The sequence below is a fragment of the Macaca thibetana genome, chromosome 5 (genome assembly GCF_024542745.1).
Source record: "Macaca thibetana thibetana isolate TM-01 chromosome 5, ASM2454274v1, whole genome shotgun sequence".
Taxonomy (NCBI): Eukaryota; Metazoa; Chordata; class Mammalia; order Primates; family Cercopithecidae; genus Macaca; species Macaca thibetana.
In genome coordinates, this window is record NC_065582.1 from 122,436,036 (window position 1) to 122,508,124 (window position 72,089).

General features: G+C 37.0%; 2 protein-coding genes and 1 long non-coding RNA gene across 4 annotated transcripts; 2 read left to right on the top strand and 1 right to left on the bottom strand.

Annotated features, from left to right (window-relative positions):
- Positions 1–1,375: 1,375 nt before the first annotated feature.
- Positions 1,376–3,551, top strand: CABS1 (calcium binding protein, spermatid associated 1). The gene is made up of 2 exons (XM_050791419.1): positions 1,376–2,777; positions 3,401–3,551. Exon 1 carries the CDS (start codon positions 1,468–1,470, stop codon positions 2,656–2,658), a length of 1,191 nt encoding a protein of 396 aa, XP_050647376.1. The 5' UTR covers positions 1,376–1,467; the 3' UTR covers positions 2,659–2,777; positions 3,401–3,551.
- A 5,606-nt stretch (positions 3,552–9,157) lies between these two features.
- LOC126955166 (uncharacterized) lies at positions 9,158–17,681 on the bottom strand. Of its 2 annotated transcripts, XR_007725819.1 has the most exons (4): positions 17,555–17,681; positions 17,247–17,326; positions 16,936–17,056; positions 9,158–9,677 (listed from the first exon to the last, which is right to left on the bottom strand). It is a non-coding gene; the product is annotated as an uncharacterized LOC126955166 (long non-coding RNA). The 2 variants fall into 2 exon arrangements; XR_007725818.1 differs by lacking the exon at positions 9,158–9,677 and having other exon boundaries at positions 16,795–17,056.
- Positions 17,682–28,158: 10,477 nt separating this feature from the next.
- LOC126955153 (submaxillary gland androgen-regulated protein 3A-like) lies at positions 28,159–34,699 on the top strand. Its single transcript, XM_050791440.1, has 3 exons — positions 28,159–28,225; positions 29,485–29,552; positions 34,027–34,699. Exons 2-3 carry the CDS (start codon positions 29,499–29,501, stop codon positions 34,456–34,458), a joined length of 486 nt encoding a protein of 161 aa, XP_050647397.1. The 5' UTR covers positions 28,159–28,225; positions 29,485–29,498; the 3' UTR covers positions 34,459–34,699.
- The last annotated feature ends 37,390 nt before the right edge of the window (positions 34,700–72,089 follow it).

A 72,089-nucleotide genomic window follows, 5' to 3' on the forward strand; every position in this document is an offset into this window, starting at 1 on the left:
CCATCTTTTTTTTTCCTTTTTGTACACACAAAAAACTTCCCTAAAGGAGGTACCAAGTTTTCTGTTTACAGCATCCTTTATTCTGAATCAAGCTTTATAAAAACTAAAGGATGGGGGACAAAAATAGAGGTTAAGAAAATCCTCCCACTAAGTAAGCTTACTGAGAGAATGACTGTCCCTATGGCATTCTTTACTGGCCTAGGAGCTGATAGTACTTCTGTTCAGAAACATATTTTTACAGAGAATGATGATATGTCTGCAACCAGGCTAATCATCTAAGACAGAAAGCTGAAAACTTTGAGGTTGAGTTCATATTTAATAAAGAATAATTATTTGTCCTTGAGATGGAACCCACTATTCAGGCTGATGTTGCTGCCCTTTCTCGGATTTAGTTGTATCTGAGCATGAAAATTCAATTTCTTCTAACAACACTGGAAAAAGACTCATTCTAGCATTAACACTAGACTGCAATCTGCTTTCATCTAATTAGTTAAATATTAAGGTTGACAACACAATGATGATGTTCGACATAATTAACATTATTATAAAAAATACTCCCTCTGAAATTGAGAATATAATTCTTAAAAATAATGCAGTTATCCACATCTTGATTCTTGTTTCTGGGTGAATTTTGACACGTGACACCAGCTTCCTGCCAGTGATAACCCTCCCTGTCTTTTGGGTTAAAATAACAGCCTGCAGAAAAACATTCCTAAAATAATGTTAGCCTACAAAACCTGAGACTCTCACTGTTACTCAAGTAAATTCAAGAAGTCAGAAATACAATGAAAAAGAAAACACTAAAGACCCTAACAGGCCAGTAACTATTTGTTATTATCTCTACTGAAAAAGTGGGACTCCCTGTTATGAAGAAGGGAACTAACTGAATTCCCTGCTACCTAATTACCTTCATAGCTATACTTCCTGACAAAAACACGATTGATATTTTTAGATACCAATTTTTTAATACTATGAATCTTAAGGGAAAATGGCTTCACCTCAAAAATACTCTGTTACTTGCTTGGAAGATAGATGACCTGAAGCTGATGGTGCTAAACTTGTGGCTTCCAGAGTTTTCCTTACTAATACTAAACCCACAAGGTGCCTGGCAGTCTCTGCTATGTCTGTTTCAAGTGACCCTAACTCCACATCCGGCGACATCTTCCTTATAAACAGCAACATGGTAAATCTTAAGTTCCCTGCAATTGAAATGCTTGGCTGTGAATTTGATTTCATAATCAGAGCAGATTCTATTGTCTTTTCATCCAATATTCCTGCAACTAGATGACCAATCGCAGCCTAGAAACAACTTCCAAGGAGACCCAGTTACATTGCCCCCATAGCTGATGCAACAATCACCATGATGACTCAAGCTTTAATCACTCTGATGAACACTGCTCTCCTGCCTAGAGATACCACTGAGTCCAGAAGCAAGACCTGTGAGAGTGCACAGTGCCACTTCGCCCCATGGCTGAAGATGGTTTGCCCAAAATTTATTCTCATCCTCCAACAGAAAGCAGTAAAACACCAACTGCGGCAACCATTTTCTTTGGGGCTGACAATGCTATTCCCAAATCAGAAACAACTATTACTTCAGAAGGAGATCACGTCACTTCAGTAAACGAATATGTGCTAGAAAGCGATTTTTCAACAACTACAGACAACAAACTGACGCCTACAAAGGAAAAACTCAGATCAGAAGATGATATGGGGACCGACTTTATTAAGTCAACAACTCACCTACAGAAAGAAATTACCTCTCTGACCGGCACTGCAAACTCCATCACAAGAGACTCTATTACTGAAAATTTCATGACCGTGAAAATTGGGAATATTTCATCACCAGTTACTACTGTTTCTTTAATAGATTTTTCCACTGACATAGCAAAAGAAGATATCCTCTTGGATACCATTGACACAGGAGATGCAGAGATCTTAATAACATCTGAAGTCTCTGGCACACTAAAGGACAGCAGTGCCGGTGTTGCTGACACTCCTGCCTTTCCACGTATAAAGGATGAAGCTGATATGAACAATTATAATTCCTCCATCAAATCCAATGTCCCTGCTGATGAGGCTATCCAGGTCACTGATTCCATTATTCCTGAGGCTGAAATCCCTCCTGCTCCTGAAGTAAACTTCACTACTATTCCAGATATAACTGCCCTTGAAGAAGAGAAAATAACCAAAATTGACCTAAGTGTTTTAGAAGATGACACCGGTGCTGTGACTACACTAACTGACTCTGATGAGGAAAAGTTTATCACTGTGTTTGAACTCACTACCTCTGCTGAAAAAGATAAAGATAACCAGGAAGATACTCTGCTAACTGATGAAGAATCTCCCGAGGGAGCCAATATTTGGATGGAGAGAGAGACTGCAACTGAAGCAGAGACCCATTCTGTTTTGCTCACTGCTGTTGAATCCAGATATGACTTCGTTGTCCCTGCATCAATAGCTACAAACCTAGTGGAAGACTCATCTACAGAAGAAGAGTTGTCTGAAACTGATAGAACAGAGACTGTACCTAAGATCACTGAGCCATTTTCTGGAACTAGCTCTGTATTAGATACCCCAGACTATAAGGAAGACACCTCCACAACTGAGACGGATATCTTTGAACTACTGAAAGAAGAACCAGATGAGTTCATGATTTGAAAGCAGCAAAAGGGATACCATGTAAAATTGTGCAATAGCCTAGCCAGCTAGCCTTAACATCTAAGAAGTTTTTCCAACAAGCAAAAACCTTTAGAAATGAAAGAATGTGGGCATTTAAGGCAAGTATTCGACTTAATAAATGTAGATGCTTAGGACTACAGATCATGTAACAGATTTATGGAAACTTAGAAAACAAAACACAGTGTAAGAGTCCCCCTAGTATCACAAAGTTTCAATATTCTAACAATTACATAATGTAAAATTTTTCGCCCTAGCCTTCAGGGAGTATGAAGACAGAGCAATGTAAAAGCTCATTTCTATAACATTTAATGATGCATATCCTTTAGTTAACAGTCAGTATTATACTTTAGTGAGAATTAAGGATATGAAGATAATCAAATTAACCTCTCAAAAACATTACCATAGCACTAAAAAGTTCTCCCAAAACGCTGGTTCTAAACAATTTTTTCATTAGTATTTCACCAATGATTTTCTTCTACTTAAAAAATTTTTAATCTTCATTCATATAAGAATTTTAAAAATTCAGTAATTGTTTAGCACCCACATGTAAGATACATAAGATTTATGGTAAGGTTCTTAGCACATGTTAGATACAAACTAAAGCAAAATGATATTTTACAAATATGCATATTTGTCAGAAAAATGTTCTGTAAACATATATATCAATTTAATTTTCTTTCTGTTAAAACATGTTTTCTGAATTTTTGTCCATGTTTTCCAGGTCTTAAACACTGAATATCACACTCTTCTTATGATTCTTGCTAGCAATTCAAGGACATAAATCTTCATTCTTTTGTGGCACAGACTACTTAAATGGGTCTGTTTTCACTTTGCTCATTTCTCTTCAATAAATCTTTTTGGCAAGCAACTGATTTGCTGTGTGTAGGTGTGTTTGATATTCTAGTACAGAATTCTCAAATTAGGAGAAAGAGAAATGAAAATTCATTGTTTGTTTAAAGAATAATATAGCTCTAATCCCCAGAAGTGAAATTATTCTATAGAGATTTATAATTGTATTACATTAAAAAAAGAAATAAAAACAATGCCAAAACACCAAATGAATGAAATACATTATGTACGGGCAGTTTGTAAAGGGATTTACACCATTAGATAAACTATAGACTAGAACAATAATGATAGTATGTTAAAACCCAGAAAAAAATTATGACACAAAAATTTGTTATATAGTGAAGTAGACTTCAAAAACATGGGATATAATAGTTAATCTTATGTGAACAATCAGTATTTGGGAAAATAATAAGTTGGAATAATAAACAAATTTTTAAATTCTGTTTAAGACCATACTTTAAAATAAATTCTACATGGATTAAAGACTTTCATATAAAAACTAAAACCATACAAAAACCTAGGAGGAAACACACCTGTATATCTATCCAAATGGACCTGAGAAATCTAAGCATATATGAAAAGGTGATAAAAAGATTAATAGGTTTAAAATCATGAATAGTTAAAATTCTGAAACAAAGAAAATTAACATAAAATTAAAAAGTAAATAACTAATTTCATTTTACTGATTTTATATAGCAGTGAAAAGATTACTATCATTTTTCTATAGAAGTTTCTACAAAGAAAGTATTTTAAATGAATAATAGAAATAAACATAATTCATGAAATACAAATTGTCAATGAACATGTGAAAAATATTCAATAGACATTTAAAAAAATTAAAATAAAGCTATTACACATCAGTTTTAGTCATTTGAGGATTGACAGTAATTATTGTACATGTTCATTGTTGACTCATTTTCCAAACTTTCTCCAAATTTCTCCAACCTTTCTAGAAGGCTGGAAGCCAATTTGGCAATACATGTAGCAAGCATTTAAAAAGTTGGAAGTTTTGGGCCCAGTTATTGTACATATTTTAGCCCTGAGAATTTTCCTAAGAATCAGAAATTATGAAAGTTCTAACATTTATTGAGCTCTGACTACCTGTCAGGCACAGTTGAGTTTATATTTAGCATAACATTTGATCTCCATGGTACCCTAGGAGGAGAAACATTATTATTCTCATTTTAGTGATAAGGAAACAGTCAGAAAAGCTACTCAACATGCACCAAGCTTCATAGTTAATATGTAGCAAAGAACACTTCAAACCCAGAACCCATGCTCTCTTAATCACTATACTCTATGCGTCCTCAGATTTAAGTACAAGAATGTTGGCAAATTCTTACACTCAAGAAAGTGATTTTATATGTTCATAAAGGAGAAACGCTGAAAACAATCTACAATTGTAGTCACATGTAATTAATTACATGTCTATATATCCATAGGAAGCCATAGTTTGCATCTTTTGAAATGGTTCTAAGGAAGAATATTTAACCAAATGGAAGATATTTTCATACAACTCTAACCAAATTTACACAGTGGTATGTACGCAATATACACATGCATACACATACACATGCATGCAGAATGTCTGGATTATATATATTACAATATATAATCTCTAGGAAGGACTGAAGGTGATTTGGTTTCATTCTCTGGGCTTTTGTGCATTTCTAAATGCTCTGCAATCATCCAGAACATAAACTGTACACAGGAGAGGATGAATGTTTGTCAACCCTGTTAACTAGAAAACCTGGAAGCCAAGCTAAATCTTTCACTATTACCTGCTTCCTATTAGCTAGTATTTTGAGTGTTTCCTATGTGTCAGACACTATTTTATTTTTTATTCATAAGGCATGTATATGCACCAACTATGTTCCAAGCACTATGAAAGTATTTTGAGACACTGTAGTGAATCAAATGACACCGTCCCTGCCTTCATGGAAATTAATTTACCATAAAAGACAAATTTTAGAGAAACAATATCAAGTAATCACACAGAAAGAAATGACTACATGCAAAATGTGATGGGTGTTTCAAAGAAAAAACATAAGATTATAATTGCAGATTTCACACACATTTAAGGCCAAGAAATTTTCTCTGAGGGGGTGAGATTTAAGCTAAAATACTGAAAAATGTGGAGAGATGAGGAAACATCTCCAAATCCTTGAGGCTAGATTTTTCAAGGATATGAACAGACATAGTATTAGCTGGAAAATAAGATGAAACTGGAAAGGTAGGCAAGAGACAAATCATACAGCCCTTGTTAAACATCCTGAATCTTATCTGTTTGGAAGCTATTAAAGGTTTTAATCATTTTATCCTCAAAACAATCTTAGTACTGAGAGCACAGGCTAGAAGTGTAATTAATTACATGTGACTACAATTGTAGATTGTTTTCAGTGTTTCTCCTTTATGAACATATAAAATCACTTTCTTGAGTGTAAGAATTTGCCAACATTCTTGTATTTAAATCTGAGGGCCCATACAGTATAGTGATTAAGAGGTCATGGGTTCAGAGTTTATAAAAGTATCATTATTTTATAAACTCCAACTATACTTCTTTCAAGGTCTTTGTTTAGGAAAACAACTTGATAGTCCCCTTTGCTTGGAGGAGACGAGGCTCTGAGGTATAAACTGAACTGGAACAGTTAAACAATGAAAAAGATAATGTGCTCTACAACATAAGTTAATAGGAATTTGGGGCTAGGGCTTAGAAATAACAAGAAGAACAGCACATAGCAACTGGTTAGAGTCCAGGAAGATGAGTGGCCAGTGAGATTCCTATTGGTCATTGAACACTTTTCCAAGAAAGCGTGCCTAATTATCCATTTTACCTTGTGCCATTTCAAAACAAAGTTTCTCCTTGCCCTGAAATTTGATTAAATGTTGGTAAGACACAAGGTCTTGAATATGCAATTCTTGAAAAATTAAAGAAATATAGGAGGCGAAGAAGAAACAGTTAAGATGAGTAATTAGAGAATGAATATGAGACAGAGTCTCTATTCCCAAATATTCTAAATAGTGATGACCTGAGAAAGGAGTGATGGGCATACAGTGAGTAGACATTTGCAGTAGTCACATTTCGCAGATAACCAAAGTGAAACAGAAAAGTCACTGGTCCCAGATAACAATGCTAGTAAGTAACAAAGCTCAGCTCCACAGACCTGCGTGGCTCCAAAATTCAAGTTCAAATCACACTGCTTTGTGTGAACCGTTGAACAATGAATCATTCCATCTCTTTATCATAACCCTACTCCTTGATCCCTTCCCGTTGCCGCTGCCCTGGTTAAGCCTAATGGCTGTCTTGTAGCTGGTCATCTCACCTCTGGTTTTGTATTTAGCCAATTAATTAAGCCCCACAACAGTCATCTCTAAAGCTTTTTGCTCATTCCCTGCTCCCACATGCCTTGCCACAGTCATGAAGAATAAGCACATGAACCAGTCAGAGCAAAGAGGACAAACAGAAGTGCTTTGGGGAGGCTCTGGGGAATAAGTTTCTGAAGGAAACTTCCGTCTAAAGACATCTGGGGCCAGGAGTTGCTAGAGTCACCTTGGATGACAAGGAGGCAGGTTGCTTGACAGTAAAGCAAACACTGAGGATATTAGAGATAAGAAATATAAATATGAAAAAATAAAAGAACGTGAGAGTAGTCACACCATGTAGCAAGCCTAACTAGTCTGCTTATTTACCTGAGACAATGCATTTTCTAATTAAACAAGTTTGGGTTATGTTTTCTGTTGTTTGAAACCAACACACTTTAAAAACTGAGAACCCAAGTTATTTCAAGTCCCTGTGTCTTTTTATTTATTTATTTATTTGATAGAGAAAGGGTATTGCTATCTTGCCTGGAACGGTCTCAAAATACCGGCCTCAAGCAACGCTCCCGCCACAGCTTCCCAAAGTGCTGAGATTACAGTGCCCGCTGTTCTCCCAGTGCCACAGTCTCATGTTGTAAATATCATCTTTCATATTCACCTCATATGCTATCGTCTTTAACCACCCCTCGGTATGATTACCTGTTGGGTATCCCACTATGTACATTCTTTAATCACACTACCTATAATATTTCATTGTATTTATTTGATAAAAGATCCTCCTGTGTCACAAGATAATCCTACCCATAGTTCCCTCTGACACAGAAATCTCTGTCCAAAGTTCCCTCTGTCCCAGTGTAACCCCTATTTATAATCCCCACTGTACCCCTTCCCCACAGATAACCTTACCCTGGGGCATAGCACTCTCCTCCAAGTCACAGGGAGCTTCTGACCACAAAAAGAGAGGGACAGAAGCCAATCTTAAGAGGCAAAGACTCCTGACCATGAAGAAAGAACGTTATCCTGAGGAGATTCCCAAAGTTAAACTAGCTCTACATGAGGATGCAATAAAGAACATTCATAACTTCAAGGCACCAAGAACAGTGGGAAATTAAACCAGTGTGTTTGTAGTATATGTGCTTCCACCAATTCTACCTATTGCAAATTAGGAGTAAACAAAGGATATATGAATTACATTTTGAGTCTATAGCCTTTATTTTCGTTACAGCACTCCTGATATGTTATTTTGCTTTTCTTACATGTATTTCAAACATAACAGAAGGCTGAATTAAAATTGGCATTTCCCTTCCCTCAAATTTCTCCTCTTCTAATATTCTCCATCTCAGCAAAAGGCACTATTTTCACAGTTGTCTAAGCCAGAAACTGGGCACTCAGCCCTCACTTCCCTCTCTCTCATTCTCCATACCTAACAAATACGAAGTTTTTACCTTGGCATTCCAAATACAGCAGAGAACCATTTGCCCTCCTTCCCATTGCCATTTCTTTATCCAAATCTCTATCAAGCAAAAGTGGAAGTTTATTACATAAATTGATCATATCACTTCCACCTCCTAATTCAAAAAATTATTCCATGACTTTCCACCAACTTTAGGATGAAGTCCAAAATCTTCACGATGTTCATCAGTGTCGCCACAATGGAAACCCTGCTTATCTATGCAGCCTCATAATATGCTACTGTCATTTTCTGTTCTGAAATTTCAACTATATAGATCTCATTTTGATCATCCTTAGAGCATAAAGCTATGTCTTATATCAGGATCACTGAACGTGCTATGCTCGCCCTGAAAAATTCTTTAACTCACCTTTTAATAAAGTACACCTAAATGTCACTTCCTCAGTTATATCCTCCCTGGACCCTAAATTTCTATAGGCCCCTGTATTCTTCTGTCATATATTATTCACAGTACACTACACCTTGCTTTATGTAACATCCATAATTATGTCAATTGCATGTTATATTATGTTTTTAAGACTACTGTAACAAAGTGCCACAAACTGGGTGGTTAACAACAAGAGAAATCTATATCCCCCACAGTTCTGGGGTATATAAGTCGAAATCAAGGTGTTAGCAGGACCATGTTCTCTCTGCAGTTTCTAGGGGATTTTTTTCTTGTGTTTCTTCCTAGATTCTGGGAACTAACTGCTGGCAATCCTTGGTATTCTTCATTTTGTAAACACATCATTGCAGTCTCTGCCTGCTTGCCACATGAGGTTCTCCTTTGTGTCTCCATGGAAAGATGTCCCTTCAGTTATAAGCACACCAGTCATTGGATTAGGCCCATCCTAATCCATTATGACCTCATCTTAATTTCATTACATCTGAAAAGACACCATTTCCAAATTTGGGGTCTCACAATTACTGGGGGTTAGGATTTCAGCATTTTTTTGGGGGGGAGGACAATTTAACCCATAACCTGGTTAATGCTTATCTTCCCTCCTAGACTGTATAACTGGTAATTAGGATGATCACATCATTTGTCATGAAAACCAGAACGTTTTTGAGACTGAAAGAGACAATATAATAATGACTCCAAAACAACAGCTATAAACCAGAATGTCCAAACAGAGCTATCCACACTGCATTCAAAGTGAAGAAACCAGATACTATTGTTCACTGCTCAATTCTGAGAACTTGGAACACAATAGATGCTCAATAAACATCTGTTAAATAAATGAATAAAATTTACCAGTAAATGAGGAAATGATGTTTTCATTTATTAAACTGAATGCTCTCAGAAGAGAGCTGATCTGCAGTTGATGCTTAGAATTGAATACCAGTTGGCCAAGACAAGAAGGAGATCACTGGTTGCAAGCTGTGGAAAGGAGAAGGTCAAAAACACAGAAGCATGAAGGCACTTGGTGTTATTAATAATTTTGAAGTAAGCACAATGGGTCTGAGTATAAGTCATAACAAATAGATTGTAAGTGATATAACAGCTTTACAAACAAATCAGAATTATAACCAAATTGTATCAGACCATGCATATTAGGCAGGATTCTCCAGAGAAATAGAAGCAAATGGGATATATAGAAAGAGTGAAAAAGAAAGCCAGGCTGGGAATTCAGGCAAGAGTTGCTATGGGAGTATTGAGTCTGAAATCCCCAGGCGAGGCCAGCATGCAGGAAACTCAGAAAGAGTTCTGGGTTACAGTCTTGAGGCACAATTTTTTCTTTTCCAGGAAACCTCAGTCTTTGCTCTTAAGGCCTTCAACAAATTAGATAAGGCCTATCCCCACTATGAAGGGTAATCTGCTTTACTTAAAGTCAACTGATTGCAAATGTCACAGTAACATCTGGACTAGTGGTTGACCTGACAATAGGGCATCATAGCCTAGCCTAGTTGACACAGAAAATTAACCAATCACATCTTGTGTAGCAACTTAGTGTTAAAACTTCATATCAGCTCATGTTCCCTGAACTAGTGTCACTGAAATTAGAGTTTCAGGGTAAAATGCATTGACGAAATATTGGAATGAATTTCCTGGAGTCTTTAAATAAGAATATATGTAAGAAGGGTTCATTCAGCTCTATCATCATGGACCTCCAGTAAACTCCTCTAAGGATAATGCTCTGTAACATGGTTTGGGAAATGCAGATATAGACAATGGCAGGCAACCAAAGTTTCAAGCATTGTATTTGCATGTTAGATTGTATTTTAGAAAGGAAATTTCAGTAAAAACGTAAAAGTTGGATGGGGTGATCGGCGAAGCTAAAAATAGAGATATAACAAACTATGGCATTCATGTAAGGAAGAGATAATAAAGCCCAAAAGAAGAACAAGAATTAGTAAGAATAATTATCAACATTTTAATATTTATCAAGGTATTCCAATCACACTATTAAACAAAATGATGATATAATAAGAATGAGCTTAACTACACAGACTCCTTGACATGAACATTATATGTCAAAATTTGAAAGCTCTGACCAGCCCTGTTGGGTACAGTAGATGGTCCTAGCCAAGTTTTCTAAGCAAGAATCTTGTGAGTTGGAATCCTGACATTTTCTCTTAGTCTACAGAATTTCACATTAGAATCATTTGCAACAAAGAAAAGGAAAGAAAATTAATTTTGACATATAAATATATTTACTTGGTCAAAAGCATTATATTTCACCTAGATTAGTGCCAGGAAATCTACTAATTGATAGAGCCATAAAAATGCCTAAGACAGACTCTCTCTGTCTACAACTTATTCACTATAATGATTAGCCAGAATGTCTCACAACAAAAGTTAAACATACATAAGAATATCTCGGTGCAGAGGAAAGAAAATGTCGTGGAGAAAATAAAAACTGGATTCAACTGGCTTTTGAAAATATGAGCAAGTTATTTATTTTCTCAAATTTCGGTTTCTTCCCATACAAAATTACCATCTATGTGAAAGCACACAGATCTAGATCTGCCTCCTGATTTATACTTTAGCTTGTTCTCATTGTTTTTAGTGATCCTAAAATAATTTTTAGAAAGTATGGGTAAACTGAAAATCCAATAACCAAAGAGATGTTGCATCTAGTGCCCTCCAATTTACCTTTGGGATTAAAAAGTCTAGAGGTTCTTCCCCATTCTTTCATTCATCACAGTGTGAATTAATGCCAAGAGGATATACCATTGTTAACAGCTAACTTGAAAGAAAAGCGTTGAAAATCTGATTATCCACCAGTAGGTTTTCCAGATGATGTTTTTCTATCTTTCTGGTAACAAACAACATTTTCATGGAAATTAAAGGTGGCATCAAAGCAGACGTCAAACTACTACAATGCTCACATTTTGTATTAGCAAATAACTGTCACATTTCTTCTGAGCAAGCCTTCTTCTGTGATACAAAACTGTTGTGTAATAAAGAATTATTCTGGGCCGGGCGCGCTGGCTCAAGCCTGTAATCCCAGCACTTTGGGAGGCCGAGACGGGCGGATCACAAGGTCAGGAGATCGAGACCATCCTGGCTAACCCGGTGAAACCCCGTCTCCACTAAAAAATACAAAAAACTAGCCGGGCGCGGTGGCGGGCGCCTGTAGTCCCAGCTACTCGGGAGGCTGAGGCAGGAGAATGGCGTGAACCCGGGAGGCGGAGCTTGCAGTGAGCTGAGGTCCGGCCACTGCACTCTAGCCTGGGCGACTCCGTCTCAAAACAAAACAAACAAACAAACAAAAAGGAATTATTCTGAATCTAGTGGTAAAAGATGTATAGTAAAGAGTGTCAAAATGGTTCGTTAGTCACCTTTTTCTCTTTTTTTATTTTGGTGTTTGTTTGTTTGAGACAGGGTCTCACTCCGTGGTCCAGGCTGGAGTATAGTGGCATTATCACAGCTTACTGCAGCCTCAGTCTCCCAGGCTCAGGTGATCCTCCCACCTCAGCCTCTAAAGTAGCTGGTACTACAGATGCACATCACCATGTCCAGATAATTTTTTAAATGTTTTGTAGAGACAGAAAAGGCTACCATGCCCAGCTAATTTTTGTAGAGATGAGGTTTCATCATGTTGCCCAAGTTGGTCTCAAACTCCTGGGCTCAAGCAATCCTCCCACCTCAGCTAATTTTTGCACTTTCTCTAGAGATGGGGTTCCATCATCTTGCCCAGGCTGGTCTCACACTCCTGGGCTCAAGTGATCATCCCACTTTGGCCTCCCAAAATGCTGACATTACAGGTGTGAGGACCCTTTTTCTCGTTTTTATGTTAAGAAAATGTGAGAAAAGAACCATTAATGTTTCAGTTGAGCTAATTTTATAATCTCTAAAAATTTACTTCAGCAATATTTTACTTTAAAAAGCCAAAAATGAACATAAAAGAAGTTATCATTTTCAAATACTTTCTCCCAGCTCAGAATACATGTTAGCACTTAATAGTCGAGCATTATATTATAAATAAGAGGGTACAGTTAAAAAGAAAGAAAACATGTTAGTCCTTGGGTTTCTGGTCAAGTTTCAATAAATATTGCTTTACAGTAAAATGTTAAGAAAATATCTGAAATGAAGGAAGGAGTGTATTCAATGTATCACATTTAAGTTATAATGAATAAACCTTCACTTTTTCTAATACACAGATAATTAATCATGACGTTCCTGAAAAAAAATGAAAAGTACAAATGTTAACTTTTGAAAATTATACCTGTCCTTTTGTTGTTTCAGGAAGTGATTTGGATTAACCCAGATGCAAAGGCTAAAATAATAATAATAATATTTTGCTTCACAATATAGAAGGAATAAAGGAGATAAAAAATAATCCTTTATAAGGCATGAATCACCTGTGCTCTTTCACTGAGCTTCCAGATTTCACAAGCTGAGGAAAGGCTGACATTGCTGGACAAACAGAAAGAAGACCCCCTCATTACGGTATCTTTTTTCGTTTTTAATTTCAAAGGCTTAAAAATCCATTTTCTTTAGTTTTTGTTATATAGTTTCTAATTATATAATTAGAAGTGTTGTGAAATCTCAAACTCTGCTTTCCACAGAATTCCAACAGAAAAAATGCATTTGAAAGGAAATACTGTAAACAGAAAAAAAATTGATACTTCTTTAATAAGTTCTCAGCCTACAAGTTTTATCCATTTCTAACAGTAAAATGGTAACAATTTCAGGAAAAATGATAATGATAAAAATAGCCTGTCCTCCAGAATATTGGAATCTTTAAAATGGCCCTTTCTAGGTATAACGCCATATTTTAGTTTTGAACCTATACAAATGAAAATGTTCTCAGTGGCAGAAAAATCAGTGTATTAAATTATGCAGGAAATCATTGGGCCTGATTTTATATTAGTTGATTGCCTCTACTTTATTTATCTCTTTTGTTACAAAGGGACGTACATATTAATGTAGAAATGTGTCTCATATTTTGCTTGAGATTATGACTGTTTCATATGGAAGCGATAAACTTGTTAATTTGGTTTTCTATTCTTATTTTTGGGGTATTGAAATCTGACCACTTCATCAATCAAAAAATAAATCACTTCATTTTAAAATTAGGAAAATAGGCCTCTGATAGGTTAGGTAATATGACCAGGATTTGGCAACTAAAACTCTTAGCTACTTTTCTTTGGGAAAAAATGAATGTTAGCAAAAAAGAAAAAAAGAGAGAGAGAGAGATTCATTATTGAAGTATTATGTGATTGCAAAAGTATTAAGAAAGAATATTTTTATAATAGTCTTCAAATAATTACCATTTGAGATGGATTTGTTTTTTACATTTTGTTTGGATGAGAAAATTCAGAAGTGAAGATTATATCAAAAAATGAAAGTTTAACAGAAATATTAAATTTCGAGTTGTTTGTTGATAATAAAAATTAATACTGATGGTAAAATTAAATGAGTGTTTCATATTTCTAACAATATATGTATTTTAGGTTATGAGTTAACATTAAATTTTTCTGTCCAGTGTTTTACGTATGTAAGGTGAAAATTAGAGACAGATCATTTTAGTGGAAATTTCTTAGGTTTTTTATGTGTTTAAATTATGATATCAACAGAATACCATAAATTTTTTTGAGAACAGAAAATCCACACATAAATTACATAATCATCTCATATATAACTTCATTTATGCTTACATTTTTCTGTCATCTATGTGGATAATTTACATATAGCATGATATTTAAACATTTACCTTATCATTACAACATAAGCATTTTTCAAATTTCCACAAAGTCTTCATGATTATGAATATATTTTTAATTATCAGTAACACTGAAATGAACACTAGTGGGTTTTTTCTATTGTTTAATTTATTGACAATGATTTCCAAAAAATGGGTTTTTAAGTTAGAAGTATCAACATTTTCATGTTTCTTTTGTGTATTGTTATATGACTATTTAAAAAATTATCTAAATTAATAGAACTAATGGTTGTGTAAAAGGTTGTATATCTCACCACATTCTCAATCATATTATGGGTTTGCCTTCTTAAATAACTGTTTAGTAATCATAAAATAATAGGTAAAAAGGTAGGATCAATATTTGTTTTCTTGACAATTAAATGAGAAATTTTGTCATGATTCTTTATTTTTTTTATTTTTATTTATTTTTTTTTTTTGAGACGGAGTCTTGCTCTGTCGCCCAGGCTGGAGTGCAGTGGCCGGATCTCAGCTCACTGCAAGCTCCGCCTCCCGGGTTCACGCCATTCTCCTGCCTCAGTCTCCCGAGTAGCTGGGACTACAGGCGCCCGCCACCTCGCCCGGCTAGTTTTTTGTATTTTTTAGTAGAGATGGGGTTTCACCGTGTTAGCCAGGATGGTCTCGATCTCCTGACCTCGTGATCCGCCCGTCTCGGCCTCCCAAAGTGCTGGGATTACAGGCTTGAGCCACCGCGCCCGGCCATGATTCTTTATTTACTTTATGTAGTGTTATTAGAATTCACTATTCTTAACCTTTGCTCCTATCTGTTGAACTCTATGTATTTCTTTTAAATAATATGTTCTTCTTATGCCATAGATATGATATATGCCATAGATATGCCATAATAGACATAAGTGTTTTTTCATTGGTTAAAATTTACCAAAAACAAATTTTTATTTCTTTTATTGTCTGATCACCAATGAAGCTGCTTGGTTCCAGAGGACCCAAAGACAAGATGAAGCCTCTGATTTTGTTTGCAATCATTTTGATCTTCACTGCTTACCCCACGGTAAATATAAAATATTTTACATGTATTTATTTTCTTATTCAGTTCCTAATCATAAGGGGTACATTCAGTTCATTGTTTTATGCCAATGTAGCTTTATACTAAACATACCCTGTTTTTATTTTATTTCTAATACCCTAATTTAACTTTCTCTAAGATCTTTTGCTGACTTTGGAATGTAATCCTATTATTTTTCTTTTCCCACATACTGATAGGTTTCTAGAATTCCAAACACATGTAAATTGGTCATTGCAGTATTGTGATTTTTAAGTTGTTAAGGTACTCTGATTCTACCTTTGCAGGAGCACTCCTACATAAAATTTAGTCCTTGGTGGACTCTCCAAAAATAAAAAGCTGGGAAGAAGAAAACTCTATAGAGTTTCTTATAGAGTTTCATAAGAAACTCTATAAAATGAATTTGCAACCACATAAAGAATTCAAATAAATTAAGAAAATCTAGACATGGTATTAACTTCCAAGCAAGAGCATGTGCCTGCTATCCCTAATATTTTTAGATTTGTTAATCTAACACCTGCACCTAAATTACATTACCTAGAGGATGAGAAGGACATTGTCTAAGACTTATTTCTGAGAACATAATCCAGTATCATTTCATGAACAACCAGTGTCTTATGGGCACTGCTAATTATGGGAACTCCCTCTTCTTCTCCTTCCCCATGCTAAAATGTAGCCAGGAGGATTTCCCATCCCATGAAAAATCCTATTCCAGAGCTTCTTGGGACCATTCATTTTTCTCTTCCATAAAAGACAGGTTGGCTTTTTTCTCACACCAACTTCATAAAGATTATTGTAGTAGTAGCATAGTGGTCTCCAGCTGGACACCTGAGTGAATAGTAGTTATAATGATAAAGGAAGTCAAATCTAGCACTACCTGGTCACTGGAGACCAGGTACCAACACACTCATGTGAATGTGGAGGAAAAGGAATCCTTCTGCTAAAAGGATTCAAGAAAAATAGATCATCCTTATTCCACAGACTGTGCACTCTTTAAACTGTTAGAATGTTGCTCATGCAACGATGACACCAGAAATTCTTAAATTGTATTTCATTCTATTCATCCTAATGCAAACACATTTTACCCTCATACCTGACTTACAATCACTACTCTTCTCAAAATGCCATACATACTCTGGATCTAATTTTTTAATGTTTGTGTTTCCCATCTCTTTTTAGTCTGTTGATGCGCATAAGAAAACACAAAATAAGTTTTATTACATTTCTGGTTATCTTTTTACATTTTCAATCATAATCAAAAGCCATTTTGTCTGACAAGTTGATAAGGTACAAATATTTTATTTCCAACCAAAGAAAATGTTAAGAGACAGAGTCTGAATATCAAAGTTTAGGAAACAAATGGTAATAGTTGTGTAAGCACCAAAATCTTGCATCAATTACCTGCCTCTTGATATGTATTAGTCTGCAATGGGAGTAGGAAAACTTACTTCATGAAATGCAATGCTTTCCTAGCTGTCAGTTCCAAAATCAATATTTCTTCATTCAATGTAGATATATTTTCCTTATACATGTTGATGGTTTTTTAAATAAGGCACATTTTCTATGATCCTGCAAAAAAACAAAAACTCTTTATTTTCTTAAACTCAGTGGTGTCCAATGAAAAAGGGGAGGAAATCCAAAATCATCTGGAAAGACTTTTCAAAATTCCAAATCCCTGTATCTACCCTCTGCCATTTCTAATTGTCATAACCCCACCCCACATCAGACTGGAGGTGGAATGCACAGAAGGATGTGTTACCTGAAAATACTTGTCTTGACATCCTGTTAGATCCCCCTTCTCCTTTCTCCCCACAACCAGACATGTACTCTAAATGAAGCCTTAAAACCAAAAAAAAAAAAGTTATCCTACCTCTAATGCTGTGGAATAGACATTTCTAAGTTTAATGACCCAAATTGTTCTAACATTCAGAAGAAAAAAAATATTCCAAACCAGCCTTGAAAATTTCAGCAATGTACTTCTTCTCCATTCTCTTTTTTTCTCCACCCCTTCAATCCCATCACCTTATGATTCTCAATGTGAAATAATTCTGAGAAATGGCCAGATACCTGTAACAGGATTGGTCTGACAACCTCCATTCAGTGAAACCTAGACCAATCTATGAATATTCAATTTGTCCCAAACCCTGATCATTCCATAGTATCCCTGAAATCAGCTACTCACATCTACCTAACTGTTGGAGTTGTAAGTAGGGAAGAGAGAAACTGCAGAGTAGGATATTTTTCTCACTCACTGATCACTGGTTTATATTATTACATCACATTTCCTTTTCATTGCCTAGAGGTAAATGTAGCCACATATACCAAGGCATCAATTTGGGAAATATACATGAGATCTTACATCTACAGAGCAATAAAAATCTTGAAAAGGGTCAAGAGAAGAGAAAACAACATTGTTAGAATGTTAAAGCAGCCCTCTAGTTAAATTAATTTATCCTAAAAGTTGAGTGGCTCCTGGGTCTTCCAGTAAAGATCTACGGTAGTATGAGATCTATTCAGTGAACAGACAACACTGTCAGAGTCACATGGCACGGGAGCACCAGAGCCCGAGAAGTGAAAGTCTTCCCCCAGTAGTCCACACTATCAGATACTCCAAACCCAGTCTAAAATATATGGGCATTAGGAAGATGTACAACACAAAAATAGATAAGAACTAATCCTTCATAGAGAGGAAGGTGAAGCATCATATTTAGAACTTCAAGAATTAGCCTCTGCCAAGTGAAGACAAAATGAGAGACCTGAGCCTAATCAAAAATCCTGAGGGAATGTCATGTCAAAACCCTGTGTAACTGAAGTGAATTAAATCAAAGTGTCCTTTGCGTTACTGAATTAAGGCTTTCACAGGGTAGAAATACACTGACTCAAGGTAATTCCAGCTTTTAGTGTCTGTGATTCCGTGCAATGAGTCAGCCACATGGATTCATGGAATGCTTTATCAATCTCATTGTATTTTCAGGTCTATGAAAGGGGACAATGGAAAGTTTCTCTTTATTCAGAGCAGTAAAATGCATTATACTTTTTTACAGGATGGAAATTAGAACAGATTTCTCAACAAGTGCTCCACAAAACACTAAAACACTAGTATGAGGAAATGCTACACATACACACACACACACACACACACACACATGAAATTTCTATGATTAGGTAAAATTGAGAGATATCGATATCCTTTAGATATTCTAAATATCCACTATATATTATGTTAACGATTCCAATAAGTCCTGCAGTAAAGAAACATGTTTTACTTTACCCAAAACCTTTCCAAAGTTATTTGGTCACCAAAATTTTCACAGCATAATGCATATTATGGAATATATTTTGGAAAAACCTGCAATAAAACTATCAAACTTTGAGAACAGTAGGGACACAGTTTACTTCATTTATATCCCACCCAAAATCATAATTTAAAATGCTGTATAAGGCAGGCATATTTTTCTATCAACTTACTTATGAAATGAATTAGAATAATTATATAAATGTAAACGGTAATATAAATACATATTTAAAGCCTAACTTTATGCATACTAAATGTGTAAAAACAATTATTTGTTTGTTTTGTGTTCTCTCTCTGAAGTCTAGCCATAGCTCTGAAAAGAATTCTAAACCATTTAAACAAAGAAGTCCTGGAAAGTCAAACTACGAACAGTTTACAACATTGGAAACGGTTCCTGCAGTTACCCCTGGTCTCCTAGATCTCGTCCGCCATCAAAGCCCTCACCAACCAAACCTCCCACGTTGTCCATCATCTGGACCTACGCAACCACCTGAGAATGATGTAAACCCTAGTTCTCAAGCGCTGCTAGCCACCTCTGCTCCTGCAACTGTTGCGGCCACCACGGCCACTTCCATTGCCTCTATCAGGAAAACTACAGGTGCCACTTCCAACACCACAGCTCCCAGCAGGCTCCAATCTGAGACTGTCACAAACACTGCAGCAGCTGAGTCTAACCCAGCTGAGGTGGCTGACACCACCCTTGCCAACCAGCAAGAATAGTTTTAGCATATTCTGCAACTGTCTGAGACTACAATAATACCAAAATCACAAGAAGATAAAAGCAACCCAAGGTAAATATTTTCCAAAATATTTTCTGAGTAACTTTGAGATGTGAATGGTCACAATCAATGAGAAAGATAAACAAATAGTTTCTAACTCTGGTATATGAATTAGAAGCTCTTATTCCCCCTTTATTTCACAAACTAAATTTGGTCTCCTTGAGTATAAGTCATATCTATAAACCTGATAATGCTGACTGATTACCACAAAAGAAACACACAATTAAAGGATCACCAAATGTGTACAAGACTTTGCTTTTTTATCCCAGTATTAAAATATGTTTTATTTTCCTGGAAAAGCTTACTTTTAATTAGGGCTTTCATAAATTAAAGTTAGTTTGGACTTCAATATTTATTAGATTTCACAAAGTGCACATTCCACATAGGAAGTCTTCCTCACTCTTTCAGCACCTGCCAACAATAATAAGACGAAAAAGGAGTAAAGATTGTGGAAATATCACAATTATCCTTGGGAATAGTAATATAAACAAAACCCAACCAATAGAAGAGCTCTCTTGCTATAAAAAATGACTGAATCACACACATCATGATATAACATGATCATTCAGAAACAATATCAAAGAAGTAGGAGATCATAAATTCATCTTATTTCTGAATATAGCAGCTTCTAATTATAAATATAAATGGGAAGAATTATCCTAAGTATAGAATGTAAAAATCACAATGATAGATGCCAACTGTTGAACACTTAGTTCAGATTTGTGTAGCATTAAATATTCCTATTGAATTTAATTTTATTTTTTTGAGACGAAGTCTCGCTCTGTTGCCCAGGCTGGACTGCAGTGGCATGATCTCAGCCCACTGCAACCTCCGCCTCCCAGGTTCAAGTGATTCTCCTGCCTCAGCCTCCCGAGTAGCTGGGACTACAGGCGCGAGACACCACGCCCGGCTAATTTTTTGTGTTTTTCGTAGAGACGGGGTTTCACCATGTTAGCCAGGATGATCTCGATCTCCTGACCTCATGATCTGCCTGCCTCGGCCTCCCAAAGTGCTGTGATTATAGGTGTGAGCCCCCGCTCCCGGCCTTGAATCTAATTTAATACTCATATCAACCCTGTGAAATCAGTCTCATGGGCTTCTTTTTAAAGATGAGGGTACTGAGGCTATGAGAATTTACATGACTTTCCAAAGATCACAAAGTCATAAACTGTAGACTAGTCTTCAAATTCACATCCATTGAACTCTAAAGTTGCAGCTTCTAATGTCCTACTCAGCATTTGGCTATTTTAAAACAATTCGAGAGGGTAGAGCTTATGTACCTTTAGTTAATGGCTCATGATATTTTGTTTTGTTTTCACAGATCCTGAAAAACTGAATATTGATATATTTGTGATCACCTTCTCTCAGCACTTTAAGAAAAATATAGGAAGAGGTATAAAAACATAGATATATGATTTTTTCTGTTTCTTCTTTCATCTTTCTACACTGTAAAATCATTCAAAGATAAACCTGATTTATGCATTTGATTATATGTGTATTGATCTCTTCTTTATTCCTGTAGAATGACAGCGCTAATATCAGCACATTTATCCTATCAAATGTTTCTATAACACACAAAGTAGTGTCAAAAAAAAGTAAATTCTTCACAGACTAAAAAAAGGTGTTTAAAAACCACCCCATATAACATGTTAAAATATTACAAATCTTAGAAATCAATTTTGTTTTTTATATAAAACACAAGTACATGTAGTCATAATCAAACACATCTATAAACATACAATTATATTTTATATAAATGCACAACATAAAATTACAAATATGAGAGCTACAAAAAAGTGGTGAAAAAATGGCAGTCCTACTCTCAAAGGGATCATAGTCTGAGACATTTTCAAAAAGCCCAGAAAAAAGTAAGTTAAATTCCTACAGATCTACAGATATTCTTTCTCAATTGCTACTTCTTCTACTAAAGAAGTATTTTCACTAGAGATTGTTTAACCAAAGCTTTGTGCCATTTCATATATCATTTCATCCAATGACACATTAATATTAGGTCAATATCTAGTCGATAAAATCACTCCTGTGATTTAGTAAAACTTACCTAGATTTAGGACAGGGTATATAAGAGTACAAATACAAGAGCATTACTCCTCACAACACAAGTTCTCCTGGATATTGATGGGTATGAAAAAAGAGGAGAGGAATAAGAAGGAAGAAGAAGAGAAAGGTAGAATAACGAGAGAAACCTGAAGAAAAAGGAGCAAACAGCAGATTAAAAAGGGAGCAGTCAGAGGTGAGGGAACTAAGAAACTTACATGAAGGTCAAGTAGAGAAAAAGGCTTTAGAAAGAGGGTTAAACACTTTAGAAGAGAGAGTAAGAAGGAAAATAAGAAGAGAAGTATAAGGAACAAATGAATGGCAAATGTTTGGAAATAAGAGTTTCATCTGTTGCCATTTCTCTCTTCAGATTTTCCTGTGAGCCCTGTTTTTGCTATTCACCCATACTTCTTTGTCTTCTATCCTGGGTTCAGTGTTAATTAGTACATCTCAATTTCCATTTCATTGCCTTGACTCACACATCTCTAACATTCTGAAAGAGGCTTCCAATTATCTCCATTTACCCTAGTAAAGGTCAACCCTCTTGGCTCAATTACCAGCTTCTTACTGAAATATTATATGACTCACGGATATCAGCTTGATGTTGCTCTGTCCTTCACCGTTCATATCTAGACCATCAAAACGATCTGTTGATTACATCCCATGAAAACATCTTTATTCTGTCCACTTATCCATCCATAGTCCCTTTGTCACTATCCAAGTCTATCTGGACAACTGTAGTAATAGCCTTTTAACAGGTTTTTCTCTCTTAAGTTTCAATTGCTAAGATCCACTCTCCATACTGCTCTAGGGCTCAGAGTGGTCAAAATAAAAAAATACTCTTCAGAGAACTATACCTGAATAAGTGAATTAGGTACTGAAATAAGAAGTGATTTATTTGTCTAGACTAGTGGTTTTTGACTGCGGATGATTCTGTCCCCCAGGGGACATTTGGTAATGTTTGGAACATTTCTGGTCATCACAGCTGGGAAGATGCAACTGACACCTAGTGGGTAGAGGCCAGAAAGGCACAAAACAGATACCCACAACAAAGAATTACTTGACCCAAAGTATCGATAGTGCCAAGGCTGAGAAACCGTGCTCCAGACTATACTCAACTTTGTATTCTTCAAAAATAAGTGTTAAAGCATTGAGAATATCAAGTGTGATAGATTTATTGGATTATGGCCCAACTTTTCACACTTCCCTTTAAGAAAATCCATTGGTTGCCAAATGTCCATCAATGACAGACTGGATTAAGAAAATGTGGCACATATACACCATGAAATACTATGCAGCCATTAAAAAGGATGAGTTCATGTCCTTTGCAGGGACATGGATGAAGCTGGAAACCATTCTCAGCAAACTATCACGAGGACAGAAAACCAAATGCCACATGTTCTCATTCATAGGTGAGAATTGAACAATGAGAACATGGACACAATGGGGAACATCACACACTGGGGCCTGTCGAGCGGTGGGGTGTGGGTGGCTGGGGGAGGGATAGCATTAGGGGAAATACCTAATGTAAATGATGAGGTGATGGGTGCAGCAAACCAACATGGTACATGTATACCAATGTATCAAACTTGCATGTTGTGTACATGTACCCTAGAACCTAAAGTATAATTAAAAAAAAAAAAAAAAGTCCATTTGTTGTATCCTCTTGCACTATCTCTGGGCCTGACTATTGTCAATTTTTTTTTACCGGGGACAACACTACATTAATCAAACTTGAAAAGAAGAGAGGTTTGGAAAACATTTGCACATTTCTGTTTTTTTCTTTTAAACCCCTCACATCACCATGAAAACACGCCCAGACTAGCTTGAGGAATGTAAAGGACATGTAGAAGAGAGGTGAGCTGTGCCAGCCAAGGTCATCCTAGACCAATCAGCCCCCAGCCAATTCACCAGCTGAACACAGCACATAAGTAAGCCCAGATAAAAATCAGTCAGGCCTGGCTAATCCAGGAAACCTGCCCAGTGAGCACACTAGTATTTTGAGTAAGAAATATTCAACAATTGCTTTGTTAAGTCATCAAGTTTTGCAGTGGTTTGTCATGCAGAAATCGCTAACTGATACACCGAGAGACCCAAAAACCAATCTATATCCCAGGGCCCCATTATTTACCAATCAAGATCCTAAACTGGGCATTGCAGATCTGCCTAGATTGAGACTCAATCTTCTCCAGAAATTTGCTGTTCTTGTGACTGAACCCTAGTTCTGGTCTTCAGATGCTTCTGCCCACGCTCTGAGGAAGATTTCCTGGCCTTCACATCTAACCTTTAATGACATTTCTTTATCTTCTTCCCAAAGCAACAATTGCTCCCCGAAACAGCTTCCAGTTAAAATGAAAGAAGTATTTTTCTTTTCTATTTTCCTCCTTTCAATTGCATTCTATTGGAGTGTTTCTCAAAGAATACTTTATGAAACATCTGCACGAAAAGTATTTATGGTGCCTAATAACACAGCAATTTCCTGGGCCCTAACCTCAACCAAAATAATCAGAACCTCAGCCAATGGATCTTTGAATTTTTAGTTATCACCAACCTCCAGGTGGTTGTTAAGCACATTAAGACTTAGTACAAATATGTGAGACCTTGAAGAGGCCCAATAAGAGATTAATGACAATGAAACTGAGGCATCAGGACTTCTTTGCTGAGATTCTTCTCAGGTAAGGTCCCCTGAACAGATACAGCAATGTGTTCAAAAAGTCATGTGTTTTTGTAGCATTTGAAAAAGCAGGATATTTTAACTCCCATTGGCTAACATTGTTTTTTCTTAATTTTCCAAATTCTCCATGAGGACACCTCCCCTCATATCAGGTGGACTTTGGATAGCTCTGATCATTTTGTATTCATGATTTCTCTTATAAGGTGGCCTTGCAGCAGTTGTAAGAGTTTTCTAATCATGAAGTTGTATTGTTTTCCTTGTAGTCAGTGCCCAAATTATATAAGCTTCAGGTCTCTCCAAACCTAGATCTGCTTGTAATGGGGATGCTAGGGAGCTATTCAATTTAACTCTGTCATTTTACAAAGGAAGAAAATAAAGCTCCAAGTGATGAGTGAACATTTCCAATTCCATATTAGTAACAGATGGCAAAGTCAATTCTGGAACTGGAACCTTTTCATTTCCATTTCAGGTAACAGTACACTGTTTCCTCTTAAATATAAAGCTGTTATTTAAGGCATTTGTGCTAACTTTTAGGTAATCCCTCATTATTTTTAATAGACTTCATTTTTAGAGTCCTTCATCATTTTTAAGTAACAAATTCTTACCAGTAGACCGTATATAATTTTAGGAAAAAGTTTATTAAACAAGCCAGACATGATCTTACTACTAATTCTGCCCCTCTCTGATGTTCTTTCTTTATTTAAATAACTAAGACATTAACATGTTGCAGTTATTTTGTATATTAAATGAGAAAATAAATATACCACAGTTCACTATATAATAAATGTATTACACTAGTACTTGAGGTACTTTACGGAGAAAATATATATATGACTAGATTTTTTTTGTAAAAAATAATATTATGGCTACGAAAATATATTTTGAGAATTGAGATGAATCCAGGAATATTCCCCAAAAGAGATTTTGAAAGGGGAACTGAATTTATGTGGTTACATGGATGAGGTTATCAATCTAGCAAAATTCTGATTAAAGGGTGATTGAATAGTTGTTTACATTCACAAATTGGGGACATCCAGGTTATACTGTAAAGACCACTTTCACATTTACCATAGAAAAATACACCTCCTGCTTAAAAACAGTGGGAAATTTTCCCACGGCTCTCAGTGACGGAAAAAAAAAAAAAAAAAAAAAAGCTACTTTTCTCAAGAAATTATCATGATTATACTTTATGGACATTGTAAATGTTTCATCTGATTTCTTCTTTTTACAACTTTTGCTATTTGGAGGTTCAGGGCAAAGTTGTTGCCAACTTTCAGAAAGTTTACAGACCTATGTGATGTGGGTTTCTTGCAGCATCCATGCTGCACAAGTCAGAGAATAACTTTTCTTCAGTCTAAAAGCTCTATTGTCAATTATATTTCATCATGCTAGACTTCAGTCCAAAAGAATACATTTTCTCTCAGAGCTCAGTGGCATTATTGATATTCTACACAATATTTCCACAGAAATTTTTAAGGTAATCTGTAAACTCTAAAGCTTGATAAATATTCAAGGTGGCATTACCCCAGAAACCATATCACCTCCTTCTGAATAGTCTAGAAGAAGTACATACTTTCCATAGGCCCAAAGAAACTATCATTACTGTTCTACTTTAGTGGAAATGAGTGTAACACAATAGGAAAGCAGATTTTAAATATGTTGCTGCATGACTGAACTTAAATCTCTTAGTCTACCTACATTAGGAAAATATTTTCCATCTTTCATGTAAATCTCTGCACTAACAATAATTTTTCTCTACTGTCACTTTGAATTTTCCGTGACCAGCTCCTTTAGCTACTATTCTAGTAAGTATTCAATCAAGATCTTTTAAAGCCATAAGTTAACTAAAGATTAACTGGAGTGACTGTTCCTGTTTCTTAACAGACATGTGCTTCTGTTTGTTTGCATTCCTCAAATTCTTTGTTGGTCATAACCCACTCAGAAATTGTCCATTGATTTTGCCAGCATTCATCCTAAGTCCCTCAGAGCCAGTTGTCTATTACAATGTAGATCACACCTTGACTTCAAACATTTGGCTGATGGATATGTTGGCATCAAAATAAGAGAGAAGAGACAGTCATCTTTTGACACACTGAATTACTGTCAAAGAAGGAAGTGAAATTTTCTGTTAATTAAGAATAGAATCATCTTCACTGATGTTTAGGCACGTAATTGTTCAGCAACATATTAAGGGCTAAGATTAGCAAACCAGGAATATATTGTATTACACTTAATTATGTCATCAGAATTTTTAAAGGCAGTGAAACTCCAACAAAGCAAATGAAATTAAGTACAGTCATTTAAAACCAAGATCAATTCTGAAAGTTTGGCTTCTTAATTTCTACATCACCTATGACTCACAAAAATTTTAAAACACTAAGCATTTATATATGCTGTAACTTCAGCAACTTGTACTCTTTCTTACACACAGCAAATAGTTAATAAATGTTAGTAGGAAAGATAAAAGAAGGAAGGAAGGAAGGAAGGAAGGAAGGAAGGAAGGAAGGAAGGAAGGAAGGAAGGAAGGAAGGAAGGAAGGAAGGAAGGGAGGGAGGGAGGGAGGGAGGGAGGGAGGGAGGGAAAGTAAGGAAAGGAAGGAGGGAAAGAAGGAAGGTCCTAATCTCCATGACTTAAATGATGAGTTGATGGGTGCTGACGAGTTGATGGGTGCAGCACACCAACATGGCACAAGTATACATAGGTAACAAACCTGCACGTTGTGCACATGTACCCTAGAGCTTAAAGGATAATAATAAATAAATAAATAAATAAATAAATAAATAAATGAATGAAATAAAAAAGAAATTATAAATATAAACACTTTAAATATATATTTTTAAACAAAGAAATTGAGATACGATAAGGCAAAATATTTTGTCTCATATAACCCAACAAGGAAGTGTTGTTACTGTGCTTGGAAGTAGAATGAACTATTAAGTTCACTGATTCATCTCTCTAATGTACTGTAACACAATGTTAGTTAAGTGTATGGTGATTGTTAAGATTAGGGAGCTAATATGGAATACTGGCTAAAAAAATCACTTAGACTTTGAAGTGGACTGACTTAAGGTCAAGTTCCACTCAGCTAATTAGCATCTCTGTATAAAACTGAGATGATAATAGAACTCATTTTAACCTGCCACATGGAATAAACTAGAGGCTTAATAAGTAATAGCTGTTATTATGATTATATAATAAAGTATTAAAGCGAGATTATAAGATCATCCAGCATGGGAAAAATTATTCTCAATGCCTAGACTTATCAAAAAGCCAAGGCTATAACTTTCCATTAGACATCCGCTTCAAACTAAAAATTTCTGTATAATTTTCCCATAATCAAGTCTTTGCATGTCATCATATTTTCATTTAATTAAGATTCTCAAGTTAATAACAGCAAGGACCACATGATTTTTAAAACACAGTTGTTCTCAGTTAGTTCTTCACTGACAGAAGGGAACTTCCTATAGAAAATACAAAAGATTGCCTATTAAATAAAATAGAAAATACAAAATATGGCCCATTAAAATTGCTTGGCATAGAAAAAGCTGGTGCTTTTTCTTTAAAATAAAGAGGAAATGGTGATCCACAGGCCCCAGATTGTTTCCCTGAAGAGAGAGGACATTATTTGTTGTATCTGTTTCCCCAGGAAACAACAAATATTGAATGGGTCAATGCTTTTCAGAAATGAGACCCAAAAATGCAGAATAAGACTGCCAAATTGGCAAGAACAACTTTCCTATCTTTGTTTGAAGAGCATCAACCCAGAAGTTATTTTATTTCCAAGTATCCTTTCTCTTACTGCCAACAGAAATCTTTTGCACTATATAAGAACTGAAGTTTCTTGTCTCTTTTCATCTTTATTTTCTGTCTTTCAACTGGCAAGAGTCATTTTGACCAGCAGGTTAATCAACTCTAAGACAGATCCTCGCACAAAGGTATGTACCTGGAAATATTAACTGCAGAATTTTCCTCAGACTTTTCATGATCTTTTTATAGGACATTCATTACCACCAAAAACATAAGCACCTTCACCTTATGTAAAATTGTAAGTCATTAAACATATCAAATTTTGAAAAATTAGGTTATTCACATGTCAGAGTAAAGGTTTCATGTTGGGCATTGGGGACAATTAGTCCATCCAAGTACACAATTGACTTTTCCCCTTGATGTTCCTTAAAGTTCTTAAAACTTCATAATGATAGATTATTCTCAGATGCACTTTAAAAGAGGGAATTGTTCTACAGTATATTTTTATTATTAGTTTTTCTTTTGTTTTTCAAACTTCTCGTAAGAATGGATCATGGGAAAAGTAATCCTTAAGAGAATATCCACACCCACATACAATTGAATATCCAGTGAAATTTTGTCCATATGATTCTTTCAAAATTTGCATTGCTCAGATAACACACTCAACCTATGTGCAGAGTTGACTGTCAGGAAGCCATTTGTACAATGGTGCATGGAGTTACTTTCCCAGAATTCAAGCTACCATGTACTTGAAATATTTTGCAAATTTTGAGCCAACGGAGAATAAAATACCTAGATTCCTCCATGTTCTCTGACTTGGTCTTTGATCTACCATATATGGATTTTTGCAAGCACTTTGAGACCACACATCACAGAGTAAATTAATTTAGTGGAATGTTGTTAAAACTAGGAGGTATAAAATATGATTCTCTTTTTCTTACACTACGTCAAACAGAGTGATTTCTTTCTTTTCCTTATTTTTGAGATACCCCAAGGAATTAAATTGATAACACATGATTTAGTTAATATGTTAATATTGCAAACCCAAGTCTATAGAAATCTATAAAACAATATACTTGCTATTTAAATATACAAAAGTGTTCAAATGTAAATAATTGTACATTTCAAAGTAGTTACCTCTAAAGGCAAAAACCTCATTTATAAAAGCTTCTATTCTTCAAATCATTTATGAATAACTCTTTGGCATTATCTCCAATATCAGCTTACAAGTCAAAAATAAAAACTAGTTCCACTGTTTTGAAGTCAAATTTTATAAGCCTACTAATGTTGCCCCACTGTAATAATGAATCCAACATAATGTTAGGCAAATTCCTAAAAATGCTACAGTAGTATATCTGTATTACATTATATCCATGTGTTGAGACATTTTAAATAGTAATTTGTAATAAAAAAAATCATACTGATCACCTATTGTGCTTACTTTCAGAGGCAACCGAAAGGATGAAATCACTGACTCTAATCTTGGGCCTTTGGGCTCTTGCAGCGTGTTTCACAGTAAGTATCATTAATCACGATCACACATCTTTATACTTTCCTCCTTAACCATTACTTCAGATTTCTTTTTACATTAATGATGTTACCTTTTCTTATATATTAGTAACTATTAAGCATTGATGAAACACTGTTCTAGTGCTTAAATTTAAATTTAAAATCTAATTTAATTTAAATAGCCGCATATGTCTGATGGCTGCCATAATGGATAGCTCAAATCTATAATATCAGACTGCATTAAACAGATAAATATAAATGTATGTTTCCATACTCTAGCAATTACACAGTAGGTAAAACTCTGTAAAATGAGATAAAGTAGTTGTTCCTAACATGGAGTCACCTAACTCACTTATTAAAAAGATAGTATTAAAGTCCTCATCCAAGCCTGAATAAGAGTACCCCATAATGGGACCTGGGAAGATGCATTTAGGAGAATCTTTGCATGCTACATTTTGAGGAAATAATAAACATTTATAGTAACACCTACCATTTATTAAAAACTAGGTTAAGGAAAACTATGCTCATTGCCCTTAACCTAGTGTTTCAGAATTTTTTAATGCATATTTTTAAAAGTAATAGAATGATACTCAATTTCAACAGAGGGGTCAATTAATTCCAGTGTTACAAAGAGGATATTAATTCCAGAGTAACTTCTCCCAAAGTACCATAAAAATCTATTATATCAAATGGGAAAATATGAAAGCTGATTTTTTAGAAGACTATGACTTCCACAAAGCAGGCAACATAAAATTATATCATTCTCAAACATGAAACATAAAATAGTACCTCTTTCTTCTACTTTGAAAAGCTTGAATAAAAGCAGGACATTCTGAGATGACTGAAGCTTTCTGACTTTGGCCATGTTCCTGCATGCATTATGGCTAGACATAATTTTTGATAAGCCAATAAAACGTATTGACATCCATTAAAGGTCATGTCTTAATGACTTCATCATAAATTAGATTTTCAATATTTTCATGTCCTCAGAATATGTGAAAAACATTTTATTCAGGCTTTTATTATACAAATAACTTTTTAACAAGATAAATTAGAAAAATAGAGAGCTTTCCAATAATATAAGCAGTTTAAATAGCAATGAGCCTTTTTTCAGCTGATATGACTAATGATGATTAATAATTACTGAAAATTGGAAATGTGAAGGGTAGCATGTCCTTTGCATATATATATTTGTAGGCGGGGTAAGTCATCATATTCAGCCTGTCGACTTTTGAGTGTTTTCTCTGTTATAAGTAATTTTCCAAATGCATTACATACATTATCTCTTTTAATCCTCAAAGCAAGTCTCACTATTTTTAATCTCATTAAAATACAAATAAGTTTAGATTCAAAGTATGCAAAGTATGCTTGTCTTAGCGGGATTATTGCTAAACTGAATAATGTAGGAGATTAACATTCATTATAACCCTTTGGGAGGGGAGTGTTTCTTCCTAGTATAGTATTTTCATCATTTTCATCATTTTACTTTAGCCATTTGTGGAAAGGGAGCTAATCATTGTGATTGGGTTAAGAGATCAGGAAAAGAATCGATATTTACTATGAAGATTTTTCATTACATAATATTTAGATCAACATCAGTATATCTTTAGGAAAAAGTCCTTTCAGCTAATTTTTAATTGTCTCAACAATAAAAATGTGTGAAATATTTTCCATACTAAGGATTTGTTTTCTTGACAATAAAAAATCAAATCCTGAACTTCCACATACCCTGACTAGTCCTTGGATTGGCAGTCCTTGGGTCAAGCACCCTCCATAATACCATGAACTATCACTAGCTAGAGAAGACGAACACGAGGCTGGTCCCACAAAAGTGCCTTGGAATTTTTTGTTTGTTTGTTTCATTGGTGATACGAATAAAACTTTTACTGGCATGTTAAGGGCAGAAGCCAGGTTTAAGAGCAAATGAGAAGTGAGAAGTGGGGTTGGCAAATTTAGAATACCCTTTCATAGAGCTTTGCTTTGCAGGAAAGACGTGAAAAGAAAGTCACAGCAACAAGGTACTGGTGGTTGAAACTGAATCTTTTATAAACGGAGAAATATCAATTGATATTTATTTCTCAAATGATGTCTTCAACCTCTCTGTACATGTTAGGTGAAAGGGGCAAGATTAGAATCAAGAGGTCAAATCAACGGGCCATTATAGAAATTCGGGTAAAAGTAAATGACAGATTAGAATGAAAGCAAGAAAGATGATAAGAAGTGGTTAGATTTAGAATTCAGGAAGTGGGATGAAGAGCTGATGGGATAGGGAGAAAAAAATTGAGTTGACCATAAATGATAGTGTTCTTCTGAAGAAAATGAGCTAGCTAAATGGCAGATATTACAGTTGCAGAAAGTAAAAGAGAAGACTGACAGAGCCAGGTCCCTTGGAAAACAATTATAAAGAAAAAGAAACTATCTAGCTATCACTGACTCCATGGTTCTGTGACCAGTAAATCAGGGAAGTTCATTTCTAATTGCCTGAAATATCTTGGTGAAGCAGGAGAAAAGCCACTTTGGTGGGGGTAGATGAGAGCTCAGGATGAGGTGGAGAATGTTGATAAAACTGGCATCAACTTGGAAAATTACAGGCCTCTGGGGAAGTGGGAAGGGATAATCTGAGATAAGACACTCAAAAAAGGATTTCAGGCAGCACTGAAGGATGCTAACTTTCTGAGGGTACAATGCTGGTGACATCCTCTAGCATTGTTAAGAACCTGGCATTAGGAATCCAGGACAGGGATGCTTTACTGTAATACTAAAGTTTAGGATTAGCAAGGGTAATGGCCAAATAGGTGAAGGGACTGAGAACCACAGGAAGTGAATGTAGTTTTGTGTCCAAAAAAAGCATCTGCTCCAAGCAACCTGGACTTCTTGCCATCAGTAGAGTGGAACTTCATTCCTACCCAGAGCATTTGCGTATTTTCCTTCTATTTGGCATGCTCCCTCCTTACTTTATATTCTTTAACCCTCTTTTCAAATGACTCCTTCCCACAGAGACAATCCTTTATCGTTTTCCTATCCAGAACTGATCACTTTAAATCCCTAATGTATTTGTTCCTTGCACTACTTTTCAGTTATTTTTGAATTTTTTAATGGAGATGGGGTCTTGTCCAGGTTGGTCTTGAACTGCTGGCCTAAAGCTATCCACCTACCTCAGCCTCCCAAAGTGCTGGGATTACAGGCATGAGCCACCACGCCCAGCCTCAGCCTACTATTTTCATTTCTAAAAATTGTACTCTATGTAAACCAGACCTGAGATAAACACCACCCTAGGCACTTTACAAGTGATATTTCACAACAAATGTGACAACAACTGCAGGAGGTGAGTACTTTTATGAACATCATTTTCCTGATGAGAAAAAAAGGCTCAAAAAGAATTCCACACTCACTCTATCTCCATGTGCCAGAAGGAGAGCTCAAACACTGACATGAAACCCCAGACACTCATTCCACTCATTTCACTTCCCTTCAGATCACATTTACCCCTCCTTGTATTGTAATTACTCAGCCTGTAGAGTCATAGAATAGATGTTTGTACCCCTGGCAACTTTCCAGGTTGACATTCATGACATGAATGAACCAGCTCCTTCATAAGCTCATTGCACGAAATAGTTGCTCACATGTGTTTCACAATTAATTAATGTGCAAAGCCCGGAACAAGCCTGAACCCTTGAATTAGACATAAAAAGACATGTTTTTCTCATGCTGCAAAGGCATTTATTTCCATTTGGAATTTGGAATGACAGACTTCACTATAGGCCAAGGATAAGATTTTTGTTCATTATCTATTTTTTTAAGTCAATACTATCCCAGCTTTCATTGAGAGCCTAGGTATTCAGAGGGCAAAAGAGAAACATTTTTCTTTGATATAGACGTTCAGACATCATAACTTAGATACATTTAACACTTTTCTATTGCTCAATAACAAATTACCACTAATTAGTAGCCTTTAAAAACTCATTATTATCTCAGTTTCTTTGGCCATAACTCTGAGCTTGGCTTAGGTGGCTTCTCTGCTCACAGTCTCACAAGGCTGAAAAGGTGTGTCCACTGCTGTATTTTTTTTTTCTTCTGCAGCTCAGTGTCCTTTTTTTAAGCTTGTATGGTCATTGGTAGGATTCAGTCCCTTGGTTGTTGGACTGACGCCCCTACTTTTTTGCTGCCTATGAGCCCGGGGCCACTCTCAGCTCCTGTAGCCGGTCTACCATGTACTTCCACGTAGCCCTCCCCACAACACGGCATCTTGATTCAAAGCCCAGAGAAAAGCATTTGCTGCAGCTTCAAATCTCTCTGATTTCTTCAGACATTGCAGAACCTGTTTTAAAAGGGCTCATCGGATAAGGTCAGGCCAGTATGTGCCAGCAGAGAGTAGAAATCTTGGGGCCATCTCAGAGTTCTGCCTATCATAGAAAGCATTCATTCTTATATTTAACTGCGAAATATCTGATTTAAAAGTATTTACTACTTTTTTCCACAGCCTGGTGAGAGTCAAAGAGGCCTCGGGGGACCATATCCACCTGAACCACTGTCTCCTTCTCCTCCTCCATCACCTTTTCCATTTGGACCAGGATTTGTTCCACCACCCCATCCTCCACCCTATGGTCCATGGAGAATTCCACTACCCCCTCCTCTACTCTATGGTCCAGGGAGAATTCCACCACCTCCTTCTCTACCCTATGGTCCAGGGAGATTTCCACCATCTCCTCCTCTACCCTATGGTCCAGGGAGATTTCCACCACGCCTTTCTCCACCCTATGGTCCAGGGAGAATTCAACCACTCTCTCTTCCCTCCCCTTATGGCCCAGGTTATCCACAGCCACCTTCCCAACCAAGACCCTATCCACCTGGACCTCCATTTTCCCCTGTAATTTCTCCACCTGATCCTGACCTCCCTAATCCTGCACCCTAAATACAGACAACTGCAACAGGTGCCACCACCACTGCAAAAGACAACACTACCCTCATAACCACTGCTTCTACTCTCCAAAAATAAGAATTTCAACACTACTTCCAAGAGACTTTTAGATAAAATGGCTTTCATTTTTGAATGAGAATAAACATTTCCAAAGCATTGCATTTTGGGAGAAATATCTTAGAAATTGTGAAACAATCCCCATGAACCTTTATATCAGTAGAGAAAAATAAAGAATTGAGCAACAATATGAAGTATCCACTGTTATCAGAGCCACTAGTTTATCCCCCATTTATGTCACCTAAATGAATATTAGTGCTACCAGAGCCTGGCCATGTCCCATGAGGCCAAAAAAGTAAATTAAGGAAAAATGCAATAAGACACTTGGACTTGAAGCTTAGAGTTACGAAGTTAGAAGAGTAGGCAACAGGATGCCCTCTTCAGTATGGCAACCCATCATACAATTACAAAGCCCAAAATAAGATGTTAATAGATACTAAAATGAAAGAATCTTAGCCGTCACCATAGCTCGCCATATAAAAATTCCTGAGTACCATCTGATCACTGCTTATAAATAGTTGCAGAGAAGAAACGCCATTCTAGCAAATCTAAATATCTGAGATGTGAATCACAAGTCTTGGAATTTGATATGAAAAAATTATTTTCTAAGCTAAGATAGAGATAGGAGATGGTATCAGATAGCAATAAGAAACAGCTAATCACTGAGATTTCCAAGTTTCTACTGCATCTATTTGTTGATATTTGAATCAGAAGTATTATGATATGACTATTTAGGAAATGGCCTCATAATGTCATGAGAGTTTTATCTTTCCATGTTTGACTTTTTCCTTCAGGACACTTAACTTCCCACAGTGCCATCAAACACTTATAAATTAAAACTTCTCAAGACACCTAAAGTAAGCCCACAATTTTTATTTGTGTTTAATGCTTTCCTTTTTTTTTTTTTTTTTTTTCTTTCCATGGAAAGGGTCTCACTCCCATCACCTAGGCTGAAGTACAGTGATGCAATCACAACTCCCTGTAGCCATGACTTCCTGAGCTCAGGAAATTCCACCTTAGCTTCCTAACTGGGACTACAGATGCACATCACCACTCCTGGTTAATTCTTTTGTAATTTTAGCAGAGATGGGGTTTTGCTACATTTCCAGGCTTCTCTTTCACTTTTGAGAACCTACCAGGATACAGGGACTGTTTTAGTAGCACAATAACAGCAATATTGAAGGTAGTCAAAGTAATTGTCTTCATGGAGCTTATATCTAGTGAGATATTTTTTAAAAAGTAAACACATGTCAATAAAATGTAAGACGTGAGAGTGTTTTGAAAAGTAATGAACAATGCATAGGAAGACACTAAGTAGTGGTGACTGACCATTTTATATAAGATAATAATGGAGAAACTCTGATGAAGTGATATTTGAGGAATGACTTGAAGAATATTAAAAAGCAAGGTACTAAATGATCTAGAGAAAAAGTGTTCAAGGCAACCATGTAAAGATCTAAAGCAGCAATAAATTTTGTGTACAAGAAGAGTCAACAAAAGTTAATGTGGTTCACACTCAAAAAAGAGGAGAGTGGAAGGAGATGATATGAAGAAGGCAGAGAAAAAACACATCATAAAGGGGTTTGGATTTTGAACTTTATTCTACATGTTATGGGAAGTCATTGTAGCTTTAAAGGAAGAAATAACATTATGTGATTAACATATTCAAAACTTCATCACTCTGGCTGCTCTATGGATAAAAAACTGTTAGAAGAGCAAGACTGCTTAATACCTAGGTGATATGTTGATAGATGCAGCAAACAACATGGCACACATTTACTTATGTAACAAATCTGCACATCCTTCACATGTATCCCGGAACTTCAAATAAAATAAAAAGGGCAAGAGGGGTGGCTATTTCAGGAGTCCTGATGAGAGAAGAGGTGGCTTAGACTAGGGAAAGATCAACAGAGATGAAGCAAAGTAGTCAGTCGCAGTATACAGCTGAAAAAATATCCAGAAATCTTTGATGAAATACAGAATCTTGGGTTTTAGGAAAAATACATAATCTAGAAGTAACTCTGATAATTTTGGCCTAAACAACTGTGTCAATAATGGTGTCATTTAGTAAGTTAAAAAATGGGAAAAGATAAGGGTATAAAGATTTAGAATATCATAAATTCTGCATTGGCCATGTTAAGGTTGAGTTATCCATTTAACTTCTGTCATACCATGTTATCACCAACTTAGAAGCACAAAATAACAAATTATCTCACTAATCTATAGAAAGAAGTTTTTCTAATAGTATAGCTCAAAGAGTTCCTCTGCTTAGAGTCTGGCAAGGCTACAATCAAGGTTTTAATAGGGCTGCATGCCTTTTTGCAGACTCTAGGGAAAAATCTGTTTTGAGGCTCATTTATCTCTCCTACGTATGTCTTCTTCCTGACCCTTGTTTGGTCGCATCTCTCTGAATCTAGCCAGAAAAAAAAAAATCATCTGTTTTTAAGATAAATTTCCTTTCCTTGATTATTCAATAAAAGACAGACTAGAGTAGATATGAAGTTTAATGCTTTGTTGTAAAAATTGGGGGCAATTCAATTGCTGGTAATGACAATGTCTAAGGTATTACTATGAAAAAGGCTGGGATAAAATAACACAATGCTGGCTTTTCAAATCCAAATGTTGGGAGTAAGCAAGTCAAGGAATTAGGAGGCTGTGGGTTGGATGAATCATTTACAGGGATGTTGAAGTCACCAAATGTGATGAATAAAGGGAGAAGACAGTGACCAAAGTGGTAAAGTCTTAAAAACATCAAGTAGTGACCGAGCAGGAAGAAATTACTTCAATACAGAAGAGTAATGGGGAGGCATAGCTTTGTTGAAGGTCTTAAAGTTGGAATGATGGAAAAGAGATGAGGTTTAGAAATAGCAATGAAGGCAAGGTCATCTACCTGACCTTGGTGTTGCTACGTCCATATTATTTGTAACTGGAAGTGATGGGTGACATCACAGTAGACTATAACTCTCAAAAGGCTCTCGTTACGACATAAATATTACAAAGCAGTGCTATCAGTAAGTGAAATAAGGAGTACCTAAACAGAAACAAGTTGCTATGAATTACTCAGCAAGATCCTGTGCACTTAGCTGATATGTGGTAATGGGGTGAGAAGAATGGGTATGTGTGATTCTTCTTAATATTGCTATTTCACCCTGATTCAAGATGTAATTGTATTTTTATTTGCAACATATCTGAGCCTCTAATTTGCATATTTATAAATATAAGTGACCCATGCTTTTGCTCCCAAGCCCTGTGGAACAGAGTATGGAGAAAACCCAACCACCTCCACCAAGTACTCTAGTGTACACATTGTGTACTTGAGATACAGACAAGGTTTGAGTTTTGCAATATATTACTGCAAACACACAGAAAAGAAACTGAGAATATAGAGGATCCTGCTGATGAATTTTCATGAGTTTGAGAGAACAGAGTTGATGTTTGTAGAACAGCCCTCTGAGGATGACAGTCTGAATATAGGTGGATGATCTTAGAGACATGAAATCTTAGAGAAAGAAGATGAAGAAGTGTAAGACACAAGATTAGTCCTGATGACCTCTTAGAGAAAAGTGAGTAATACATTTTAATTACATCTTCTTTCTTGGGATCATTCCCTCAGGATGAGAGGGTCTTAACAAAAGCACCCAGAGCTCAAAAAGCCTCTATTTCAATGTTTCCTTAATTTGTTTAACATTATGTACTGACCTCCATGTGCCATGAACCACAATAGTTACCCGAAATAAATAAGTAATCAAAATTAAAATCTTTGCCATCCTGGAACTTAAAGAAATCAAGGGGGAGAAGGTTGTGTTTTTTCCGTCAACCCTGTGAAAAACCTGTATCTATTCAAGTTCACCTTGATATTATTTGACTGGCAAAAGCTGAAATTACCTATATTTTTGCTTTAACAGTTTTGGTGACTGCAGAGGAAGAAATATGTGATTATCATTCCATCTTTAGACAAACCCACTTCTCAAAGGTGTCCTGAAATTCATGAAAAATGTACATAATTAAAACTATAATATCACCAAAAAGAGGATACAAGGAACACCAATCTATAACCAGCTGGAAAAAAAAAACATTATTTTTTAAATAATGCATAATTCTAAGTGTCTACATTTCCCTTGGAATGCATCACAAGTTTCACATAGGTCATGTGTAAATATCACAACAATGAGAGCTGAATCCCTTTAAAATAAGGCAAGTGCATGCCTGCAGCACTTTCAACCTCTGACTAACATGAGAGATCAGGAAACAAGGAGTAGTTATAAAAGGTCAATAGATAGCAGGTTTATTGGAAGAGGTGAATTACTAAAGTAAGCAAAAAAATACAAATAGGGTAGCAGAGGGTTTAATGTTTGAAACTGAGAGTTTGGAGCCCATGCAGAACCATTATGTGGAATTTGTTTCTCTCCCAAATGTTCTCTCTAGGTACTATACTTATGTTTGCATCTTTATTTTTTTATTTAAATATGCACATACATACACATCTATAACCACCACCTCACCTCATTACTTGCAGCCATTTTAACCACAAAAGGTAGTATTTCTCCCATCTTGTTGTAAGCACATATACTGCCCCAAATTTTCCCCTTACAAGAAAGCTCCATCAAAAATCACCTCATCTTACAGTGTTTGGCAAAAACAGTTCCTGCACCAACATCTTTCTGCTGCTTTTCTGAGTCCCTTTGTAAAACTGCAAAACAATTTTTTCAAGCCCATTTTAATCCCTCATTCCATTTGTATGCACTATCAACTAAATATCAGAACTTTACAGTCAATTTTGCATGTAAAGTTAAATACACAAAATCACTACTCTCAAATTGTTCATTTCTCCTTTCTGGTCTGGCAGCCTGTCTGGATACACTACATATTTCTGCCATTGACTGCAGTATCCTCTTTTATCCACTCCATCTCCTCTACACCATGAGCGATCCAAGAGCAAAAGTATAGATCACTTGTTTTTATATATATGCAAATTAGAGACTCAGATATTTTGCAAATAAAAACGAAATTCCACCTTGAACCAGGATGAAATTACAATGTAAAGAAGACACTTTGTATACCCATTCCTCTCACCCCACCACCACATGTCAACTAAGTACACAGGACCTTGCTGAGTAATTCATAAGGATAAAAAACGATCTCACTTACCTTCCTATTTGGTGCTTCTTATTTCATTTACTGATAGCACTGCTTTGTAATGTTTATGTCATAATGGCAGCCTTCTGAGGGCTATGTTCTACCGTGATGTCATCCATCACTGCCAATTACAAATACTATGGCTGTAGCATTACCAAGAAGGATGTTGCTTCAGAATGTCTCCTATGGCCCCAAGAATCCCAAGTTGCAGGTGAAGCATCATATCATTAAATATTGGGCCCAAGGAACCTACAAATATCTAGAAAATTCTGCATGAGTATAGATCAAGTGAACCTTAAGGAAATATTTATTCTAAAGGGTCACTCTAAAGAAATATCAAATCTATTTGAGAATTCCTAACTGAGAAAAGTAGTTTAACTATATAGAAATGTCAATTGTAGCAAAAACTCTATAATTTAAAAGGGGTATCTATTTCCCTATTCTTTCTGAACATACAGCCAGACTACATTTCTCAGCCTTCCTTGCAATTAGGCATCGCCATGTGCTGAATTTCAGCCAATGAAAGGAAAGAAGAATGTCACAGGGGTTACTTCTGAAACTGTACCCCAAAGAGTTAAAGAAACCAGTAACTAACAGAAATTCTTGAGTTTGCTGGATGGTAAATGAGAAAAGAAACAAGTTGCTGAAACACTGAAGCTCCCTCTGCTTACGAGTTAAAAGAACTGGCAGAAATCGACTGGAACCAATATGGGCAAAGGGAGTTCACACAGAATGAACTTGCTGAGGTCACAACCTGAGTTTCCACTGCATGTTGCATAGTAACTCCCCACAAATTTGCACATGGGACTCATGAGGAGGCATGAAGAGATAACTGTATATGCCCAATGACTTTCTAGACCTCCCCTTTTCTTCCACAAATCACTGCTAATCCCAAAATCCACCCACTAAACCTTTTCTTTTTTTTATGTTTTAAAAATTTGTCCATAGTTATTGGGGTATAGGTGGTGTTTGGTTACATGAATAAGTTCTTTAGCAGTGATTTGTGAGATTTGGTGCACTCATCACCCAAGCAGTATACACTGAACCCTATTTGCAGTCTTTTATCCCTCGCCCCCCTCCCATCCTTCCCCTCAAGTACCCAAACTCCATTGTGTCATTCTTATGCCTTTGCATCCTCATAGCTTAGTTCCCACATATTAGTGAGAACACATGATGTTTGGTTTTCCATTCCTGAGTTACTTCACTTAGAATAATAGTCTCCAATCTCATCCAGGTCACTGCAAATGCCGCGAATTCCTTTGTATGTCTGAGTAGTATTCCATCGTATAACTATACCACAGTTTCTTCATTTACTCATTGATTGATGGGCATTTGGGTTGGTTCCATTATTTTGCAATTGCAAATTGTGCTGCTATAAACATGAATGTGCAAGTATCTTTTTCGTGTAATTACTTCTTTTCCTCTTGGGAGATACCCAGTAGTGGGATTGCTGGATCAAACAGTAATTCTATTTTTAGTTCTTTAAGGAATCTCCACACTGTTTTCCATAGCAGCTGTACTAGTTTACATTCCCACCAACAGTATAGAAGTGTTGCCTGTTCACCACATCCACGCCAACATCTACTGGTTTTTTGTTTTGTTTTGTTTTTTGATTATGGCCATTCTTGGAGGAGTAAGGTGTTATCGCATTACAGTTTTGATTTGCATTTCCCTGGTCATTAGTGGTGTTGAGCATTTTTTCATATGTTTGCTGGCCATTTGAATACTTTCTTTTGAGAATTGTCTATTCATGTCCTTAGCCCACTTTTTAATGGAATTGTTTTTTTCTTACTGATTTGAGTTTCTTGTAGTTTCTGGATATTAGTCCTTTGCCAGATGTATGGATTGTGAAGATTTTCTCCCACTCTGTGGATTGTCTGTTTGCTCTGCTGACTGTCCTTTTGCTATGCAAAAGCTCTTTAGTTTAATTAAGTCTAAACTATTTATCTTTGTTTTTATTGCATTTGCTTTTGGGTTCTTGGTCATGAAATCCTTGCCTAAGCCAATGTCTAGAAGGGTTTTTCCAATGTAATCTTCTAGAATTTTTAGAGTTTCAGGTTTTAGATTTAAGTCTTTAATCCATCTTTGGTTGATTTTTATATAAGGTGAGAGATGAAGATCCAGTTTCATTCTCCTACATGTGGCTAGCATTATTTGTTGAAAAGGGTGTCCTTTCCCCACTTTATGTTTTTGTTTGTTTTGTTGAAGTTCAGTTGGCTGTAAGTATTTGGGTTTACTTCTGGGTTCTCTATTCTGTTCCGTTGGTATATGTGCCAATTTGTATACCAGTACCATGCTGTTTTGGTGACTATGACCTTATAGTATAGTTTAAAATCATGTAGTGTGATGCCTCCAGATTTGTTCTTTTTGGTTAGTCTTACTTTGGCTATGCAGACTCTTTTTTGGTTTCATGTGAATTTTAGAATTATTTTTTCTAATTCTGTGAAGAATGATGGTGGTATTTTGATGCAGATTGTGCTGAATTTGTAGATTGCTTTTGGCAGTATGGTCATTTTACAATAGTAATTCTACCCATCCCTGAGCATGGGATGAGTTTCCATTTGTTTGTGTCTATGGTTTCTTTCAGCAGTGTTTTTTAGTTTTCCTTATAGAGGTCTTTTTCCTCCTTGGTTAGATATATTTGTAAGTACTTTTTTTGGCAGCTATTGTAAAAAAGGCTGAATTCCTGATTTGATTCTCTGCTCGGTTGCCCTTGGTATATGGAAGAGCTACTGATTTGTGTACATTAATCTTGTATCCAGAAACTTTGCTGAATTCTTTTATCAGTTCTAGGAGCTTTCTGGAGGAATCCTTAGGGTTTTTAAGGTAAATTATCATATCATCAGCAAACAGTGATAGCTTGACTTCCTCTTTACCAATTTGGATGCCCTTTATTTCTTTCTCTTATCTGATTGTTCTGGCTAGGGCTCGCAATACTGTGTTGAAGAGGAGTGGTGAGAGTGGGCATCCTTGTTTTGTTCCAGTTCTCAGTGGAAATGCTTTCAACTTTTCGCTATTCAGTATTATGTTGGCTGTGGGTTTGTCACAGATGGCTTTTATTACATTGAGGTATGTCCTGTGTATGCCAATTTTGCTGAGAGTTTTAATCATAAAGGGATACTAGATTTTGTTGAATGCTTTTTCTTCATCTATTGAGATGATCATGTGATTTTCGTTTTTAATTCTGATTATGTGGTATCTCCCATTTATTGACTTGAATATGTTATACCATCCCTGCATCCCTGGTATGAAACCCACTTGATCATTGTGGATTATCTTTTTGATATGTTGTTGAATTTGGTTAGATTTTGTTAAGGATTTTAGCATCGATGTTCATCAAGGACATCGGTTTGTAGTTTTCTTTTTTGGTTGTATCCTTTCCTGGTTTCGGTATTAGGGTGATGCTGGCTTCATAGAATGAAATAGGGAGGGATCCTTCTTTCTCTATCTTGTGGATTAGTGTCAAAACAATTGATACCAATTTTTCTTTGAATATCTGGTAGAATTCTGCTCTGAATCCATCCAGTCCTGGATTGTTTTTGTTGGTAATTTGTTAATTACCGTTTCAGTCTCACTGCTTGTTGTTGTTCTGTTCGGGGTATCTAATTCTTCCTGATTTAAGCTAGGAAGGTAGTATTTTTCCAGGAATTTATCCATCTCTTCTAGGGTTTTCCAGCTTATGTTCATAAAGGTGTTCATAGTACCCTTGGATGATCTTTTGTATTTCAGTAGTGCCAGTTGTAATATCTCCTGTTTCATTTCTTAATGAGGTTATTTGGATTTTCTCTCTTCTTGTCTTTGTGAATCTTGCTAATGGTCTAATAATTTTATTTATCTTTTCAAAGAACCAGCTTTTCGTTTCCCTTATCTTTTGTATTGGGTTTTGTTTGTTTCTTTGTTTTAATTTCATTTAGTCCTGCTGTGATCTTGGTTATTTCCTTTCTTCTGCTGGGTTTGTGTTAGGTTTTTTCTTGTTTCTGTAATTCCTTGAGGTGTGACCTTAGAATGTCAGTTTGTGCTCTTTCAGTCTTTCTGATGATATAGGCGCTTAGGGCTATGAACTTTCCTCTTAGCACCGCCTTTGCTGTGTCTCAGAGGTTTTGATAGATTGTGTCATTATTGTCATTCACTTTGAATAATTTTTTAATTTCTGTCCTGATTTTGTTTTTGACCCAATGGTCATTCAGGAGCAGGTTATTTAATTTCCATGTATGTGCATGGTTTCAAAAGTTCCTTTGAAATTGATTTCCAGTTTTATTCCAATGTGGTCTGAGAGAGTGCTTGATATAATTTCAATTTTCTTAAATTTATTAAGGATCTTTTTATTGCCTGTCATATGGTCTATCTTGGAGAAAGCTCCATGGGTTGTTGAATAGAATGTGTCCTCTGTGGTTGTTGGATGAAATGTTCTGCATATATCTGTTAAGTTCATTTTTTCCAAGGTAGAGTTTAAAGCCATTGTTTCTTTGTTGACTTTCTGTCTTGATGAACTGTCTATTGCTGTCAGTGGAGTATTGAAGTCCCCCACTATTATTGTGTTGCTGCCTATCTCATTTCTTAGCTCTATTAGTAATTGTTTTATAAATTTGGGAACTCCAGTGTTAGGTGCATATATATTTAAGACTGTGACATTTTCCTGTTGGACAAGGCCTTTTACAATAATATAGTGTCCCTCTTTGTCTCTTTTAACTGCTGTTGCTTTATGTTTAAGATTGTTATATTTTCCTGTTGGACAAGGCCTTTTACCATAATATAATGTCCCTCTTTATCTCTTTTAACTGCTGTTGCTTTAAAGTTTGTTTTGTCTGATATAAGAATAGCTACACCTGCTTGCTTTTGGTGTGTCCGTTTGCATGAAATGCCTTTTTCCACCCCTTTAAGTTTATGTGAGTCCTTATGTGTTAGGTGAGTCTCCTGAAGCAGCAGATATTTGCTTGGTGAGTCTCCCGAAGGCAGCAGATATTTGCAGATTATCCATTCTGCAATTCCATATCTTTTAAGTGGAGCATTTAGGCCATTTCCATTAAATGTTAGTATTGAGATGTGAGGTACCGTTGCATTCATCATGCTGTTTTTTGCCTGTGTACCTTGTTTTTTCTGTTTTTGCTTTTTAACTTGCATTTTTGTTTTATAGGTTCTGTGTGATTTATGCTTTAAAGAGGTTCTGTTTTGCTGTGTTTTCAGGATTTGTTTCAAGATTTAGAGCTCCTTTTAGGAGTTCTTTTTTTTTTTTTTTTTTTTTCACCTGAGAGAACTGATCTGTTTATTAATAACTTTTAGGATGTCAACATTTCATATTTGAACAGAGAAATCTAACATTACTTGACAGAAAACAGGAGTGGTCATAGGAATGAAAAATTCACTTACCTTTAGGAACCAAGTTATTATTATAAATGAGTGTCATGGACTGGATAAGAAAACAAGGACTGGTTGGACCAGAATTATAGGAGAATGCAGACACAAAGGTATTTAAATTTTAAAATTCTAAGAACAAAATATAACTATAGTAAAGAAATCTTTGGACTATTTTTGGCGTATGGATCATGGTTTGCAAACTCTTGATCTGTGACACAGATGTTAAAGGTGGGGTAATGAGGTTGTGTGTGCAGATCTCCAAATGCCAGAGCATCACGGGCAGCACTAACCTTCATGGTGCCCATAGGAGGGCTATAAGCCAGAAGCAAGTTCTCCATTCTGCCCTAGTCAGGCCTGACTATACCAAGGTTTATAACTGGAGATACAAGCCAAGTCATATCCCTGATAATCCACCAACGTCCAGAGAAATATGGCATGAATTCATACAAATTATAGTAGTGGCTTGGTAGTGGCACATTCTTTCAGCATTTGTTCATCTGAAAAAGACTGTATCTTTCCTTCATATATGATGGTTTAGTTTCACTGGATAATAAATTCTTGGCCGATAATAGTTTTGTTTGAGGAGGCTGAAGATAGGACCCCAGTCCCTTCTAGCTTGTAGGTTTTCTGCTGAGAAATCTCCTGTTAATCTGATAGGTTTTCTTTTATTGGTTACCTGGTGCTTCTGCCTCACAGCTCTTAAGGTTCTTCTCTTCCTCTTAACTTTAGAAAATCTGATGACAATGTGCTTAGGCAATGTTCTTTTTGAGATGTATTTCCTAGGTGTTCTTTGTACTTCTTGTATTTGGATGTCTAGGCCTCTAGCAAAGCCAGGGAAGTTTTCCTCGATTCTTCCCAAAATATGCTTTCCAAACTTTTAGGTATCTCTTTTTCCTCAGGAACTCTGGTTATTCTTAGTTTTGATCATTTAACATAATCCCAGACTTCTTGGAGACTTTGTTCATATTTTCTTATTCTTTTTTCTTTGTCTTTGTTGGATTGGGTTAATTCAAAGACCCTGTCTTTGAACTCTGAATTTCTTTCTTCTACTTGTTCAATTCTATTGCTGAGACTTTCCAAACATTTGGCATTTCTATAAGTGTGTCCAATGTTTCCTAAATTTTTTATTGTTTTTCTTTGTACTATCTATTTCCTTGAATATTTCTCCCTTCACTTCTTGTATCATTTTTGGATTTCCTTGCATTGGGCTTCATCTTTCTCTGGTGCCTCCCTGATTAGCTTAGTAACTAACCTCCTGAATTCTTTTCCAGATAAATCAGCGATTACTTCTTGGTTTGGATCCATTGCTGGTGAACTAGTGTGAGTTTTTTGGAGGTATTGAAGAGCCTTTTTTTCTCATATTACCAGAGTTGGTCTTCTGGTTCCTTCTCATTTGGGTAGGCTCTGTCAGAGGGAAGGTCTAGGGCTGAAGGCTGTTGTTCAGATTCTTTTGCCCCATGCGTTTTTCCCTTGATGTAGGACTCTCCCTCTTTTCCTGTGGATGTGGCTTCCTGTGAGCCAAACTGCAGTGATTGTTGTCTCTCTTCTGGGTCTAGCCACCCAGCAAGTCTACTGGCTCTGGGCTGATACTGGAGGTTGTCTGAACAGAGTCCTGTGATGTGAACAATCTATGGGTCTCTCAGCCATCAGTACCAGCACCTGTTCTGGTGGAGGTGGCAGGGGGTGAAAAGGACTCTATTATGGTTCTTAGCTTTGGTGGTTTAGTGCTCCATTTTTGTGCTGGTTGGCCTCCTGCTGGGAGGTGGCAGTTTCCAGAGAGCATCAGCTGTGGTAGTATGGAGGGGAATCGGCAGTGGAGTGGGGCCCTAGAACTACCAGATTATATGCCCTTTATGTTCCACTACCAAGGTGGGTAGAGAAGGACCATCACATGGGGGCAGAGCTAGGTATGTCTAAGCTCAGACTCTCCTTGGGCAGGTCTTGCTGCAGCTGCTGTGAGGGTTGGGGGTGAGATTCCCGGGTCAATGGAGTTGTGTACCTAGGAGGATTATGGCTGCCTCTGCTAAGTCATGCAGGTTGTCAGAGAAGTGGGGGAAAGCCCCAGCAGTCACAGGCTTCACCCAGCTCCCAAACAAACCAAGGGCCGGTCTCACTCCCATCATGCCCCCCACTAACACCCCCAAGTCTGTTTCCAGGTGATGGGCAAGCTGGGCTTAAGAACTTGCTCCAGGCTACCCACCTCCCAGCTGTGAAAGAAAAGGGCTTGTTTCTTCCCCTGCCCGTGGAGTCTGCACATCGGATTCATGCCCCCGGCCTCACCTTCTGGCGAGGAGGCTTCTCACCCAATTCAAATTGTTACAAAGTTCAGCTGGAGATTGCCTTCTCCTTGTGGTATTTTCTGCCTCTCCTCTGGCCACCCTCCTGATGGATCCCTGTGGTGCCAGGCAGGAATGGCCTGGTTAGGGACCCAGTGAGCTCCCAGGGCCTTTCCTCCTGCTTCCTCTACCCCTGTATTTCGCTCAATTAATTTGACTCAGCTCCAGGTAAGGTCAGAAACTTCTCTAGCAAAGAGACCTTCAGTTTCCCCAGTTGGAGTGTGTGTTCGGGAGAGGAGGATCTCCCTTTCCCACTTCCACAGTTGGGACACTCACTTACTTTCCTTTTTCTTTCTCATTTATCGCTAGCCATCTAGTCAGTGGGGGCTAAGCATGAAGGGACAGTGGACTGCAGGAAGAGGACACAGGGCAGATAATATCTGGGAAAGCTAGCTCTTATCTAGAAACATCTCTTCCTTTTTATTTGTTTTTCAAAAGGACTACCATCAAATTGTCAGAAAAATATATTTTAAGCATATTAAATGTTTTAAAGCTATAGGAAATGAGAACGTATACAGTTGGAGCTTCATGACAAATTTTCTGAAGACATGATATATCAATGCAGGGATTGCTGATTGTGCTGATTGCACAGTAGTTTTTTAATTAAAATATTTGTAAAAACTAAAACTAGAAAGCCTTTCTGATGCCTGAAAACACATTCGTTATGACTAAAATATTCCTTTAACTGACTGGAAATTAAAGTGCTACTCACTTGGGAAAAAAAATAACAACCGAAAAAGAAGTCATTCACTCAAGAAGCACTTACACTAACTCATACTTTTGAAAAGCATCTGGTAAAGCTCTATAGGAGATCCAAAAATATATGATGAAAAGTAATAAGTGATAAGTGACACAGCCAAAAACATCATGGCATAGTGTGAACCTCACAGTAAGACCAGTTTCCCTAGTTTATGTCAGTATTGGGTGGGCTTGAGATTATTAATGTTTCATTTCTAATAATTACTGACAATCCACTGTGTGCTGGGCCTAGTGGTGGACTACACAAAAATACAAAAGTGAATTCCAAATTGTGATCTTCATAGATTAGGTTTTCTTTTCAGAGCATAGTACCCACCTACCTAAGAGAAACTATTTCTGAATCAGTCTACTTTACACAGTGAACAAATAAATGTCAATAGACCTTAATAATAACAGAAGCAGATTAAGTAGCATTATTGTTCTGAAGCATTTAGTGATATTTAATGACATTTGTATAAATAAATATCTTTAGACAAATTGTTCATTTTCTCTAAGATATCAGAAACACCTGATCTACTTATTAAGAACAGACACTTCCAGACCCTATCCTAGACCTGAGAAAATAAGAATATCTGATCTTTGGGCCTTGGACCTGCATTTAGGATACTCTTACACATGCTGAAGTCGGAGACCACTTGGATAAATTTTCTTGAAATTCACTTTTTAAGCTATTATGTTATAATTACACGAAGCATATAAAGAGAGCTTTCAAGGTAAATTGAAGTGAAATCAATGCATCAGATGAAAAGATCTAAGTCGGCCGGGCGCGGTGGCTCACGCTTGTAATCCCAGCACATTGGGAGGCTGAGGCGGGCGGATCATGAGGTCAGGAGATCCAGACCATCCTGGCTAACACGGTGAAATCACTTCTCTACTAAAAATACAAAAATAAATTAGCCGGGCGTGGTGACGGGCGCCTATAAATCCCAGCTACTCGGGAGGTTGAACCAGGAGAATGGCGTGGACCTGGGAGGCGGAGCTTGCAGTGAGCCCAGATCAGGCCACTGCACTCCAGCCTGGGCGACAGAGCGAGATTCCGTCTCAAAAAAAAAAAGAAAGAAAGAAAGAAAAGATCTAAGTCAATGATCACAATTAATTATCAAATTTATCAGCCTGGATTAAACCACTCCTTTCATAGCATTCCCCAAACACTGTGATAAATAGGACTTCTCTGGCCACACTAATAAACATTAGTTCAGACTCTATGTTAATAAATTAGAAGGTAAAGAAATGGAATAGAGCTTAGTTTACTAGAACTTCTTTCAGAGACAGCAATAGGGAAAATGCTGTTTTTGTTTCTCTACCTACAACATGCTGTTTCACACTGAGAATAGGCAACTTCTGAGGAGCCCTGCATAAAGCATCCATCTTGAGCATTTGTATAAATTAATGGAATATTTTTACTCCAGAAACCTGAACTGCAAGACAAATGCAACTTAAATTATTTTCTACTTTTAAAGAGTACAGAATCCCATTTATATAAGAAGCAAAGGATTCCATGTCCTAAAGAAAATAACTTTAATAAATAAATTTTCTCATGTTAGAATTAAATATTATTGGATATAAGAAAACAAGAACCACACGACATAATTTTTTAATGTCACTCTGGTAACAATTTCTTGCTATGTTCATTGCCTCGTGAGAAGTTTTTTTTTTTTTTTTTTTTTTTTTTTTTTTTTTTTTTTGAGACGGAGTCTCGCTCTGTCACCCGAGCTGGAGTGCAGTGGCCGGATCTCAGCTCACTGCAAGCTCCGCCTCCCGGGTTTACGCCGTTCTCCTGCCTCAGCCTCCCGAGTAGCTGGGACTACAGGCGCCCGCCACCTCGCCCGGCTAGTTTTTTTTTTTGTATTTTTGAGTAGAGACGGGGTTTCACCGTGTTAGCCAGGATGGTCTGGATCTCCTGACCTCGTGATCCGCCCGTCTCGGCCTCCCAAAGTGCTGGGATTACAGGCTTGAGCCACCGCGCCCGGCCTGAGAAGTTTTGAAATCTTTTTTTTTTTTTTTTTGAGATGGAGTCTCTCTCTGTCGCCCAGGCTAGAGTACAGTGGTGCATCTCGGCACACTGCAAGCTCCGCCTCTGGGGCTCATGCAGTTCTCCTGCCTCAGCCTCCCCAGCAGGTGGGACTAATTTTTTTGTATTTTAGTAGAGACGGGGTTTCACCGTGTTAGCCAGGATGGTCTCCATCTCCTGACCTCGTGATCTGCCCGCTTTGGCCTCCCAAAGTGCTGGGATTACTTTACAGGCGTGAGCCACCGCAACCGGCCCTGAGAAGTTGTTAAATCTTAACAACAGTCTTAGGTGTTAGTCTAAATAAAGGAATTTTATTGTACTTAGCATCTAGAACTTTCAGTATATCAGAGATTATTTATGGTTAGGTAGGGACTACCAAGAATTTAAATTTAAACAATTCATATTTATATCTTTACAATGTATTATAGAGCAGTTTCACCTGAAAACCTCATAAAAACTTGGAAACTATTGGGGATGCTCCAATACATAGCATAGATCTGAACATGAGGTAAGCCCTCAATAAGTGTTAGTGGAAATATTGAATGAATGAACGGGCCTCTGTGTAGTTGATGCCCAGGAATAACATACAGGCTTCAGTCTTACCTCTTAATTCATGCCATTGAATAGACTACATGAATATGACACAGGGATGGATTCTAGGTCAAGTGTCAGCTCAAAGGTAAAATGCCTCCTTATTGACAAGGATGCCTGACATTTTCACAAGATGAAAAAGGACAGCATTTTTGCTAACACCTGCCATCCCTAATATAGGGAAGCCTTTGTTTGCAGCACAATCTGTCCTGTTCTGGTTGTCAGTCTGGCAATTTCTAGTTCCTAAGAATAGGGAATAGAAGTTTTTTTTTTTTTTTTTTTTTTTTTTAAGTAAAAAGAGTAAAATAAGTTTAAAAAGGAAACATAAATAAAATAGTTTACAAAAGGGGCTATGATAAAATAATTACCAAAAGTGAAGAAAAACCTTTAGCCTGAAGTAAACCAAGGATAAGCAGTAAACAGATAACCTAAGACAGCTAGTATTTCTCAAAACTCTGCAAACTCTAAAAACTCTATCAGGGACACAAATCATCTGGGGATTTTGCAGAACTGCAGACTCTGATCCAGTAGGTCCACCTGAGCCCCAAGAGCCTACATTTCTAACAAGCCCCCAGGTGATGCTTAGGCTGATCTGCTGGTCAGAATGGCAGAGACCCAATCTGTTTGGCTTACTGCTTTGAATCCAGATATGACTTTGTCATCCCTGCATCAGCAGTGACAATCCTGGTGGAAGAATCATCTATAGAAGATTTGTCTGAAACTGATAGAACACAGACTGTAACTAAGATCACTGAGCCATTTTCTGGAACTACCTCTGTATTAGATACCTCATATTATAAGGAAGTCATCTCTACAACTGAAACAAGTATCTTTGAACTACTGAAAGAAGAACCAGATGAGTTCATGATTTGAAAGCAGCAAAAGGGATATCATGTAGAATTGTGCCAATAGCCTAGCCAGCTAGCCTTAACATCTAAGAAGTTTTTTCAGCAAGCAAAAATCTTTAAAAATGAAAGAATCTGGGCATTTAAGGCAAGTATTACACTTAGTAAATGCAGATGCTTAGGACTACAGGTCATGCAGCAGATTTATGGAAACTTAAAAAAACAAACAGCAGTGTAAGAGTCCCCCTAGTATCACAAAGTTTGAGTTATCTAGCAATTACTCATCTTAATTTAAAATTTTTCATCCTAGCCTTCAGGGGTATGAAGACACAGCAATGTAGAAGCTCACTTCCTACAACATTTAATGATGCATATCTTCTAGTTAATTGTCGATATTTTAGTGAGAATTAAGGATACGAAGAGAATCAAATTAACATCTCAAAACATTACCATAGTACTAAAAGTTCTCCCAAAATGCTTGTTCTAAACAATTTTTTCATTAATATTTCACCAATGATTCTCTTCTATTAATAAATTTTCAACCCTCACCCATATAAGAATTAAAACAACTCAGTAATTATTTAACACCCACATGTTAAGATATATAAGAAATATGGTAGCATTCTTGGCAGATGTTGGATGCAAACTAAAGCAAAATGATAGTTCACAAATATGCATATTGTCAGAAAAAATGTTGTGTAAACATATAAATCAATTTAATCTTCTTTCTGTTAAAATTTATTTCCAGAATTTTTGTCCATGTTTTTCAGGTCTTAAACACTGAGTATCACACTCTTCTTACAATTCTTATTAGCAATTCAAGGACATAAATCTTCATTATTTTCTGACATAGACTATTTAAATGGGTCTGTTTTTACCTTCCTGATTTTTCTTCAATAAGTCTTTTTGGCAAGCAACTGATTTACTGTGTGTAAGTGTGCTTGATATTCTAGTATAGACCTCTCAAATGAGGAGGATTAGAGTGAAATGAAAAGTCACTGTTTGTTTAAAGAATTACATAGCTCTAATCACCAGAAACAGAATTATTCTACAGAAATTGATAATTATATTATATTTAAAAAGAAACAAAAACAATGCCAAATACCAAGTGAATGGCAGACATTGTGTTAGGGGGGTTTGCATAGGGATTTACACCATTAGATAAACTATAGACTAGAATAATCACAATAGTATGTTAAAACCCTGAAACAAATTATGACACAAAAATTTGTTATACAGTGAAGTGGACTTCAAAAACATGGGCTATAATAGTTCATCTTGCCTGAACAATCAAGTATTTGGGAAAATACTAAGTTAGAATAATGAACAATTTTTTTTTTTTTTTTTTTTTTTTTTGAGACGGAGTCTCGCTCTGTCGCCCAGGCTGGAGTGCAGTGGCCGGATCTCAGCTCACTGCAAGCTCCGCCTTCTGGGTTTTTAGGCCATTCTCCTGCCTCAGCCTCCCAAGTAGCTGGGACTACAGGCGCCCGCCACCTCGCCCGGCTAGTTTTTTGTATTTTTAGTAGAGACGGGGTTTCACCGTGTTAGCCAGGATGGTCTCGATCTCCTGACCTCGTGATCCGCCCATCTTGGCCTCCCAAAGTGCTGGGATTACAGGCTTGAGCCACTGCGCCCGGCCTAAATTTTTAATTTATGTTTAAGACCATACTTTAAAATAAATTCTCCATAAAGACTTTAATGTAAACGATAAAACTATACAAAAATTTAGAAGAAAATACACCTCTATATCTATCCAAATGAAGCAGAAAAATCTATCTAAACATTAAGAAAAGGCAAAAAGAAAAGACTGAGACGTTTGACACCGTAGTTAAAATATTTTAACAAAGAAAATTAAACTAAAATTTAAAAATAAGTAACTAATTTCATTATTCATGGCCGTTAAAAGTTTACTATCCTTACTCTATAAAGTTTCTACAGGCCGGGTGGTGGCACACACCTGTAATCCTAGCACTTTGGGAGTCCAAGGTGGGCAGATCACAAGGTGAGGAGTTTGAGACCAGCCTGGCCAATATGGTGAAATCCCGTCTCTACTAAAAATACAAAAAATTAACTGGCCTTGTTAGCAGGCATCTGTAATCCCAGCTATTTGGGAGACTAAGGCAGAAGAATCACTTGAACCCAGGATGTGGAGGTTTCAGTGAGCCAAGACCATGCCATTGCACTCCAGCCTGGGTGACAGAGCAAGACTCCATCTTGAAAAAAAAAGTTTCTACAAAGAAAGTATTTTAAATGAGTAGTAGAAATAAACAGATAATTCATGAAATAGAAATTGCCAGTGAACATATGAAAAATATTCAATAGACATATTCAAAAACATGTTTAAAGCTATTATATACCATTTGTAACCATTTGACAATTTGCAGTGACTACTGTTCATATTCATAGTTGTCTAATTTTCCAACCTTTCTCAAAATTTCTCCAACCTTTCTGGAAGGCCAGAAGTCAATCAGGCAATACATGTAGCAAATATTTTTAAAAATTGAAGTTTTTAGCCTAGCTATTTTACACATTTTAGCTCTGATAATTTTCCCAAGAATCAGAGATCATGAAAGTGCCAACAGTTATTGAGCTCTGACTAGTGGTTGGGCACATTTGTATTTACATTTAGAATAACATTTGATCCTCATGATACCCTTAGGAGGAGAAATAATATTATTCTCATTTTAATAAGGCAACTGAGTCAGAAGAGCTATTCAGCATGCACCAAACTTCATAGTTAATATGTAGCAAAGAACGCTTTAAACCCAGACAGTCTTCTCCAGAGACCATGCTCTTTTAATCACCACACTGTATGAGCTCTCATGTTTAAATACAAGAATGTTGGCAAACTCTTACACTCAAGAATGTGATTTTATACATTCATAAAGGAGAAACACTGAAAACAATCTACAATTGTAGTCACATGTAATTAATTACACTTCTATATATCCATAGGAATCCATAGTTTGCATCTTTTTTCTAAGGAAGAATATTTAATCAAATGGAGGATATTTTCACACAACTCTTTAATAAAACCTACACAGTGGCATATATGCAATATATACATACATACACATACACATATGCACACAGAATGTTGGCTAGATTATAAATATCACAATATATTAATAGGCATATAATATCTAGGAAGGACTGCAGGTGGTTTTGTTTCATTTTCTGTGCTTTTGTGCATTTCTAAATGCTCTGCAATCATTCAGAACATAAACTGTACACAGGAGAATATGAATGTTTGTCAACTCCTTTCACCAGAAAACTTGGAAGCCATGCTAGGTCTCTCTCTCTTCCTTACTTCCTATACCCCATAAAAAATATTAGCTAGTATTTTGAGTGTTTACTATGTGTCAAACACTAAGTATTTTATTTTTCATTCATAAAACATTTATTAGTCACCTACTATGTTCCAAGCACCATGAAAATGTTTTCAGACACTGTCGTGAATCAAATGACACTATCTCTGCCTTCATGGAAATTAATCTACTAGGAAAGACAAATTTTAGACAAACAATCTCAATCACACAGGAAGAAATATCTAAATACAAACTGTGGTGGGTGTTTCAAAGAAAAAACAAAAGATTATAATTGCAGATGTCACACAAATTTAAAACCAAGAAATTGTCTCTGAGAGAGTGAGATTTAAGCTAAAATACTGAAAAATGTGGAGAGATGAGGAAACAACATCTCCAAATATCTGAGGCTAGATTTTTCAAGGATATGAACAGACAGTATCAGCTGAAAAGTAAGATGAAACTGGAAAGGTAGGCAGGAGACAAATTATATGGTGCTTATTAACCATCCTGAATCTTAACTGTTTGGAAGCCATTAAAAGTTTTAATTATTTTATCCTCAAAATAATCTTAGTACTGAAAGTACTGGCAAAGCTGAAAAGCAACATTATTTTATAAACTCCAACTATACTTCTTTTCAAGGACTTTAGAGAAATAGATTGATAGTCCCCTTCACGTGGAGGAGACAGGCTCCGAGGCATAAACTGAACTAGAACAGTTACACAATTAAAAAATGTGCTCTACAATGGAAGGTAACAGGAATTTGTGGCTAGGGCTTAGAAATAGCAAGGTGAACAGAGCACCTTGGCAACTGGTTACAGTCCAGGAAGATGAGTGGCCAGTGAGATTCCTGGTGGTCAATGAATATTTTTCTAAGAAAACGTGCCTAAGTATCAATTTACATTGTGCTATTTCAAAGCAAAATTTCTCTTTCCCTGAAGTTTGATTAAATGTGAGACACAAGGTCTTGAATATGCAATTCTTGAAAAAATAAATATAGAAAGCAAAGAAGAGACAGCTGAGATGAATAATTAGAGAATGAATATGAGTCAGAGTCTTTATTCTCAAATATTCTAAATCGTGTTGACCCTAGGAAGGCATGATAGGCGTACAGTGGGTGGATATTTAGAGTAGTCACATTTCACAGATAACCAAAGTGAAACTCAGAAAGGTCACTGGCCCCAGATAATGATGCTAGTAACTAACAAAGCTCAGTTCCAGAGACCTGAGTGGCTCCAAAATTCAAGTCCAAATCACATTGCTTTGTGTGAACTGTTGAATAATGAATCATTCTAACTCTTTATCTTAACCTCCTCCTTTATTTATTCCCATTGCCACTGCCTTGGTTTAGCCTAACAGCTGTCTTATAGCTGATCATCTCACCCCTAGTCTTGCATCTTGCTGGTTAATTATGCCCCTCAGCACCCATCTCTAAAGCTTTTGGCTCATTGCCTGCTCACCCTGTGTCCCACATACCTTGCCACAGTTATGTAGAATAAGCACAAAAACCAGTCAGAGGAAAGAGGACATGACAAGGTGTTTTGGAAGGGTTCTGGGGAATAAGCTTCAGTCTGAAGACATTTAGGTCCAGAAGCTGCTACAGCCAGCCATCTTGGGATGACAAAGAAGGAGTTTGCTTGAGAGTAAAGTGAACACTGAGGAAATTTGAGACAAGAAGTACAAATATAAAATAATAAAAGAATTGACATTAATCATACCATGTATTAATAGCTAGCCTAAAGAGTCTGCTTATTTACCTGAGGTAATGCATTTTCTATTCTACTTAAACAAGTTTGGGTTAAGTTTTCCATTGTATGAAACCAAAGCATCTTAATAACTAAGAACCCAAGTAACTTCAAGTCCCTGTGTTTTGGTTTATTTTTGGAGTGGGGAGGTGGTGAGGGAGAGAAAGGGTCTTGCTATGTTGCCCAGACTGGCATCAAACTAGTGACCTCAAGCAACCCTCCTGCTGCAGCCTCCCAAAGTGCTGAGATTACAGTGCCTGCTGTACTCCCAGGGCCACAGTCTTATGTGGTAAATATCATCTTTCATATTCATCTCATGTGCCATTAAGACAGCCAAGTATAAAGGGGTCCCTGGAGAAACTCCAACTGGCCCGCACACTGGGAGAATGGGTTGGAGCTATGGAAGTTCACACCATTTTTAGGGGGAGGACCCTGGTCCCTCCTGTTCCTGTGTGGAAACCTAGGACTCAATCTGGGAGATGGGAGCCTGTTAATAGGAACTCCTCTCACTTTGCTGAGTTTTCTCCTTTTCACCTGATAAATTTCATTTTTCTCACCCTTCTATGTGTCCTTGAGCCTAATATTTCCTGGTCCTGTGACAAGAACCTGGTTTTTAGTTTAACTAAAAAGAAAGACTTACAACATTTTTGACACCCAATGTGGGGCTTGAGAAAGAGTGAGCGAGATACAAACCAAAGAATCATTTTCTCTTTTGTTGCCAAGCCTTTTTTCCTCAGACTTTTTCTGAGGGTAGAAGAAACTGTGCCCACACCTCCATGGCTCCCAGGTGTTAGGAATGTCAGCCTTGGTCCAACCCAGCCTTTCCATGGTCTTTCCTTCCTTTTTCAGGACAGACGGGTAAACAGTGTTTCCCCAACCACCCTCCCTTCCCTGATGTGGCTGGGATGCATGGCTGGCTGGCATTCTCCATCCCATGTCCATGGAGTCTCCCCCTCCTCTCCCCCAGAAGTCCATCTCTGTTCCACAGCAATGAAATGTCTCTCCTTGGTGGAGAAACATTAGCATAAGAATAAGAGTTTCTTGCCTCAAGCATCCTTTTCTCCTCTTCACCCTGTCAGCAGTGTACTTTAAATAAGGTGGTTTTTTTGTGTTTGTTTTTCCTTTTGGAAGATGTTTTACTGAGCTGGGAATGATGGAAATCACTGTTTATATTTTCTGTAGAGTTTTAATTGTGAGAAAGGATTTGCGAGGTTACTCTTAAGCTGTAGCCAATCTGGTGTGCTTTGTGCATCTTTCTTTATGTTCTATTGCAAACTTTGCTGCAGGCCTCCATCTTCTTGTCCTTGAGGGAGTTGCCTGTAACCCCATGGCAAGTCTTTGATTAGCCTCCACTTGGCCCAGATTCACCTTGGCTTGGGAATGATTCCCTTCTGGTTTGATATCTGCATGATCTTTTGCTATTTGTTGATTCCCCTCCCCTCAATGAACCACCTTGGATTTTCCTTTCTCTTAGCCTTTAGTAAAGTTTGAAAGCCAGAAATATTGGCCACTTGGTACAGCTAAAGTCCAATAATAAGGGAGTTAAAATGATTTTCTTAAGGAGTGTTCAGCTTAATTAAAAGTAAATATCCAAGTTACAGGTATATTTAAAAGGCCTTTATGTTTTTTTCTCTTCTGGGATCTTGTTTTGCTGGAAAAAAAAATTTTCTCAGTAACCTGAATTATTTTTCTCAGTTTTTGCCTTACCTCTTTTAATGCTTGCATGAGAGAGGAGAGACCTCTCTTTTCCTCATGGGACCCCAGGAATTAAAAGTGGATAGATCCGGCCAGGCGCGGTGGCTCAAGCCTGTAATCCCAGCACTTTGGGAGGCCGAGACGGGCGGATCACGAGGTCAGGAGATCGAGACCATCCTGGCTAACACGGTGAAACCTCGTCTCTACTAAAAAATACAAAAAACTAGCCGGGCAAAGTGGCGGGTGTCTGTAGTCCCAGCTACTCGGGAGGCTGAGGCAGGAGAATGGCGTGAACCCGAGAGGAGGAGCTTGCAGTGAGCTGAGATCCGGCCACTGCACTCCAGCCTGGGTGACAGAGCAAGACTCCGTCTCAAAAAAAAAAAAAAAAAAAAAAAAAAAAAAAGTGGATAGATCCTTCTCAAAATCTGTTTCTGGCCCCATCTATTCCTGTTTATTAGGCCTTATATTTTCCTAGCCGTCTCTTAAAGGGTTCCACCCGGAGGCCAATAATCCGATTAGGAGATTGGCAAATGAAAAATCTTATCACTGCTGGGTTTTCTTCTGCCTGTCTGTGTAGTTGTATATGTGTTGTGGGTATATTATCTATTAAAAAGAGCTCTAATTAAAGGAAGATGAGCCTAAAGGAAGATAAGCACTTGGATCAAACATTTTTTAAAGGAAAGATAAAAGCTGAGTTACGTTTAAATTCACATGACTTTATCCTCTGAGCCATAAAAACAGCCTTAAAGATTATTAATAAAAAGCAGATGTCATCAAAATATAAATAGGTGGACTAAATAATGCAGGTTAGGTACTAGGTTTGCTAAATGTTTCAAGGTTATAAACCAATTTTTGGTTTTTGAGAACTATTTGACTTGCCTGCTCCACAATTGGTAAGGCCTGGGACATATAGAACTAACCATGTTCTTATTTGTACTGGAAGGAGTCAAACCTTGGCTGCACCTAGCACATAATTAAAATAACTTACCAGGTTTTACATTAAAGTTAAAAATTGATAAAAATTTATCATTATAACATGTAATGAATGTGCTGAAAATAGATTTACATTCAAGGTATGTAAGAATAATAAAATGTGTTTTTATTTAAAGATTATAAAAAGGCATAAAAATGTAAATTCTTGCCAAAGTTAGAGAATTATTTTAAATCAGATAAAGCATCAAAGTTCAAACAAATGGCGGAAGGATCATAAAAATTAATTTTGCAAAAATTCCACATACAAACATATTGACTAAATTCAAAAAGGTTGGTTTTTCTGTAAATAGAGCATTGAAATAAAAGCACAACAAAGTACTCTTAAGGCACTAATCTACTCTTTAGCAAAATTTGTAAAAAGTTATAAAAGTTTTCTGTTTCTTTAAAATTTCTGAGTCATCATTTTGACAAAATAATTTAGGGTAATCTGGAATTCTATTTCATAACATCAAGTGTTTTAAACCTGTAACATATTTAACAGGTTACCCAAAATCAAAATTCGGTTTCAAAATCATCTTTCCTGACACTTGGCTTTTTGGATTCTTCAGAAGGTCCCCTGGAGTATCCAGAAAAGAAGTGAATAGGATTATATGACATATTTAGGTACATGGGATTGCCAAAACAGTGTTCAATCTTCCTTTAGATTGTACTTTAGTGAATAATGCTAATATTGCTGTAAAATTGTATGGGATTTATAAAATTCTAAGTGTATGCTATAAATTATAATTAAGGTTGTTGTTATTATAAACCATGGAGATAGCCAAACTTCTTTCTCAATTGTGTTTCTAGCTGTAACTATCCTGGACATTTTTTTATTCACAGACAATTGTCGTCATGTTCTAATCCTTTGCAAAAGATGGTTTATAATAAGTTATGGAACTTTGATAGGTGCACTCAAATACAGGTTTCTGATAACTTTGGAGATTGTAACATTGGAATAAAGGAAAAACATACAGAACTCATGAAGAGCTGAAATGTTCACAAATATCAAGCACAACAAGAGCTAACTGAATGGACTCAGCAGACTGAAATAACCTTTCTGACTTTTGCTTGAAATATTGCTGATCCTTGTTTTATTTTTCAAAATCGAGGAAACTTATTTTGAACTATTTATGGCCTTTAATAATTGAGTAAGATATACTCCTGTGAACAAAATCTGGAGCATGTTTATTTCTCTCTGCCTGGTTCCTCTAGAATTTGGAAACTGTGAGCATTCTTAACTTATGTCAATATAGTTGTTTGCATCAATGCAATAAGAATCCATTTTCTTTTGCAAGAGGACACAATTGGAGAAACTGGTTGTTTTACCAAGGCTTTGACTGGGAGGGTATGCTTCCCTTTAAGAAGTCAAGCTCAACTTGCAGAGCTGATAAAAGCCCCTTGGGGAAACCAGCCTCATACCTTTGTCGACACAGTCCCTGCACTGGCTTCATGACCTGTGTTTAGTAAAAAATGTCACTTTCTAACAGGTTCAGAAGCTCCAAGCTTATCATGAGACCTTACGGAAGGAGGATCACCCAATTCACAGGTATTTGAGGATACAAAACTATGGCTTAGCTTGGTTTTAAAAGGTCTCATCTGATATTCCTTGTGGAACAGAGTTCCATCAAAGCCAGTGTAAAGAGCCTGTATAAAAACAGTTATTCTTGCTATAGTTTATGCAAATAATCAGGCCAATTATAAGACTAAAATCTATTTTGCAAACAACTCAGTGCTATCATGATTCGTTGTTTTGTTTTTTGTTTAACAAAAATGAGGACTGGACAAAGATAAATTATGTTTTAAAACTTATCATACAACTGTCGTTAAATGCTAGACTTCCACCTCCATACTTAAAATTATGCAGTGACTTTCCACCAACTTTAGAATGAAGTCCAAAATCTTTTTATATTTATCAGAGTCTCCACAATGGGAACCTTGCTTATCTATGCAGCCTTGTAATATGCTACTGTCATTTTGTGTTCTTAAATTCCAACTATATAGATCTCATTTTGATCATCCTTCGAGCATAAAACTATATCTTGAATCAGGATCACTGAACATGCTATGCTTTCCCTGAAACATTGTTTAACTCACCTTTTAAAGTTCATCTAAATGACATTTCCTCATTTGTATCTTCCCTGGACCCTAAATCTACACAGGCCTATGTTCTTTCATCATATTACAGTACACTATACCTTGCTTTATGTAATATCCATAATTATTTAAATTGCATGTTGCATTACTTTTATCAGACTACCATAACAAAGTACCACAAACTGGTGGTTTACAGCAACAGATATTTATCTCCCACACAGTTCTGGTGTATATAACTCTGAAATCAGGTGTCATCAGGACCATGCTCTCTCTGGAGTTGGTAGGGGATAATTTTTTCTTGTGTGTCTTCTTAGCTTTTGAAGAATGAAGCTTTGGGCAATTCTTGATATTCCTTGGTTTGTAAACACATCATTCTACTCTCTGCCTCCTTGTCACATGAGGTTCTCCCTTATATCTCCATGCCAAGATGTCTCTTTATTTATAATCACACCAGTCATTGGATTAGGCACACCCTAATCTACTATGATCTTGTCACTCCTAAATTACATCTAAGAAGACCCCATTTCCAATTATGGGGTCTCACAATTCCTGAGGGTTAGGACTTCAGCATATTTTTGTGGGGAGGGCATAATTTAACCAATAACCTGCTTAATGTTTATCTTCCCTACCAGAGTGCATATCTGCTAATTAGGATGATCACATGGTTTACCATCAAAACCAGAACACTCTGAGACTGAAAGAAGACAATGTAATAATGACTCCAAAACAACAGCTATAAACCAAAATGTCCTAATTAAATAGAGCTATCTGCACTCCATTTGAAGGGAAGAAATCAGATACTATTGTTCACTACTCAATTCTGAGAGCTTAAAACACAATAGATGCTCAATAACCATCAGTTAAGCAAATGAATAAAATGTACCAGTGAATGATGATGTTTTCATTTATTAAACTGAATGTTCTTAGAAGAGAGATAATCTGCACTAGATGCTTAGAGATAAATATGAGTTTGCCAAGACAAGATCACTGGTGGCAAACTGTTGAAAGGGGAAGGGCAAAAACACAGAAGTATAAAAGCACTTATGGTGATCAATAATTTTGAAGAAAGCACAATGGGTCTGAGTACAAATGGAAACAAATATACCAAATTGTGAGTGCTATTAAGGATTTACAAGCAAATAAAAAATACAATCAAACTTATCAGACCATTCATATTAGTCAGGATTCTCCAGAGAAACATAGCCAAATGGGATATACAGAAAGAAGGAAAGAAGAAACCAGGCTGGGGATTCAGGCAAGAGTTGCTATGGCAGTATTGAGTCCAAAATCCACATGGCAGGCCAGCAGGCAGGAAACAGGAAACTCAGAAAGAGTTCTGTGTTACAGTCTTGAGGCACAATTTCTTCTTTTCCAGGAAACCTGTCTTTGCTCTTAAGGCCTTCAACTAATTAGATAAGTCTCTCCCCCATTATGGAGGGTAATGTGCTTTACTTAACGTCGACTGATTGCAAATGTTAACCACATCTAAAAAATACCTTCACAGCAACATCTAGACTAGTGGTTGACCAAACAATGGGACATCATAGCCTAGCCTCGTTGACATGGAAAATTAACCAATCACATCATGTGTAGCAATTTAGTGTTAAAACTTCATATAACTAACAGCTCATATTCCCTGAGCTAGTTTCACTGGAATTAGAGTTTCAGGGTAAAATTCATTGATGACATATTGGGATGAATTTCCTGGAGTCTTTAAATGGAATATGCATAAGAAGCATTCATGGAGCTCTATTGCTGTGGAGCTCCAGTGAACTCCTCTAGGACTAATGCTCTGGAACATGGTTTGGGAAATGCAGAGATAGACAATTGAAGGCATCCAAAGTTTTAAGCATTGGATTCACCTGTAAATTGTGTTTTAGAAAGATAATTTTTGTGAAAAGGTAAAAGTTGGATGGTGGTGGTTGAGGAAGCAACAAGCATAAATACAACAAACTATGGCATTCATGTAAGATATGAAAGAGATAATGAAGCCCAAAGGAAGAGCAAGAATCAATAAGAATAATTATCAACATATTCCAATACTTTTCAAGGTTTTCCACTTACACTATTAAACAAAATAATGATAAAATAAGCATGAGTTTAACTACACAGACTCCTTAAAATGAATATTTTATGTAGAAAGCTGAAAGCTCAAACCAGCCCTGTTGGGTAGGGTAGGTGTTTCTAGTCAAGTTATCTAAGCAAGAATCTTGTGAGTTAGAAACCTGACATTTTTCTCTCAGTCTACAGAATTTTACATTAGAGTCATTTGCAGCAAAGTCAGAAAATGAAAGACCATTGATATACATATATATATATAATGATATACTGAAAATGATAGCTTCCTTTATTTTTAGCTTTTTAAAATAGAATACATTATTGCTGAAAGTAAATTTTTAGAGATTATACAATTATCTCAACTTAAACATTAGTGGTTCAAGAGTATGGCATTCTTTTCTCACCTTTTCTTGATATAAAAAGGAGAAAAAGGGCCAGGGTGGTGGCTCATACCTGCAAATCCCAGCATTTGGGGAGGCCAAGGAGGGATGGTCACTTGATCCCCGGTGTGTGAGACCAGCCTGGGCAACATGATGAAACCCTATCTCTACAAATACATATAAATATATATATTCAAAAGCATTATATTTTACCTAAATTTATGCCAGGAAATCTACCAGTTCATAGAGCCACAAAAATGCCTAAGACAGAATCTCTTTGTCTACAACTTATTCACTATGATTAGCCAGAATTTCTCACAACCGAAGTTAAACATACCTAGGAATGACCTGGTACAGGGGAAAGAAAAAGTTTTGGAGACAAATAAAACTGGGTTCAAATACTGGCTCTTAAAACTATGAGCAAGTTACTTATTTTCTCAAGTGTCAATCACTTCATATACAAAATTACCATCCATGTAAAAGCCCACAAATCTAGATCTATATCTTGATTGAGATTTTAGGTTTTTCTCATTGTTTTGTTTTGTTTTGTTTTTTCATGTTCTCAAATATTTTTTTTGTAATACTTTAAGTTCTAGGGTACATGTGCATAACGTAGAGCTTTGTTACATATGTATACTTGTGCCATGTTGGTGTGCTGCACCCATCAACTCGTCAGCACCCATCAACTCGTCATTTACATCAGGTATAACTCCCAATGCAATCCCTTCCCCCACCCCATCCCCATAATAGGCCCCGGTGTGTGATGTTCCCCTTCCTGAGTCCAAGTGATCTCATTGTTCAATTCCCACCTATGAGTGAGAACATGCGGTGTTTGGTTTTCTGTTCTTGCTGTTCTTTGCTGAGAATGATGGTTTCCAGCTGCATCCATGTCCCTACAAAGGACACAAACTTATGCTTTTGTATGGCTGCATAGTATTCCATGGTGTATATGTGCCACATTTTCTTAATCCAGTCTGTCACTGATGGACATTTGGGTTGATTCCAAGTCTTTGCTATTGTGAATAGTGCCGCAATGAACATATGGGTGCATGTGTCTTTATAGCAGCATGATTTATAATCCTTTGGGTATATACCCAGTAATGGGATAGCTGGGTCATATGGTACTTCTAGTTCAAGATCCTTGAGGAATCACCATACTGTTTTCCATAATGGTTGAACTAGTTTACAATCCCATCAACAGTGTAAAAGTGTTCCTATTTCTCCACATCCTCTCCAGCACCTGTTGTTTCCTGACTATTTAATGATTGCTATTCTAACTGGTGTGAGATGGTATCTCATTGTGGTTTTGATTTGCATTTCTCTGATGGCCAGTGATGACGAGCATTTTTTCATGTGTCTGTAGGCTGTATGCGTGTCCTCTTTTGAGAAATGTCAGTTCATATCCTTTGCCCACTTTTTGATGGGGTTGTTTGTTTTTTTCTTGTAAATTTGTTTGAGTTCTTTGTTGGTTCTGGATATTAGCCCTTTGTCAGATGAGTAGATTACAAAAATTTTCTCCCATTCTGTAGGTTGCCTGTTCACTCTGATGGTAGTTTCCTTTGCTGTGCAGAAGCTCTTTAGTTTAATTAGATCCCATTTGTCAATTTTGGCTATTGTTGCTGTTGCTTTTGGTGTTTTAGACATGAAGCCCTTGCCCATGCCAATGTCCTGAATGGTATTACCTAGGTCTTCTTCTAGGGTTTTTATGGTTTTAGGTCTAACATTTAAGTCTCTAATCCATCTTGAATTAATTTTCGTATAAGGAGTAAGGAAAGGATCCAGTTTCAGCTTTCTACTTATGGCTAGCCAATTTTCCCAGCACCATTTATTAAATAGGGAATCTTTTCCCCATTTCTTGTTTTTCTCACGTTTGTCAAAGATCAGATGGCTGTAGATGTGTGGTATTATTTCTGAGGGCTCTGTTCTGTTCCACTGGACTATATCTCTGTTTTGGTACCAGTACCTTGCTGTTTTTGTTACTATAGCCTTGTAGTATAGTTTGAAGTCAGGTAGCGTGAAGCCTCCAGCTTTGTTCTTTTGACTTAGGATTGTCTTGGCAATGCAGGCTCTTTTTGGTTCCATATGAACTTTAAAGCAGTTTTTTCCAATTCTGTGAAGAAAGTCATTGGTAGCTTGATGGGGATGGCATTGAATCTATAAATAACCTTGGGCAGTATGGCCATTTTCATGTTATTGATTCTTCCTATCCATGAGCATGGTATGTTCTTCCATTTGTTTGTGTCCTCTTTGATTTCACTGAGCAGTGGTTTGTAGTTCTCCTTGAAGAGGTCCTTTACATCCCTTGTAAGTTGGATCCCTAGGTATTTTATTCTCTTTGAAGCTATTGTGAATGGAAATTCATTCATGATTTGGCTCTCTGTTTGTCTGTTACTGGTGTATAAGAATGCTTGTGATTTTTGCACATTAATTTTGTATCCTGAGATTTTGCTGAAGTTGCTTATCAGCTTAAGGAGATTTTGGGCTGAGATGATGAGGTTTTCTAAACATACAATCATGTCATCTGCAAACAGGGACAATTTGACTTCTTCTTTTCCTAACTGAATACCCTTGATTTCTTTCTCTTGCCTGATTGCCCTAGCCAGAACTTCCAACACTATGTTGAATAGGAGTGGTGAGAGAGGGCATCCCTGTCTTGTGCCAGTTTTAAAGGGAATTTTTCCAGTTTTTGCCCATTCAGTATGATATTGGCTGTGTGTTTGTCATAAATAGCTCTTATGATTTTGAGATACGTACCATCAATACCGAATTTATTGAGCATTTTTAGCATGAAGGGCTGTTGAATTTTGTCAAAGGCCTTTTCTGCATCTATTGAGATAATCATGTGGTTTTTGTCTTTGGTTCTGTTTATATGTTGGATTACGTTTACTGATTTGCATACGTTATACCAGCCTTTCATCCCAGGGATGAAGCCCACTTGATCATGGTGGATAAGCTTTTTGATGTGCTGCTGGATTCGGTTTGCCAGTATTTTATTGAGAATTTTTGCATCGATGTTCATCAGGGATATTGGTCTAAAATTCTCTTTTTTTGTTGTATCTCTGCCAGGCTTTGGTATCAGGATGATGTTGGCCTCATAAAATGAGTTAGGGAGGATTACCTTTTTTTCTATTGATTGGAATAGTTTCAGAAGGAATGGTACCAGTTCCTCCTTGTACCTCTGGTAGAATTCAGCTGTGAATCCATCTGGTCCTGGACTTTTTTTGGTTGGTAGGCTCTTAATTATTGCCTCAATTTCACAGCCTGCTATTGGTGTATTCAGGGATTCAACTTCTTCCTGGTTTAGTCTTGGGAGAGTGTAAGTGTCCAGGAAATTATCCATTTCTTCTAGATTTTCTAGTTTATTTGCGTAGACTTGTTTATAGTATTCCCTGATGGTAGTTTTTATTTCTGTGGGATCGGTGGTGATATCCCCTTTATCATTTTTTATTGCGTCTATTTGATTCTTCTCTCTTTTTCTTCTTTATTAGTCTTGCTAGTGGTCTATCAATTTTGTTGATCTTTTCAAAAAACCAACTCCTGGATTCATTGATTTTTTGGAGGGTTTTTTGTGACTCTATCTCCTTCAGTTCTGCTCTGATCTTAGTTATTTCTTGCCTTCTGCTAGCTTTTGAATGTGTTTGCTCTTGCTTCTCTAGTTCTTTTAATTGCGATGTTAGAGTGTCAATTTTAAATCTTTCCAGCTTTCTCTTGTGGGCATTTAGTGCTATAAATTTCCCTTTACACACTGCTTTAAATGTGTCCCAGAGATTCTGGTATATTGTATCTTTGTTCTCATTGGTTTCAAAGAACATCTTTATTTCTGCCTTCATTTTGTTATGTACCCAGTAGTCATTCAGGACCAGATTGTTCAGTTTCCATGTAGCTGAGCAGTTTTGATTGAGTTTCTTAATCCTGAGTTCTAGTTTGATTGCACTGTGGTCTGAGAGACAGTTTGTTATAATTTCTGTTCTTGCACATTTGCTGAGGAGTGCTTTACTTCCAACTATGTGGTCAATTTTCGAATAAGTGCGATGTGGTGCTGAGAAGAATGTATATTCTGTTGATTTGGGGTGGAGAGTTCCGTAGATGTCTATTAGGTCTGCTTGCTGCAGAGATGAGTTCAATTCCTGGATATCCTTGTTAACTTTCTGTCTCGTTGATCTGTCTAATGTTGACAGTGGGGTGTTGAAGTCTCCCATTATTATTGTATGGGAGTCTAAGTCTCTTTGTAAGTCTCTAAGGACTTGCTTTATGAATCTGGGTGCTCCTGTATTGGGTGCATATATATTTAGGATAGTTAGCTCTTCCTGTTGAATTGATCCCTTTACCATTATGTAATGGCCTTCTTTGTCTCTTTTGATCTTTGATGGTTTAAAGTCTGTTTTATCAGAGACTAGGATTGCAACCCCTGCTTTTTTTGTTGTTGTTGTTCTCCATTTGCTTGGCAGATCTTCCTCCATCCCTTTATTTTGAGCCTATGTGTCTCTGCATGTGAGATGGGTCTCCTGAATACAGCAAACTGGTGGGTCTTGACTCTTTATCCAGTTTGCCAGTCTGTGTCTTTTAATTGGAGCATTTAGTTCATTTACATTTAAGGTTAATATTGTTTTGTGTGAACTTGATCCTGTCATTATGATATTAACTGGTTATTTTGCTCGTTAGTTGATGCAGTTTCTTCCTAGCCTAAATGGTCTTTACATTTTGGCAGGTTTTTGCAATGGCTGGTACCGGTTTTTCCTTTCCATGTTTAGTGCTTCCTTCAGGAGTTCTTGTAAGGCAGGCCTGGTGGTGACAAAATCTCTAAGCATTTGCTTATCTGTAAAGGATTTTATTTCTCCTTCACTTATGAAACTTAGTTTGGCTGGATATGAAATTCTGGGTTGAAAATTCTTTTCTTTAAGAATGTTGAGGGGGGCGGAGCAAGATGGCCGAATAGGAGCAGCTCCAGTCTCCAACTCCCAGCGCCAGCGACACAGAAAACCGGTGATTTCTGCATTTTCAACTGAGGTACTGGGTTCATCTCACTGGGGAGTGCCGGACGATCAGAGCTGGTCAGCTGCTGCAGCCCGACCAGCGAGAGCTGAAGCAGGGCAAGGCATTGCCTCACCTGGGAAGCGCAAGGGGGAAGGGAGTCCCTTTTCCTAGCCAGGGGAACTGAGACACACAACACCTGGAAAATCAGGTAACTCCCACCACAATACTGCGCTTTAGGAAACAGGCACACAAGGAGATCATATCCCACACCTGGCCGGGAGGGTCCCACACCCACGGAGCCTCCCTCGTTGCTAGCGCAGCAGTCTGTGATCTACCAGCAAGGCAGCAGCGAGGCTGGGGGAGGGGCGCCCGCCATTGCTGAGGCTTAAGTAGGTAAACAAAGCTGCTGGGAAGCTCGAACTGGGTGGAGCTCACAGCAGCTCAAGGAAACCTGCCTGTCTCTGTAGACTACACCTCTGGGGACAGGGCACAGTAAACTAAGATACACAGACACCTCTGCACAGACGCAAACGACTCTGTCTGACAGCTTTGAAGAGAGCAGTGGATCTCCCAACACGGAGGTTGAGATCTGAGAAGGGACAGACTCCCTGCTCAAGCGGGTCCCTGACCCCTGAGTAGCCTAACTGGGAGACATCCCCCACTAGGGGCAGTCTGACACCCCACACCTCACAGGGAGGAGTACACCCCTGAGAGGAAGCTTCCAAAGCAAGAATCAGACAGGTACACTCGCTGTTCAGAAATATTCTATCTTCTGCAGCCTCTGCTGCTGATACCCAGGCAAACAGGGTCTGGAGTGGACCTCAAGCAATCTCCAACAGACCTACAGCTGAGGGTCCTGACTGTTAGAAGGAAAACTATCAAACAGGAAGGACACCTACACCAAAACCCCATCAGTACATCACCATCATCAAAGACCAGAGGCAGATAAAACCACAAAGATGGGGAAAAAGCAGGGCAGAAAAGCTGGAAATTCAAAAAATAAGAGCGCATCTCCCCCGGCAAAGGAGCGCAGCTCATCGCCAGCAACGGATCAAAGCTGGATGGAGAATGACTTTGACGAGATGAGAGAAGAAGGCTTCAGTCCATCAAATTTCTCAGAGCTAAAGGAGGAATTACGTACCCAGCGCAAAGAAACTAAAAATCTTGAAAAAAAAGTGGAAGAATTGATGGCTAGAGTAATTAATGCAGAGAAGGTCCTAAACGAAATGAAAGAGATGAAAACCATGACACGAGAAATACGTGACAAATGCACAAGCTTCAGTAACCGACTCGATCAACTGGAAGAAAGAGTATCAGCGATTGAGGATCAAATGAATGAAATGAAGTGAGAAGAGAAACCAAAAGAAAAAAGAAGAAAAAGAAACGAACAAAGCCTGCAAGAAGTATGGGATTATGTAAAAAGACCAAATCTACGTCTGATTGGGGTGCCTGAAAGTGAGGGGGAAAATGGAACCAAGTTGGAAAACACTCTTCAGGATATCATCCAGGAGAACTTCCCCAACCTAGTAGGGCAGGCCAACATTCAAATCCAGGAAATACAGAGAACGCCACAAAGATACTCCTCGAGAAGAGCAACTCCAAGACACATAATTGCCAGATTCACCAAAGTTGAAATGAAGGAAAAAATCTTAAGGGCAGCCAGAGAGAAAGGTCGGGTTACTCACAAAGGGAAGCCCATCAGACTAACAGCAGATCTCTCAGCAGAAACTCTACAAGCCAGAAGAGAGTGGGGGCCAATATTCAACATTCTTAAAGAAAAGAATTTTAAACCCAGAATTTCATATCCAGCCAAACTAAGTTTCATAAGTGAAGGAGAAATAAAATCCTTTACAGATAAGCAAATGCTTAGAGATTTTGTCACCACTAGGCCTGCCTTACAAGAGATCCTGAAGGAAGCACTAAACATGGAAAGGAACAACCGGTACCAGCCATTGCAAAAACATGCCAAAATGTAAAGACCATTGAGGCTAGGAAGAAACTGCATCAACTAATGAGCAAAATAACCAGTTAATATCATAATGGCAGGATCAAGTTAACACATAACAATATTAACCTTAAATGTAAATGGACTAAATGCTCCAATTAAAAGACACAGACTGGCAAACTGGATAAAGAGTCAAGACCCATCAGTCTGCTGTATTCAGGAGACCCATCTCACACGCAGAGACATACATAGGCTCAAAATAAAGGGATGGAGGAAGATTTACCAAGCAAATGGAGAACAAAAAAAGCAGGGGTTGCAATCCTAGTCTCTGATAAAACAGACTTTAAACCATCAAAGATCAAAAGAGACAAAGAAGGCCATTACATAATGGTAAAGGGATCAATTCAACAGGAAGAGCTAACTATCCTAAATATATATGCACCCAATACAGGAGCACCCAGATTCATAAAGCAAGTCCTTAGAGACTTACAAAGAGACTTAGACTCCCATACAATAATAATGGGAGACTTCAACACTCCACTGTCAACATTAGACAGATCAACGAGACAGAAAGTTAACAAGGATATCCAGGAATTGAACTCATCTCTGCAGCAAGCAGACCTAATAGACATCTATAGAACTCTCCACCCCAAATCAACAGAATATACATTCTTCTCAGCACCACATCATACTTACTCCAAAATTGACCACATAATTGGAAGTAAAGCACTCCTCAGCAAATGTACAAGAACAGAAATTATAACAAACTGTCTCTCAGACCACAGTGCAATCAAACTAGAACTCAGGACTAAGAAACTCAATCAAAACCACTCAACTACATGGAAACTGAACAACCTGCTCCTGAATGACTACTGGGTACATAACGAAATGAAGGCAGAAATAAAGATGTTCTTTGAAACCAATGAGAACAAAGATACAACATACCAGAATCTCTGGGACACATTTAAAGCAGTGTGTAGAGGGAAATTTATAGCACTAAATGCCCACAAGAGAAAGCAGGAAAGATCTAAAATTGACACTCTAACATCGCAATTAAAAGAACTAGAGAAGCAAGAGCAAACACATTCGAAAGCTAGCAGAAGGCAAGAAATAACTAAGATCAGAGCAGAACTGAAGGAGATAGAAACACAAAAAACCCTCCAAAAAATCAATGAATCCAGGAGTTGGTTTTTTGAAAAGATCAACAAAATTGACAGACCACTAGCCAGACTAATAAAGAAGAAAAGAGAGAAGAATCAAATCGACGCAATTAAAAATGATCAAGGGGATATCACCACCGACCCCACAGAAATACAAACTACCATCAGAGAATACTATAAACACCTCTACGCAAATAAACTGGA

Bases quoted from the DNA above. Each gene is read 5' to 3' on its own strand.
- CABS1 (XM_050791419.1), top strand. From the start codon at position 1,468: ATGGCTGAAGATGGTTTGCCCAAAATTTATTCTCATCCTCCAACAGAA.
- LOC126955153 (XM_050791440.1), top strand. From the start codon at position 29,499: ATGAAATCACTGACTCTAATCTTGGGCCTTTGGGCTCTTGCAGCGTGT. The intron at 29,553-34,026 runs GTAAGTATCATT...TTTTTTCCACAG, and splicing joins CTCTTGCAGCGTGTTTCACA to CCTGGTGAGAGTCAAAGAGG.